At 45.2% G+C, this 72089-nt stretch overlaps 1 protein-coding gene and 1 long non-coding RNA gene across 2 annotated transcripts; both read left to right on the top strand.

Annotated features, from left to right (window-relative positions):
• The first annotated feature begins 32820 nt into the window (after window positions 1–32820).
• LOC146174682 (uncharacterized) lies at window positions 32821–38546 on the top strand. Its single transcript, XR_014702356.1, has 3 exons — window positions 32821–33089; window positions 33849–33897; window positions 37125–38546. It is a non-coding gene; the product is annotated as an uncharacterized LOC146174682 (long non-coding RNA).
• An 11644-nt stretch (window positions 38547–50190) lies between these two features.
• LOC146174681 (cathepsin L-like peptidase) lies at window positions 50191–69245 on the top strand. Its single transcript, XM_084585434.1, has 5 exons — window positions 50191–50217; window positions 63606–63797; window positions 66128–66313; window positions 68585–68750; window positions 69124–69245. Exons 1-5 carry the CDS (start codon window positions 50191–50193, stop codon window positions 69243–69245), a joined length of 693 nt encoding a protein of 230 aa, XP_084441560.1.
• The last annotated feature ends 2844 nt before the right edge of the window (window positions 69246–72089 follow it).

Here is a 72089-nt window from a genome sequence, read left to right as displayed (position 1 = left end):
CGCAATAGGTGAATGAAAAGCTACGTTTACAACATTTTTCATTCATTTAATTATTTCTTAATTCATCATCACATATCCGACTAATGCCTTGAGAGAATAAATTTCGTTAAAAAAAATTCCGTCTACTCACGCGACATTCAAAGCTGTGCGCGCGGGTGTTCCGTCGCGAGCGGCGCGCACTTCGCGGTGACGTCGACACCGTTCACGTTTTAAACGTGAGCATTCTCGAACAGGCGGTGTCCTTTCGTCAGTATTGGTTTTCGGAAGTAGCTCTCAAGACATTCGATTGCCTTAAAACTGCAGAAAATGAGAGCCGAGATGCTTCTAGCCGTACAACGCGAACGCAACCCGACCGCGCCAGCCTACTCAGAATATTCGGCGCCGCCGTTGGCGGCGCTGATCGCTGCGCTCCACTAGCGGCGCCTGGCCACTGCAGGTTGCCTATAGGAGCTCGAACGACCGAATAGCGGAGCTTAAACATTGAAAGGTTACCGCTGCGGTCTCATGGTCCCTAGGCGTTTCCAGTTGGGGTATTTCCTTCAGTGCCAACACTGTATAATAACGAAGTCTATTTTGTAAATTATATCACTACTACAACACTTTCCATAAAATATTTGTAGTATATTGTAAGGTATCCTCAGACGCGCGCTTGTGGCACATGAAAAGCCACATCCGAGAAAACGCAGAGAACCAGGAAGGCATTGAAAGGTTAACAACGAAGCGGGCCTAGGAGTGTGGGGATTATCCAGCGACAACAACTAGTGTTGTGCACGATAAAGATAATTACTCTGACCCAGGTCTGGGTAAGCACCTGCTAACATGGATGATGCGTCGAGGTTTGAATGATTGAACAAGGAAGCAGGGGTATTAACAAAAGAAATGAACATGCTTGCAGAGCCCCTGGCTTCTTGTTTCAACGTCTTCACATGAGGGCGCACGAAAAGCCACATCAGAGGAAACGAAAAGCCACCCCGAGGAAACGCAGAGCCCCCTAATTCAGCCAGAACTAGGAAGTCATTGAAAGGTTAACAAAGAAGCGGACCTAAGAGTGTGGCTATTATCCAGCTACAACTGGTCCTGTGGATGATAAAGATAATTGCTCTAACCGTGGTCGGGATAAGCACGCGCTAACGTGGATAGTGCGTTGAGGTTTGAAGGACGAAGCTCGGGTATTATAAAAAAGAAATGTACCAGCTTGCATGTCCCTGGCTGGTCTTTTAGACAACAATTCCCTTACAAAAATGGATATTGAATTTCTGTTACCCACGTAATGTGTTTTTGATGAGTCATCAACCACTCAAAGGAGATTCAAGATTAGATGTGTTTTAACATCATATCCGCGGCAGACTTTCCTTTGAGATCACACATGAAGTTTTGTGCTTGGAAAACGCAACAGTATTTTTGGGTAGGATCTAATGTGGAAATACATTGACTTTCTCAAATGAGGAAATGTATACATCACTAAGTGAATATATATTATTTCTTTGTTAACTGCACACTTTCAGAGCCCTATGTTTTCATTTCTGATTAGCATATGTAGGATGTTGCCTAAGAAACAATTTTTATGTGTTTTAACATGAGATCCGCAACAGACTTTCATTTGAGATTACGCAAGAAGTTTCGTACTTGGAAAACACAACAGTATTTTTGTATAGGAGCTAATGTGGAAATGCATTGACTTTCTCAAATGAGGGAAATTATACATCACTAAGCGAATGTATATTCTTTACTATGTTTTCATTTCTGTTTAGCATGCACTGTAAAAACAAAAACAACTTTTTGGACATTTGTTTCATTCAAAACACGCTTACACCCGGCGTCTTGGGTGTTTGTGCCATTGCAAATCACTTCTTGCCAAGCGAATGGGTGCTGTGGTTGGACAATATGCTTGAGGGTGTTACGGGCAAGGATATTGTTGTGTACGCGAACCGACGCACTGCCACACCGCCTCCAAGCAAACGGACGCAAGGCCGCTCCATTTCCAATGCCTCCTCGCACCTGCGAGCAGGCCGTTTTGGAGAGGCCTGCGCCGACGACGACGCGCGGACGTAACCCGAGCCGTTCGTTGACTCGGAACTGGACCGTCCTGGGAGCATGTGCGCGACCAGGGCACGAGAAGCAATGCCTTCTTTATAATGCATGATATTTTGCGTGTTTCTTAAGCTTTCGAGCTCCTTCTTGCTCTTCGTATAGATTAGCGGAGCCCTCAGTCATCGCATCGCTTCCCGAAATGTTTAGATACAAATAAGATTTAGTTACCAGTAAAATAGTGTTGGCGCTGCTGCGCTTGCCGGTATTGAAGCTTGGTCGCACTTTTTTTCCTTAAAGGTTCGTGCTACAGCTCCGTGTTCAGCGAAAATTACGCCCAAGGTAGCAACCACCGAAGAGCCAGCGCTGATAAATTTGCCAGCGATGCCAAACTCGACATGTTAAAATGACTCCAGTGGACAAAATAGTGCGCATAGGTATCCAGAACATTAGATGCAAGTTCTAATGGTCAAGAAGTTGTAATTGTTAGAGCAGCCGCAATGGCCTGTACACTTCGAAACATGCTTCGAAACATTAAGTCCCAATCTTATGAATGCAGTCCAGACATAAGAAGCAACTACGGTACCAAAGTTACCAGTTCCCGAGTGGCCGAGTGGTTAGCGTAGAAAGCTACGGAGTAAGAGGTACCAAGTTCGAATCGCGCCAGGGTGCAGTTTTTTTTTTTCGCTTAGTTTTCATTTTTTTTTATTTTTTAGCTTTTTTTAATGTAGTTGAGGTGCTTCGCTATGTTTTAGCTTTTACTTTTTATCCAAAAGTGAAAGCCATGAGGCGCTCATTGGTCAACACACAAGAAATGCACACATTAGGTACCAACCAGAAACACGGTGGCCAACTTTCTTGTGAAACTCATTAAATATGCATCAAGAAAATGTATAGAAATATTAATGTGCATGATGAGAAATGCAATTAACATTTAATCAGAAACTCATTAAGCTTTTTTGTAAGGGTTACGCGCTCAAAAGGGCGAAGGTCATCCAGTGTGTACGTTTCGGGAGAAATGGCGAGCCAAGTTGACGTTCACTTATCACAGTGCATAACATGAAGTAGTAAGGATAGAATGCATTGAACCACAACATCAATTTACCATTGATAGCCATTGCATTGAAGCGACCGTGCAAGTACCGGATATGGACATGTAGGTGACAGGTCGAAAGTTGATGTTCTCTTTGTTGATTTCTCTCCACTCTGTAAGGGACAGATCCGGGTACAAGGCGGGGTGCTGGGGCAGCGCCCTTAGATTGACAGACCAATTATGGCTGCTCAGGTCACTGCATTTGTGCGTTTTTACTTTTGTATTCTCATTCCTGGTAGAGATGCCTCAGGAGAGGGGGAAAGAGGGGGCTAGGCAGCAAGCAAGTAATTTTGCTGATGCTTGCTACAATGGACCTTTTTTCCAGTAGCGAACCCTTCTTGCGGCTGCCAGGCGAAGCATGGTTGACGCGACGGGTTACCGAAAATGAATGCAAACACTCGTTCCTACTATCGGGGTGGGCTTATTTTTCATACAGTAGTTGAGTGCAGGGCAGGCCTCACCTATTTTGTGGAGAGAAGTGTGACTCATCGGTGAGCATAGCTTGAGGCACTAACGCCCTCCCCCCACTCCGTAATAAACCATTACAATGACAACAGGAAGCTGGCGAACCTGGCCCTGTCTTCCCGGTTGAGGCAAGCTGGGGGAGGTAGGGACTATATAATGCGTCAGTTGCGAAGACCTAGAAGATGCTAGCACTGCACGCAATTATTGTGCAGCAGTTCCTGGTGTCAATGAAGCGAAGGGTGTCGTTTCCTGGAAAGCACCTGCAGCAAAGTCCGCCCCCTATTTCCTGGTGGCATCCCAGCCAAAATGGCGGCCAAGGAGGCTTCGCGCATGCGCAGTAGCGCTACTTGAAAAAGGTCCATTGGCTAAGCTTCGGGTGCAGGCTGAACCTCAAGGGATGAAAGCAAGGCCGGAATACATGGAGCGTTTTTTTCTAACGATTATCGCGCGACAGTAAAAACCGCCGCGGTGTGACGCTAAAGGCCCCAATATAGTCCGACGTTTTCGACGCGACTGGCAGAGGCGGCGACGTCGGCCACGGTACTAGACTATAACGGTACGTCAACTACGACGGGCGCGTCAAAAAACTGCCGCTTCTACAGTCCGGCGCGGCTGACGGGCACGGCGCCGCGGCGCGCATGCGCACAAGACGCCCTCGAGGTCTGGTACGTTTTCGGTGTGCATTTTCGAGCAGACGACAGGGCATCTGCAGGAAGGAACTGGCTGCTTATCGAGGCACTAATCACTGTTGGGATCAAGGCAATGATGCGATGCGTTTACTGTGAATGTTCAAATGGCACAAAGCATTTACAGCCAGCCGTGGAGAAGTCCAGCCCAGCAACGGCCTGCCCGCGTCGACGACGGCTAGGTACGGAACGATGATTGTGTACTTGCGTGTTTTACTGAAAGCTAATCATAAATTAATTACATGTACGATTACAGAAGAGTTAGAAATTAAACAGTAATGAGGATCCCTTTCTCGGTCTGCCGCAGTTCCTGTAGAATTCCATAAATTTCGCGAATTCCCTGGTTGTTGCGCCGCTGACGTTCCGTGTGGCCAAATCGAGTACGGCCTTCGATTCCGGCGTGTACCGGTGACAGCTCTATGCGAAGCCACTTCCGCAGTTTCTGGTATTCTTCCACTGAATGTACTGCAGATAAGGGAAACACCACCATCATTACACCTTCTAGAGCACTGCATTAAAACGGGTATGGCACACGCACTGCGGCGAAGAACTCACAGCTGTGCCCGGCCATATTGCTGACAGATTGCATCCCAGGCATTTTTTCCCCTCTGAACGTCTCTGTAGTCACTCCGCTTGGTATCATAGACGCAGGGCTGCCCTCGAATGTCTTCTAGCAGCTTTTCCACAACAGTGTCTGAAACGCGCGCGCGGTCGCTGCCTACATAGCAAGACGCCATCTCCACTGCGCTTGAGGAATGCTGGGATGCGTGGCCGGCGCGGCTGGCGCGGTCGGCGAGAAATAGGTGACATTCTATTTACACGTCGACGACGTTAAGCGGGCCGCGTCAGCTCGCGTTCGCTACGTCCACCACGCCGTGACGTTAATTGCGAATGTTAATTGTAGAAAGATCGAGGGCGGTCGCTCTGAATGTGCGTTCCGGACCATTTCTCTGATCGTGCCAATTGCAATACATGTGTCAAAACCCGTTTCAAGAAAAATAATCATAAGGTGACGCTGTGCCCATATCACGCCAGCACGGACATAAGAGTGACGACGTATAACGATCAAGGGGCTGCGGCCACTGCCTTATGTGAGGAGTCTGATATCACGCGACGGCCAGTTAAGAGCATAGACTTGCTTTTAATCACATGCATGCACGCACGGAATTTTCTGTCACGTCATAAAGCTTCATGAGATCAGTGAAGTGTCATCGAACGTAGCGTACAGTGTGCGCCTAATCGCGGATCTGGATTTCCTGGGCGCCGGTTGAGGGACGTGTTGTTCGCTATGTAGTAAAGTCGAGTTAAACTATTGAAGAACCCTGAAGTAGTTATTCATTCTGAAGTAGTTATTCATTCTGAAGTAGTTAATATAATATATATGCACCTGTGTTCAGGGGCAGATGTTTTGAAATGTTCACAGGATATCATCGAACGTGAACGCGAAATGAGCGCAGCTATAGAATTTCATTTAAGCATAGCCTGCAAGCATATCGATTCTCGAGGTTTTCCTGATTAATTTAATAATGCCGCTGAAGAACTAAAAAAAAAAAAACAAATGACAGTAATTTAGAACTTTTTTCAATGCATGCATGCTAATCAATGGAATGAATTCATCTTCTGCAGCAGAGGTGTCTTTTTCTTTGCTCACGGAAGCAAAACAGCCAAATTAAAAGGCCCAAGCAAAATCGGCAGCATAGCAACACATTAATTCCGAAAACAAAATTACAACTATCCCTAAGTTGTTAATTCCTAAGCTGCTCATCTATCGGAAAAGAAAACTCACGGTAAAAAAAAAAAAAAAAAAAAAAATCAGCGGTGGTTTACCTTGGCTAAATATGGACATACATGCAGCGTTTAAGCCCGTGTTTAAAAAAGTATTGCTTCCTATAGCTTTGTTCTACCACGCCTTGCCACGTTTAGCTAAGTACCGGTTCCTTGGATTTTCAATAGGATTAAGGAGGCCTAGTTAACGTCTTTAGTACCACTGTGTCACAGAAGGTGCAGCCAACAACCTTCAATGCGCCCATTGAAGGACTGGCTGCTTAGCACGTGAAAAAAAAAAAAAAAAGAAAACTTGGTACCTATAGTATATATACCTCTATGTATTATAATAAATGTTTTCACCACTACCACCACACTTCCCGATTCTAGGCACTGTAGCTACATTAGCTGCATGAAGCGAACAAGCGGCGGCTGTCGCCTCAGTGTGGCCAGAAAAGACAACAATGTTTCAGTCACCACGAAATGCAAGAATAACGTTTATATGCCGTTTGCTCCTCTCCTAATGCTCAAAATACTCAATAAACGCTCTACTATTATCGCTATAAATATTTTTAGGCACGCTTACAAGTATTTTTTGCCGTTTCAGCGGAGAGAGTCGGCTGTGAGTGTTCAGTTTGGCTACACTGTGTGTGAAAAACCGCGGTACGAGGTTCCTTCCTTCCTCCATGGCGGTACGCGTAGCACGGAGAGCAGACGCGAGCAAGCAGGGTTAAAATTTGTCAGAGTCGTTCTGCGAGTTGCTTGTGGCACTTGTTGCCGAATAGCACTCTGGAAACCCGCCTCTTTTGAAAACAGTAATCCGCTATTACGAGGGAGAACGCGCGGCTGCCCAGATTATGTAGGTTGCAATGGGGATAGTGCGCCTACTGTTGTTGAAAAAAGAAAGATTATTGCTGATGAAGATGAGGGACTTGGAAGAAAAGAAAAAGCAAAAGAGAAAATTCTGGTTGCACCCCGTCTGGCAAGCAAGAGAGGAGGAGGGCGAATACCACACCGTGCTAAGTAACTCTTATCTCCAGAATTCGTCTATTGTTCAGCGTTCCAAAACACCAACTAGCCACTTCTGTTTATATTACCACATACCCCAATGAGGTTTTGTACTATTCAAATGTCATCACGCACAAATGATGGCTTTTCTAGCATAATTATTATTATTCTTTTTACTCTCAAGATGCTTGTTGAATGCCATCCAAATGCATTGATCACGCGTAAAAAAACGCAAGAATAGGGACGTGAGCTGTGTTAACTACTGCAACTGCGAACTGCCGTTCGTCACCTTAAGCGATACCATTCTTCTTGGCGTTGCTTTTCCGCACATGCCTGGAAAAAAATGCCGATGTTTGAACTTGGTAATCACAAAATTTGCGAAGCCTCGGTAACCGGCTGGGAACCTCCAAGCGGTAATCTTGTGGCATCCATTCGGTAAATAGCCATAAACACTCCATGCGCGGTGGTAACTTGCTGGTAAACAAATGTCAATTTGATGGTAAGCATTCGTAACTAAGAATGGTAACCAGAGGTTACCACAGCAAGATTCCATATAACCATGTATGTATTAATGCAGTGTCATGTGTTTTCTGTCCGAAGCAGTGCATTGAATGAGTTCGGCAGAAACATTCCACAGAGATTGCCCAAATAACTTTTGCTTAGCTAGAAGTGCAAAAGCGATGTTTTCACACTTGATATTGCCACGTCAGCAGCATATGCTGTCAATTCTAACATACCCTCGACAGTAATTTCAGCCCCAATAAACCCGGAAGACGAATACTTTATTTAAAATGAATATCGGACACCTTTGTCTAAGCTCCAGATTACGGTCAGGACGATCGACCGGTTTAGAAAAAGAAGTACTTGAAGTGAGACGCCTGTGTTGTTTTTAAAACTGAAGCAATGTGAACTGGGAAATGCGTCGCCCACTGCATTAAAAAAATATGATGTATGCCTCTCTGTGTCACCTACATGTTATACAATGCCCATAAATGATAAAGGGCAGATCAGATGTTCGGTCTCTGTTTTGAAAGAAGTCATATTACAGTTCATAATTATTGTTCCACTGTTGTCATTGCAGTTCAAAACCATGAGGCAGGACAAGGATATGTTCTTCAGGTACTACAGGATGACTCCGAAGCAATTTGACCAGCTCCACTGAAAGGACTTGGAGATGAATTTTCTTTACCGGGAGCCTGTTTGCTCTAAAGAGCGACTTGGCATTACTCTCAGGTACTGTAACCCTTGTGACTTTACTGAGGCTCGCTTACAGGTTTTCAACTTTCTTATCATAAGCAGGTACCTCTCCTCTGGAATGGCTATCAAACAGATAGCAATGGTGGCACCAGCAACATGTCGGCTTGTCATACACAATGCCTGCAAAGGGATCTGGCAGCATTTGGAGCCACTTTATCTGCCTGTATGTATTGCTTGCCTCATTCTGTTCTTAACTCTTGTCATGAAGCTTAAGAAGGGGGTTTAGGAAACAAATTAGCATTAAGGAGCCATGAGGGTAGCAGTGGAACATATTGTAGCGGCTGCAATGACCTAATATGGAAAAATTATATTTAGAATTTTACTCGCTTCCAAACTGTTCCTTCAAGTCTTCTCATTTTTCTTTGTTGTTTAGGACCCAGGGCCTGTGCAGTGGCAGCAGACCTCAGAAGAGTTCACTAGGCGCTGGAAATTTCCCCATCGCATAGGAGCCGTTGATGACAAACACGTACAGATCACAGCACCACCAATTTCGGGAAGCCGCTACTACAACTATAAGGTACAGTTCATTAACAGCAGCTTGGCTTGGTAATGAACTAGGTCAGATGTGATATGTGTACAGTCTGCTCATGCACATCTTTTTTTCTTTTACTAGGGGGCATTCTCTATTGTTTTCATGGCCATCATCGATGCACACTAGAAGTTCTTGATGGTCGATGTCGGTGCACCGGGGCGGCATAGCGACGGTGGAATTTTCAAGTCATGCACCTTTGGGAAGAGGCTAAGCAATGCCTCTGTGAAGTTACCAGCAGCAGCAGCACGCCTTCCAAAAAGCCAGAAGGTTGCACCGCATGTCTTCGTCGGGGACGAGGCGTTCCAGTTGAGGCCCGATTTCCTGCGCCCCTACCCCAGCAAGAGCATGCAACCAAGCCAGAGGGTGTTCAACTACTGCCTGAGCAGAGCAAGGTAATGAATGGCATTGTATAAATAGGGATAGGTTTATTTGGTATGAGAAAAGAAATAAGGATGATATTGAAATTCCTTCATATTGGTTTCCGTCAGTAGCATTTATTCCATACAGTATTTTACACCGTGCTTGAGTGACCAGGAGGGAAGAGAGCTGCTATGAAGAAGCGTATTTATTGAAATAAAAACATATCAGCAATTAAATTCACAGCAAAATTATTTTCTGCAGTACATACGGCCAAGCAAAAGTAGGGGCATAAACATCAAGTCTAGTTTGCATGCTTTCTTTGCAGCGATTCGTAAAACATTAGTAAACAGTAATCACGGCATGATATTTGCCTAAGACCATTTAATAATTCACAAATAGGCCACGTAGTTTCCAATTTTAACTGAAAACATCCACAAACTTTGCCAGTAAAAAAAAAATGGAATTTGTTAAAAAAAAAAAAAACCCTTGTTTTTCTGGGATGCTCATGGTTCCCTTCAAAGTAGAGAAACAGGCTAGTAGGCCCTCAAAAAGCACACCAAGCAGGATAAAAAACTAAAGCGACCAGTCGATGCACTATTAATGTTTGATGTGTGCGCCCCTAGATTTATATGGTTCAGCGTACATTCCTTCATATCTAATACCTTTTTTAATTACTAACTAATCATGTGCACTAATACAAAGCTTGCTTGAAGTGAAAATGGCTAACTTGCACTATTTTACAGTGACAAAACATATAATCATATTTTTTAGGCGCATCGTGGAAAATGCTTTTGGCAATCTGGCTGATCGGTGGCGAATCCTGCTTGGGCCCATCAACCTACATCCCAAAAACGCTACCTTTGCTGTTCTGGCCTGTTGTGCCCTTCACAACTTCATATCGATAACTCGAGATGCAGCCTAATGTCCGCCAGGCTATGTCGATTGCAAAGATGATTATGGGAATGTTGTCCCAGGACAGTGGAGGAGAGAAGCTGCATCAAGTAGTCTACTTGACTTGGAGACCACACAGTCGAGGAAATGCTGCTGAGACGCGAAACCTTTTTGCCCACTACTTCTCCAACGAAGGTGCCGTTACTGGGCAGTGGGCACATACTGGAATTCCAGCACCTCAGAATCAATAGTGTATCAGGGGTGGAAGTGCCCCTTCATATTCTCCATTCTGCTCCCTGGTGGAAGGGGAATGAGCAGTATCTGGCATACTTGTTCTTTGGACACTTGGACCGTGCTTTATGGGAAGGGAGAAAGTGAAAGTGGAAATAGAGAAGTAGGTGCCGTAGTATAGGGCTACGGAGAAATTTTGAATCATCTGGAGGTCTTTTACATGCACTGACATCGTAAATCGCACCAGGGTGCCTTGATGCGCGCGCGCTCCGCTGAGGGCGCGCGCATCGAGGCACCCTAAGCAAAGTGGAAGCGCAGCGCCTCTAGCGGGAGAACCGCCGGCCAGCGGGGCACGATCCGGGATCGCCCGACGACACAGATTGGTAGCCCATCTCTCGCAGCTGGTATGACGCCATAGCTCATCCACTGTTGACGTCTAAAGGTCAAACGTGGCACGGTCCGGGATTACGCGAAAGGCCGTTCATGGCGTAATATTGCTTTCTAAAAAAAAATAGGCCAGCGTGTTGTCCGGTGGTGCATGTCACAGGCCGACGACGCGTATCTGTATACCAACTCGTAGTACTAACCTTTTACGTCACAGGGCAACGCCACCAGCTTAAGGAAATAAGCTAACTTTATATTTCCGGAAAATAAAGGTACATATTTTTTCATTACGCACACTACTTATTTTTATCAACTTGGGAGCTTGCAATCAAATAAAAAATTTTATTGTGAGGTTAATACCAACCAAGATGCGATACCTTTCGCATAAAGCGTGCTTCTCTTGATTCGGTGGTGACAAAGGTAGAGCTCGCTATGAGCGCTACAAGAGGAGTGATCCTATTAATGGCAGCATAACAGCGTACTACAGAGCCGAGCTCCGCATCTGAATGAATGCATCATTGAACAGTAGTAGTAAGAGATTATTCATTTAATAAATATCAAAAACAGAACAAGATGTTTGCCAGCCGCCCCCGTTATCTGCCATCTAATATCTGAACTGGGGCGGTGGAAATGAAAGGCTATTAAGGAAGCGATAGGTTAAACGAAAAAGGTGAGCGGACAGATAACAAGGTAGGTTAAAAATAAAAATGAAGGTATATATACGCTCGTTTTAAAATTTCACTGCTATTAAGTTCGACCCAATTGCGGTGCACCTGCCCAAGTAGCGCTTTTCCTCCTTTAATGATTTTGAATCTAAGCAGACAATGCTACTGTAAACCTTCAATCATTTCATTGTTCACTGTACAATTACAGTGCTGCATACAATTCGAGCAGAACCACCTGGAACTAGGTCGCAGGTGACCGGTGGGCCAATGGCTCAAGCAGGCAGCACACGCGAAGAAAAATAATGATGCCTAATGCAGCGATAAAGTGGTAAAAGACAGGCAACAGAGATTCCTTGAGCTGAAGATAATCGCACGTTGCTGTCGGCGTTTCTGAGCGCGGCGTTTCCTTTCCGGTTGCGACTTCCTCGCGTGCCTCGATCATAATGGCGCGGCGTCTGGAGATTGCAAGTAGTCAACAGTGGCTCTGGCTACGCAAACAAGGCTATGACGGATGACCGGTTGACTGGAAGAGCGTAGCTCGTTAGTTTAAAATGTCACGTGACCAACTTGAGGCAGAGGCGCGTCAAAAACTAGTCAATGGCAGAAAATCGATTAGCTTTGACGGAAAGAATCGCTGATGGAGCGATGAAAGACGGACGCCGAAATTTAATTTGAAAGGGCGGTGCACGGGGCTTGATTATCAGTGCTAGGCTAGCTAAATTTGGTGTTTATTACGTCCTACGTCACGGATGGCATATGACAGGAGGGGCTTGGGGTGAGCTTGCCTTGGTTGGCCTGACTTTTCACCACTGGCGGCAGGGTGCAGTAGATGGGATCTTGATTGTTTACATTGACTTGTGGCCCCGTATATTCCGAATAATTCATGATAAGGATTTACTAGCGCTGAAAATTCCTGTCTGCTTCAATTCTCTTGACCTATATTGTTTCGCAAATGAATGAGCGATCCCTGCAGTGTACTGGAAGTTAGCAGTCGGCTTAATGACTGTTTATTGTGTGCAAACAAATTTATTTTTGTGAATATTGTGCGAAAATAACAATATGAAACTTTCGTAACGTCTACAAAACTTTTACTCCTTTTTGATTGCCCACACTGTGTTCAGACAAATTAACTATGCATTTTTTACCGGCTCTTTAAACATGTTGTTACCGCTGATGTTGTAAAAGAAATGCCCCGGATTTGCGGATGAGACTACCGACACTCCAAACCGTATCACCCGCAGACCAATGGTTTCACCGAGCACACACCCTGACAACCATGTTGTGCATACGTCTCGTCTGACCATCGCAACTGGGACGCAGTGCTACCGTATGTGACATACGCTTATAACACTGCAAATCATGAGGTTACCGAATATTCTCCATTCTATTCGCTATATGCCAGAACTCCCCTCGTTTTCCTCGATACCACCTTCCCAATTTCCCCAGCGACAGCGCGTCCGTTGCCTAGATTCTATGCCTTGCCGAAGAAGCCCGTCGTATTGCTTGTTTACGTACACTGGTTAGTCAAAGCCGCTCGAAAGACTACTACGACCTGCGTCATCGTGCAGTGACTTACTCTCCTGGAGACTTAGTCTGGCTTTAGACACCTAACTGCAAGCGAGGATTGTACGAGAAGTTATTGTACAAGTACAATGGCTCCTTCGTCGTGTTGGAGCGACTGAATGACGTGGATTACGTCGTCGCCAAAGCCGCCGTTCCCGCAAGACACATGTCGTTCATGTCACTCGCTTGAAGCGCTGCCATCGTCGACCGGTGTAATTTTTTCGAGGACCGTCTGCCCCGGGGAAACTGTTACGTTGCTTAGCGGCTTACCGAGGAGTTGGAGTTGAAAGAAGAAGAGGGAGGCGCGCGCCGACCGATATGGGTTCTCAGGCGCCTGTAACCAGTTTACATTCGTAAAACATTCACCTGTATTAAAACCATTTCATCCCCTACAATATAATGCAGCAGAAGCGCCACAAATTGAGTGATACTGAACAGAACTACCAAATACTATAGAAATAGCAAAAATATATATATATATATATATATGCCAAGAACAATAACCGAATGTAACATAATATATACTATTGCTCTGTGCGAAAGTACCATATAGGCAACCTTCTCTGAACAGCTTGTTTTCGAGTATCGACTTTTTTTCACATAGCATATGTTGATTTTCGAAAGTGCGAAGTAGAATAATTATTGCCATCTCTCACATTCACTCACAAATTCGGTACTGAACAATAAAATATAGAAATAGCAATGAAGGATGCTTGCCGCAAAAATTCATGAATTTATTATTAATTAGAGACATCGGTTTTTGTGACGACCAACGATTACATCGATTGGTGAACGAAATATAACGCTGGTTTCCCAATCGTTTTCCTATTGCGATTAGTTGGCCACTTTGGGAAGAAAAAACCGTAAAAGCAAGAACTGAAGCAGCCCGACTACGGCTTTGGCGAATGAAACATGAAAGATATTTTTTTTATGCAACTTAGATGCACGAGGCATGCAAAGAGCTGGACAAAGCAGGAAGCGAAAGAAAAGCTGCAACGTGGGTTCATTATTAGCTTCGATAACAGGTCCTCTTAGGTGGTCCCACGCCTGAACCCTTGAGATCTCCTGGGGGGCCTCCTATCTGCGTACTCATCTATGCTTGTCAGTGAAAAAGACATGCAACGTCGAAGATAGCCGTGTATGCTCTGCGTAATGACTGGATAGTCGTGTATACACAATCCCCGACTCTGAATTACTAATGACTGCAAGGAAGGGGAGAGGAACAGAGAGCAGTGATATCTGAATCAGGTAATATAAGCAGTGACACGCGTGTAGAGAGAACTAGGCGGGCATCTAGGGGAGAAATGCTCTTCAGGGAGAGAACATTTTGCAGATTAGCTCTGCAAACACTCTGCGGGCACGAAGTAAAAAAAAAAAAGCAAAACAAAATTTGAAGATGGAATTATTTGCTGTAATGAGCCCATTTTCGTTGCGGTGTTATTAATGGACATTTATTTCCATTCACTGCATTGGGGCTAAATGTTTTTAATATTTAATATGCAGGTCATTTACCTAGTATGAAACGCTCTGACAGTATTTCAATCAAGGTCATCAGCCCCTTACCACAGACACAAGATTTCATCCCTCAAAATGCGATTTTTGAACTGTCAGAGTTAAATTCTCTCTGCCTTCTCAACGCTTCGTCAATATTTCGATGTACTTGAGGGACAAGAAATACACAATGCGAAATAAGGGACGGGGGGAAAGTGAGCTACACAGCCCGCCTTTTTATTGCCCCAACACAGTATCTTCACATCAGAAGATCCACTAGCTCACAAAATCAATTCTGCTTGAAAAACTGCCGCACACCGTGAATTCCACATACTGAGAAGTTCAGGAATTGCACCTGTCCTATTTTTGGTTACCTGTTCGTTCCGGAGCCCAATAAAGTAAGATTGTCCTGGCCTTTTCGATACTGAAGTTTTTAGAGCTCTACCTGCTATAATTTTTGTGTATTCTGTTCGTTATGTTGCACAAAATCATAACAGTATCCTGACCGTTCGCGGGGCCGATCGGACCAAGTGCAAAACCCTGGCGATGCGCGAAGGAACGATATGTGCTGCCTCAAATTCAAGCATATACTGTAGACTTTGGAGATCAATAAGGAGGGCCTTGCAGAGCAAAAGAAATACACTCGAGTTACCACGAGCAAGCAAGAAAACGAAGCAAAGACAACACACATGTAGCAGGAGCACAAATAAGTTTCGAAACCGTGCAATCAAAACAGGAGTCTCCGTCCATGTTCTTCATAAGTGGTTTCATCACGCTTTTTGGCAATAAGCAGTAGAATTTAGTAAGGCATCTTGCTCTCATTTCTGTCTCTTATCGTGAGGACTTTTTGCATCATTTCATTTGTGAAACACGCCGCCAACTTACGGCTTGCCACGAACAAGGCTCATGCACAAAATATTTCGCATGTTGCTGCATCTGAGCTTTCCCGCAGTAGCTACCGTCCTGGAGTATACACTGACAGTAATCTTTTTGAGTCTGAATGTTTGACCTCTTCAGCTTGTATTTATTCTACTACAAAATCTGTTCCAACGCGAGAGCTTTAAGCCTCCTATTCAGAGTAAAATACGGCGTCGTACCTTCGTAGGCTTCTCCCGAAATCCACGAAACACGTGGACAGATGACGTCACTTTCTATAGATTTGGATTGAAATATCACATGTAATGAGAAATAAGGGTATCTGCATGTCTCAAATAATGCACATTTTGTGGGTAAATTATGTCCGCTTAAAGAAAAAAAAGCGAAGAAGTTAGGATTCGAACAGATGACCCTTGTGCTGCTAGACGGAAGCACCCTAGACCACACAGGCACGCCTACACGACACTGATACAAGATCGGTTTCATATATTGTCAAACATGATAAAAGGGGGTACTGCGCACAAAAAGACGAAGACCAAAGGTGAACACCACACTGCGTTTGTGGTGTTCTCTTCTGGTCCTTATCTTTTTGTGTGCAGTACCCCCCTTTTATCATGAGTGACCCACTCGCCCAACAACTCTCTCTTATTACTATTTTGTGTCTTTTCTCTTTTTCAATGTGAAAGCGAATAGAGCTCGCAGGTCGCTAAGCGTCATACCTTAAGGCGGAGTGTACTCCTAATTCTTTCTTCTTTGAATTCTTGAAAGTGCGTGATCACGGACCTGGAGCTACCAAGTCTAATATGGTGTATGAGAAATAGACGTGCACTTTAAGCCAGTTATTTCGTCATAAGCAACAAACCGACTTTTCAACGCGCGTCTCGGTTTTTATCGGTAGTTGCATCGGTCCGTATACATTGACGTTCGACAATCCATTTGTTCTCTTGCCATTTATTCGTATCTGGAATGGGCTGGTTGGTTTTTTGCAAGAGGTAGCTAGTAGGTTTTTTTGCCATTAATAATTCGGGACTTCAGTCAAAGAACCTAGGTGCAAATTGGAATCTTATAAACGTTTCTCGGTACCAACAACACCAGTTTTAATTTCTGGAAGTTCAATACGTATTTCACTCAATACTGTGACACAATTTTCAACAGGGTAGCCAGGAACATTACTGCAGAGTAGCATGTTACTTGCAAACATATTGTCACAAGTCATAGCAAAATAGACGTGTGAACATGCCACAAATACTAGTACTTCTTCGTCCGACTTTACTTTAGGTAGGGAAGGAACTAAACTTTGCAGCAGAAAAAAAAACTGTGATGAACAAACACTTTATTTCGAGCTAGTTAGTGAATAGAAGTCGTAAATGAAATGCAACGGCGCAAGAAAATAAGGACGAGAACACGCACCAGACAGGGAAGCGACAACTACCAACTGTTCTTCCCGAAACGCTTCTCAAAGAAAAAGCTGCCCAAGCTGCGTTAAAGAACTTGGTGAGGTTCAACCTTGCAAAGAAGCTAGTCCTTGAGTGACTGATTCTAATGAATTTAGAGGCCGTTTAAAAGTTTTCAACAATTCAGAACGAGGCTTTTTTGGATGTGTTATTCACGAGGAAATCTTAAAAGCCCGCTTGCTCACTATGCACCACCATGCCAAAAAAAAAACAAAAAAAAAACCATTAGCTGGGGTTTAGCTTTAGTTAAACCCGGTAGGTTGCGTAAGCAAAGCCGACGTAGCTTCTTCTCCATCTAAGGCGCACCATGGCTACCTGCCGCAGCCACCCGACGGCTTGAGCTGGGAGCCCAGCGGCAGCCGCTCATGGCGGCGGCAGCGCCCCTACACGGCAGCGGCGCTGCTTTATCAGCGGCGCACCGTGGCTACCGGCCGCGGCCACGCGACGGCTTGAGCTGGGAGCCCAGCGTTAGCCGCTCCTGTTGCCATGGTGACGGCAGCCGCGCCGCTTCATCTAAAGCGTGGCCCGCATGGAGCGTTTTTTGCACGCGAAAACGCGTCGCACGCCCGACGCCCGCGCCGGCGTCGACGATTTCACTCCCGCATGGTCAGCAGCCGAGCGGCGTCTTTTTTGCCGCCCAGTTGAGCGACGCACGCGCCCCCATCCGGCCGTGCGTCGAGGTCGCGCGCATCTTGTTTTCCCTGTCGCCGCGAGCTTCAAGTTGTGGTTTCCTCTCTTTCTTCTGGGTCAGGTGTGTCAAGACAGGCAAAGGCATCACTTCCAACAGCTATGGATCTAAATGCAGAAGCCATAGCACAAAGGAGGTATCGGAGGTCCGCTGGCAAGGCTAGCAGCTCATAAACAACCTCCGAGCTCAGCGTAAACACTCGTGGTCCCAGCGGACGGCCCACCTTCACCGAACTCTAACCTAAAAACCTAAAAAAAAAAAGGAAGTGCACGGTGCCCGATGCCCGGACCTTGCCGTCGTCGCCTCGTGCGCGGAGCGACTCCGAAAGACTGCATTGCTGCACGGCCGTTTCGGCCTAGAAACCCGAAACCCTCGGCGCCGTCGGAGCGCCAAACCCCCGCCGTTCTTTCCGCTCTCGCGAGCTTCTCTCTCTCGGCCGGCGTGGGCGTGGCTCCAACCGGAATCACGTGACGGCTGCTCCGGCTCTCATTGGCCCTCTGCCGCTGCCGACTTCCGGCGTCGGCGCGTCGTCGGCGTTTTTATCTGTTCAGCCAGATCCCGACGATTTGGCAAAATCGTCCTCTCCGGCGGCAAAAAAACGCTCCGCTGCCGTCGACGCCGGCGAATCGCCCGGAAAAACGCTCCATGCGGGTCACGCTTAAGGCGAAGCGTGGCTACCGGCCGCGGCCACCCGACGGCTTGAGCTGGGAGGCAGCTGCTCTGAAGGTCACTGTGAATACCGGTTGCGGCTACGCGAAGGCGCTGAGACCTTGAGTTAGATTGCTTACGTCGGGCGTTTCGTGCACCGCCACCTATAGAGTCAACCTCTTGATGACCATTTGCTATACCGTAGTTCAGACAATGTATTGCATAAACTAAAACGACAGCTCCCAGGAGCTGGATCGGCATGTTAAGTTGATCTAACTAATCTTTACTATTCAATCCCGCATGATGAAATGTTCAATGTCGTCAGAGAAAAGATCGCCAGCAGAGGTGAATTGCTTTTGAAGGCTACACAAGCATTAGTTGCGGTGATTTTTAACGCTTCTTGAATTTTACCTTTCTCCGACTGACATATTGTAACGAAGTGTTCGCACGTTGAACTTTCTTGACGGCACGACGTCTCCGCCGCATTGAAGAAAGGGACCAGGCGATTTCGTTTGATAACACAAGTTAACTGAATTTAATAAAGATGAACTCAAACAATAATTAAAGCGAATCCAGTAGTACCAAATAAACAACTAATTCAAATTAACAACACATCAGTCCGCCAACGCGACATCTTCCGAGCAGGGGTCCCGAGCAGCAGCTCGGATGGTCGCCGTCCTCCCTTACTTGCCGCCAAAACCCCTCTGTCCACGTTCTTCAGGATTCTCCAGGCAGTGTTTGTTACCAGGCGGAAATGCGCTTATCGGAGCCAATGAGACGACTTTCTTTACAGCTGAGAGACCAATAGGACGCCGGTGCCCGCGAGGTTGTTTCCTGGCGAGCACCGCGTGAATTTCTAGAAGACGCGGCGCATCTCCGCCTGGCACCCAAACACACAAAAGGTAAACCAAAAACACATGGGCCGCAAGGACGCAGACGGCACAAAACACAAAGCTCCGTCCGTGCTCTCAGCCGTCGCCCCCAAGCCCTCAGGCGTTAACCGGTTGGGACGCGAGCTTTCAACAGCTCGCCTCCTTCACAGCCGTTAACCATTTTCCGAACGGCGTACATCGTGAATACCCCCCCCAAGAAGAAGGGGAAAGCACAGCGACGCCGTGTAAAAGAAAAAAAGGACCGCTCCCCGGCTGTGCACGGGTCCGGAAAACGGCGCGCGACATAGGCATAGCTCGCTATGCGACACCTCCCCCCTATGAAAAAGAGTGTCCCACTCGGTCACAATCATGCCCGTACAAATAAACCGCAAGGAAATGCTATGAATAACTATGTACAAGGTTCAAAAATGAAATTACGTCTACTGGATAGGACCACACAACAATACCAAAATTGAATAAAATATACGCAATCCCGAAAAAACGAGAAAATATAAATGTCAGGTGAAACAGATTACAACCAGGAAGGTAGAGAAGAACACTTACACGCAATAAAACATTGGCATATCAGTCAAAATGTTACAGGGCACACTCAAAATGTCCACTTGCACGTATTCACACAAAACACAAAACATTCGGGAGTATATACAAAGTCACGGCGGATTAATTAACACTTCCGTCCGCGCTGTAATACATCTCGGTATCACTGTCATAATCGGTCCTTACTCCTTTGGGGTTGGTGCGAGTTCCCGTGGGTCTACACTGAAATGTTGATTCGGAGTATGAATATGTCTCAGTCGCACTTCCAGCAGAGGTACCGCGATCACTGTTTTTCACGGTCGAGGCCGCTACACGTTTTGGCCTTGCGGAGACACGAACACAGCGCTCAAACGCATGCACACCATCACCACGATCACCGTTTGCTGACTCGTCGTCGGCGTCCTCATCAGAAGCAAGCCGTGGGTGGTAGTGTTTCAGACGTTCAGCGTTGACGACATCCTGCTTTCGGCCGGTGCGATCGATGACCTCCCAGTTATTTTCTGATACCTTCCGGAGCAGACGGAACGGCCCGTGGTATCTGTGGAGCAGTTTGGTGGTCTTTCCTTTCGATCGAGAAGGCGTCCACAGGTACACAAGGTCTCCCGGATAGAAAACAGCATCCCGTCGTTTGGAGTCGTATGCCCTTTTGTTCTTTTCTTGCCGGTCTTTCTCACGCTGAGCTACTACTTGGCGCGCCTGGCGAAGCCGGTGCACCACCTTGTGAGCATCCAATTCGTCACAGTCGTCTTGTGCGATACCGAGGGCCACCTCAACAGGAAGTGTTGGCTCGTGTCCGTGAAGAAGAAAAAACGGTGAAAAACCTGTCGTTTCGTGTTGCGACGAATTATAGGCGAAAAGAACATAAGGCAGGAATTCGTCCCAGTCCCGATGATGCGAGGAGACATACATGCTGAGCATGTCGGCAAGCGTGCGGTTGAAACGTTCGCACAAGCCATTGGTTTGCGGGTGGTACGCTGTTGTTTTCACGTGGTCTGTACCCATGGCTTTAAATATTTCCTCAATCAAGGAAGCAACAAAATGTTGTCCGCGGTCCGTAATGATGCGGCCTGGTGCCCCGTGGCGTAGGACGATCTCTCGCACAAAGCCCTGCGCGGCCTCAGCAGCTGTAGCCGCCGGGCATGCTACTGCTTCGACCCACTTCGTGTGGTAATCAGTCATCACGAGGATGTAGCGGTTTCCGGATTGACTCTTCGTAAATGGTCCCAAAAAGTCCATTCCAACCTGTTTAAAAGGCATTCCCACCGGGGGAAGAGGCTGGAGAAACCCGATTGGTTTGCCCGGTGGGGCTTTGCGCGTCTGGCAGTCAGGGCAAGACAGCACGTAGTTTGACACCTGCGCGAACATCTTAGGCCAGAAGTAACGCCTACGTATCTTCTCCCATGTGCGCTTGACCCCGAGGTGTCCCGCCGTGAGATCATCGTGGCAGCCCCTTAGCACCTCTGACCGCAAACATTTTGGTACAACCAGTGCGTCGTAGTCTGACTCGAAACCTTTCGCTCGCCTGTGCAACACACCGTTGATCATTCGAAAACACCGTGCCGTCTTTTTCAGTGTTCTGGCAACGGGTGAATCCGGGTTCTCTAGGTGTCCTATCACTTCCCTCATCCAAGGGTCTTCTCTCTGCTTCATGCCTACATCCACGCGACCTAGCACAAGCAGCGGTGCAAAGTTATCTTCACTAACCGGTGCCGGCTCGCGTGGCAGGCGAGAAAGGGTGTCTGCATCTGCGTTCTTCAAGCCTGGGCGGTGTTTGAGAGTCAGGTCAAACTCTTGCAACAGCAGGGACCATCTCATGAGGCGTCCATTCGGATTCTTGACATTCATCAGCCATGCGAGGCTGGCTTGATCTGTGATCACGGTGAAGTTACTGCCGAATATATAAGGTCGAAACTGCCTACAGGCGTAAACGACAGCCAGACATTCCTTTTCTGTGGTGCTGTAATTAGCTTCCGCTTTGTTGAGATGACGGCTGGCGTAGGCGATGACATGTTCCCGACCCTCGTCTTTTTGAACCAGCACAGCACCAAGACCGTAGTCACAGGCATCCGTATGGATTTCGATGGGCTTGCCTGGCTCGAATTGACGCAGAACTGGCGCCGTAGTCAGCTTCTCTTTGAGCGCTTGCATGGCCGCCTCGCATGCCGTGTCCCACTCAAACGAAACATTCTTTCTTGTCAAATTAGTCAAAGGTCGGGAGATTAGGGAGAAATCCTTGATGAAACGCCGATAATAATTGCAGATTCCCAGGAAACTCTGAACTCCTTTCTTGTTTTTTGGCGCTGGGAGCTTTTCGATCGCGGCTATTTTGTCCGGATCTGGTCTGATGTTCTCTCCAGTCAGCACGTGCCCGAGATACCTGATTTCTTGTTGCGCGAAGCTGCATTTTTCCGGCTTCAGACGCAAGTTGGCTTCATCAAGAGCGCTTAACACCTTTTCCAAGTCCTCTAGGTGAGTTTTCATGGTCTTCGAGAAAATGACAATGTCATCCAAATAGGCCAAACACACCCTCCAGAGAAGACCACTCAAAACTTTGTTGATCATCCTCTGGAATGTCGCGGGAGCATTGCACAGACCGAAAGGAACGACATTGAACTCGTACAGACCGGAGCCGCATGCGAATGCTGTCTTCGACTTGTCCTCTTCGCGGATTCCTACCTGCCAATAGCCTGAAGTGAGGTCAAGCGTCGTGAAATATCGAGAACCCTGCAGCAGATCCAAAATGTCATCGATTCGCGGTAATGGGTGCACGTCTTTCTCGGTAACCGCGTTCACCCTTCGGAAATCAACGCAGAAACGCCAACCTCCCTGCGGCTTTTTCACGAGAACGACGGGCGATGACCAGGGACTGTGCGACTCTCTGATCACTCCGTCACGAAGCATCTCTTCCACTTGCGCTTTAATGACCTCCCTCTCGAAGGGTGAGTGGCGGTACGGATGTTGACAAATGGGTGCTGAGCTGCCCGTGTTTATAGTATGCTCCGTTACGTGAGTGCGCTGAATCGGATTGTGCTCGCCGGTAAACAGGTGACGAAACTTATGAATAACGGACAAGAGCTCATCCCTCTCAGATGGCGTCAGGTGTGGCCCAGTTTGGACGTCAAAGTCCTCTGTCGCAGTGGGGTCGTGTGGCACGGCGAGTCCGAGTTGCGCCTCATGAAGTGATGTGGCCCAGCCGATCTTCGCGTCGCGATGTACCACTATCGGCAGCAAGGTAGGGTTTGCAACACGGACGATGCCGATCCCACCAACCACGTTCACGACAGTCCGCGCCACCTGCAGTCCACTTCTAAGGGTTGACTTTGGCTCGACAAGCTGAATTCCGTCTCTCGGTATGTGTACCCTTAAAATGGCTTCCGTACGAGGCTCGATGGAAACTTGTTCTTTACTTCGTGCAGTGACCACATTTGACTGCGATTGCACGCTAGTATTGAGGTGCAGCTGGTACACTTCACTCCCTATTTTTAGTTGTTTACGGAGGAAGTCAATCAGCAGGTTTGCCTGCCGGCAAAATGGGAGCCCTCCTATCAACTCATAAGGGCAGTCCTTGAGGACAATGAATCTTACGCTGAATCTGGTCGATCCGAATTGAAGCACTACTTCTGTTTCTCCTACAGGTGCTAATAAGTCTCCGCTGATTCCTTTGATAAAAGCAGTGCCCTCAGTTAGTTCGACTTTTGAAGCAATTTTAGCCGCGAAGCTGGAAGAAATGATGTTTACGGAGGCGCCAGTGTCGATGAGAAGGGTGGTCTTCAAATTATTTGCCTCGACTTGGACCGTGAGGAGTTGGTCTTCGGTCATCACGCTCACAGATCGGCCAGGCTGACCACCTAAGCCCGGCCGTTCCCGTTTCCCGGATTGGGAGCCTGCTCGTGGCGCGCATTTCTCTGTTCGCGGTCCTCGTCTCTCCATCGCTGGCGACAATTTCGAGCTATGTGACCGCTTCGGTTACAGTAGTGGCATCGCGGCCGTCCGTCGTCGTCACGCGAGGTTCTCTGGGGCCATGGCGCGCGCCTACGAAAAATTTCTTCTTCCATTGTCTTTAGACGTCCGGATAGTGATTCTAGAGAGGCGGCGATCGCTTTGAAATCTTGCTCACCTGCGAGCCTTTGTTGTTGATCATGGAAGGCAGCAGTGTAGGTGGGAAGTAGGTGGTGCTGCCCAGATCCCGGCACAGTCAACGGACGAGGCTCGTTGTAAGCGCTGCCAGCTGTTGGCAAGATGTCCGAACTACAAACACAGGGTCCCGTTGCCAGGTAAGTGGTGTTTGCTGCGGTGGCCGGCAGCACCCGGGAAGTGAAACCCATCAGCGCGGCCCGACTGAGGCGTTGCAGTGTCTGCAGGAAGTCGGCGCAGCTGGACGGATCGGATATTATCATCTTCTCCATTGTCGCCGGTTGCAGGCCCCGCAGCAGATGACGCAATTTGTCTTCTTCCGGCATTTTGCGGTCGACCCTGGCGCACAGCTGCAGCACATCATAAAAATATTGCTCCGGAGTCTCCGACGGCAGGTGTATTCGATTCTGCAGCCGAAGGTGAGCGATTTCCGTCGCGTGGCGGCTGCTGAAGCAGGTCTTGAGCTTCGCCGCCCAGTCACTCCACGAAATCGGCGCACCGGTAAGCAGCTGTGTGGTGTGCCACTTCTTCGAATCGCCATCAAGGGCAAGGTACAAAAATTTCACCTTTGTGTCGTCGTCCCAAGCGTTCAACGATGATACGTGCTCGTAGCAGGTCAGCCATTCCGCCACGGACTCCTCAGGGGTTCCCTTAAAAACAGGAGGGGGGATGGACATCCTCTGTTGAGAGCTCGTCATCGTAGCGAAGTCAGCTGTCGCCTGCATGTCCGGATCACTCCTGAGATGGGGGCGCATCTCCGGTAGAGCGGGGTCGTCGTTACCCCGCACCTCCACCACTTGTAACGAAGTGTTCGCACGTTGAACTTTCTTGACGGCACGACGTCTCCGCCGCATTGAAGAAAGGGACCAGGCGATTTCGTTTGATAACACAAGTTAACTGAATTTAATAAAGATGAACTCAAACAATAATTAAAGCGAATCCAGTAGTACCAAATAAACAACTAATTCAAATTAACAACACATCAGTCCGCCAACGCGACATCTTCCGAGCAGGGGTCCCGAGCAGCAGCTCGGATGGTCGCCGTCCTCCCTTACTTGCCGCCAAAACCCCTCTGTCCACGTTCTTCAGGATTCTCCAGGCAGTGTTTGTTACCAGGCGGAAATGCGCTTATCGGAGCCAATGAGACGACTTTCTTTACAGCTGAGAGACCAATAGGACGCCGGTGCCCGCGAGGTTGTTTCCTGGCGAGCACCGCGTGAATTTCTAGAAGACGCGGCGCATCTCCGCCTGGCACCCAAACACACAAAAGGTAAACCAAAAACACATGGGCCGCAAGGACGCAGACGGCACAAAACACAAAGCTCCGTCCGTGCTCTCAGCCGTCGCCCCCAAGCCCTCAGGCGTTAACCGGTTGGGACGCGAGCTTTCAACAGCTCGCCTCCTTCACAGCCGTTAACCATTTTCCGAACGGCGTACATCGTGAATACCCCCCCCAAGAAGAAGGGGAAAGCACAGCGACGCCGTGCAAAAGAAAAAAAGGACCGCTCCCCGGCTGTGCACGGGTCCGGAAAACGGCGCGCGACATAGGCATAGCTCGCTATGCGACAATATTTTATGAGCGCTGCAGCGTCCAACGGGAAGGTATCTACATTGAGTCGCGCGTAGCTCTTATTTTAGTGGCATTTTTTGTCGTATGTTGACAAACGTATCGATGATCAGCTTCATCTGACCTCTAACGTTTGAGGGTACTTCGCTACATGGACTACGAATTGTACTTACTGATCGCTTTTCTAAAGGGAATGTCCCAGAAGGCGAGCCGAGTGGGCAGCGGATACGGTGAAGGGAAAGTGTAGGCAGGGCACCAGACCGTGTGGAGTTAATTTATGCAATGTTTTAATTTTGTGGATGTATTTACCGATACGAGTAAAGTTTGAATGTGTGCGAAGTAGAAGAAGAAGCTAAGACGCAGATAAGCGAGCGCCGCACGTGCAATGAAGAAACGGAGCGCCGGATCCACCTCACGCCGCACTTGAAGTCAGACTGCCAGTACCCACAGTTTCTAAGCATTTAGAAACTCTGTGGTGGCGCTGATGACCTTTGCCCGATGAGGCCAGGGAAGATTTCGCTTTAAGATAATATGAGCATTTCGTCTACAGCTGCGCCGCAGTAAATATTCCGAGGCTAATTTACGATGCCAAACACCAACTCCTTTTTTTTTCTTTTTTTTTTGGCGAGCAAACGATGTCCATAATTAGTTGTATGCTGATATGCTAACCTTCTTGGAATAGAAAACTGGTGAAAGTAAATTAGGGTGAGTGTGATGGGCTGCCATGTTTGCTATCTAGAACCCTTCCCTACGACACCAAAAGAAAAGTTGGCATGAATCATCCACAGCTTGCGGGTGTGATAATGTCGCGCTCACCGGTCGCGGCATGAACTGAAAGCAGCTTTGTAATGTTTGTCTTTTATTGCAAAAGCAATACTACGACAGCCAAAGCGAGACCTTGGGTGGCCGCCGCAACGCCGTGAAGAGGCGTAGCTACGGTCTCGTCGTATAAAAATAAGCCTGCCATGATATTTGAATTCGCATTACCCCGATTCCACGGGTAGGAGCTGTAACTCGGGTCGCTCCTTTCATATGGGAGAGTGATATCAGAATCAGCCTGCCAGAACCGTCTGCATTATCGTTACCCCTACGACAAGCAGGCACGCCCATACAGCTTGGCTGAAGCGTGACTTTATATGTGGGCGGGTAGCTTACGCTCTCGCGTCTTATCCCTAAAGTATGAGCTTGGGACCCGAATAATGTATCACCTTACACTGATAGGACGTGATAGGGGAATAATGTAGTAGGCAAAAGAAGCTTCTGGCATTGCTTTCACAATTCAACTAGGGTTAATCAGAGCTAAACCACAGTTATTTTTTTTTTAGGTAGAGAAATTTAAGCCGTAGTGATTATGACCTCGTCTTGTTATTCGCTTCTGTTATGCTTATTGCGCAAGAAATTTAGGAAAAATATTTCTTGCCAAATGAAATTATATGGGGCTGTTTTGGATGTTGATTTGGGTTTATCGCAGACATAAGTTCAATTCGACACAGAAACCTCGTCTGGCACTTTGCTGTTTTTAAATATCCAACACAACTTAGCTGACACAGCCATTGAAGTGACTTAAGCAAGAAAAGAATTGTGGTGTGCAGCGAAGGATTGATATTCACCCGGTTCAAGAACGCCAACCCTCATCGAAAGCTAGTAATGAACAGAAGAATGTGAAGCATATGTCTTTTTTGTATGTGGCGTTGACCAAATGAAAGATTGTGTAAGAATTTCATACCTTCAAGACAACATATTATAAAATAGAAGAAACCTGAAAAAAGGACAAGAAGAAGTAGGAAAGAAAAGTAGAAATATTGTATATTGCCACAAAAGCCAAGGTGCAAGTATAATTACTTGCACCAGTTTTTCGAAATTCAATCAAGGACCGTGCGTAAACGTATAAAGCGAGATCCAGATCATTTTTGTATAGGCGAGACTTCGGCGGAGGCTTTCGACTGATAAACGTTTGTATCTTAAGACACCCTGGGAAATACATTTTGAAGTTGGGGAGCAGCCGCGCATTTTCCGGTGTCTGACGACTGTGGGCGGGGATGACGTTTCTTGGGTTTTAGGAACCTCTTACATGATCCCCTCCTCCATCACTCTCCTCAATCACCCTTGTTTCTGTCCTGCCATTAAGATGGATGGGCAGTCGCCCACAGGAGAACAGAGATAGGGACTGCCAACTTTGACCTAGTTTTAGAAACAATTGCTGTCAAATGCATTCAGGCTCTACTTTTATCCCCCTTATTTTACTTCGTGACAGAGAGTGCTGGAAGGGGTTGCGCTTCCTTTAGCGGGTACCTCAAGAACGTTTCCGATAAATCCAACTTTTAAGCAGTTCACTAGAATGTGGCAACCCAGAAAACTAATTTCTGGGTGCCATGCAGTGGTTTTTGATCACATGTCCTGGTTTAGTGTTCGCAATCTCTCTGGGTGGTGCGAGTGAAACGGCGGCTGCAACCAAAAAAGAAAACGTAAATGAAACATCAACTAAGGACGATGCTCTTCAACGGTTCAGCAATGTGGTTGGAAAGAAGGGCGAACAGACAGCCCGCCTTGCAAAGACGGCGCCTCAAACGAGCACCATGACGCTTTTCGATATCATTCTTTCGCACCTTCCTTTTGCCTGTTGGAAAGTGGCACTTGCCATATTAACTGGGGCTCTGAAATAACGAGCACTGACTAGCGGCATGCTACAGTATCTTCCTCTCTGACGCAGGAATAATAAAGAGGGACCATACATACTCCTCCATTCCCAATGCGGAAGCCATTTTGTTCCTTGCTCTGCAGTGATAACCATGATGCCCTACTCTCCTGGACAACTGGCGACTTCCGTTTAGCACTACTCCCAGCAAAAGCGAGGTTTTTGATGCCCTAAACATGGGCACCTGTAAGGATGCTGCGGCTGCCCGGCTCTGAGAGGAGGCGGCAACATTGTCGCCCTGGTCATTATTTCTCTCCCTGCATTGTCGAGCCAAGAAAGCAGATGAGGGAAGGAGGACTCCAAGGAGAAGGTATACCGGTTGGGCCGAACGTACGCGTTACGCGAATGAGTTGTTTTTTGGGAGCCCTCCGCTGGTAAGTAGACTCATTAACGACGATGCCTGGGCCAGTATAGGCGAGACTTCGGAGCGGTGCTCTCCTCTTCTTCTGCCGTGACCACCGTCAACGTGGCGATGAGTTTGCACCTTCCTTTGTGTGCACCTTCCAAAGGAAGGTGCACACTCATCGCCACGTTGACGGTGGTCACGGCAGAAGAAGAGTAGAGCACCGCTCCGTGCCGTCACCACCGAGATTCTAACAAGGCCTTTGCATCATCTTCTCTCCCATCAGCGAACGTCAAAACAAGCGGATGAGCGATAAGGTGTCAGCCACTGAATCTGCGCGTACAGGCTTGGGTAAAGGGGCAAGATGACATCATGTGACTAGACTCAGATTCGCGCTCGCACCTTCATTTGCTGGTACTTTATCGCCATCCGCCTGTCGTGACGTAGGCTGCTGGGGTGCGCAGGCCTTGTTAAGATCTCTGTGGTGTCGGCCGAGCGCGCTGACTTTGGGAAGTTCTTTAAGTAATCGGCACACGTGGGCGGCCGTTATTTTCTTAACAATCGGTGGCTTTATGCCATGGTATTCATACGGTGTTTAATGAGTGCGCCACCTCTCCCGTTAGTGCTATTTTAACATAGATTTTGTTTTCACTGCTATGAAGCTTATACGAAATAACTAAATAGTTTGATATATTTTATTCAATCCTTTGAAACTAAATGCTGCCATTCAATTAGGAGTAAATGACCGCTGCAAAGCGACGCGTTAATTAGTGAACAATGGTATTTCATTGGTAAGATTTTTTTCAGGTGGGATGATTCCGTAAACCACTTTTACATGAGATTTAACTTCTTCTGTTTGCAACGATGGAAATCGCACGTTTTGTGCGCTTTAATCTAGGATCCAAAAATCCCTGCACGGAAACTGTTGTCCTTATTTGAGGGAGATTTAAAAATAAGTAAATGCAAAGAAGGTATATCGATAAGGCGTGAACAACTTATATTTAGAGCACTTACACGATGGGCGCATTAGTCGCTAAAAACAGAGCGGCCGACATTATCAGAGAGTCAGATGTCATTACTAACGAACATATAAGTAGAAAAAATGACAAACGGGAGAAGCGGAGTATTTTACATTCTTTTCTTGAGTTGTAACATGTATGTGCTTTATTAAAATTTATGTATGCTGCTCCAAAGCAAAAATATCTATATATATAACTTTATTTCTGTTTCAAGAGTATTATAAAATCTTGACAAAAAACAACAACCTTGACTTTATCTATACTAGTGGCTCTACCTAATTGCGGCAAAAGAAGAGGTTTTTGGACGCGAACTGTAAAAACGCATTGGTGGAAAGGCGCTCACTACTGCCTTCTCTTTCCCCTCATGCCCGGGAGCGCCCATGAGTGGGGACGGCGAAGCGAGAATGCCACAGCGCCCCGAAAGCGCGGAAAGTCGATCCATTGTGGCTCGTGCGCCAATCCATCAAGCTGAGTTTCCGCTTGGCGCCTTTGGTCAAAGCCGCCTAGAAGCTTCTGGACGGGGCTAGTTTGGTGCTGGTGCGCCTTTTTCTTTTCTCCGCTAGTAGCCATTCTTTCTCGTCCGCCGTGGACAACGTGGGGTTTCTCCTCCAGGCTTGGGGTGGCCACCATGAAGAGTGCTGCCAAGGGTGGACGTCTGCGCAGCCACCATTACATAGGGAGGGATTCCATCGCCCGTTTCACTGGAGCTTAAAAGAAGCCTGGACGCACAGGCCTCTGAAAAATCCACCGTTAATGCAAAGCCGTAAAATAGGTCTTGTACTGCAGCCTATAAAACCAGGAAGATTTCGTCGTGGGGTTCCCATGCGTCTGATTCAAACATGGCGTATTTTAGAACAGCATTTATATAAATAACCCTGGCCATGACTGCCGTATTTATAACTGCCACGTTTTAGCTGGAACTTCCTACTTTCGTTTGAATTGCTTGTACAGTCCTTCACACGTTTTAAAGCTGCGAAAATATAAGCTATTGTTCTTTGATTGCAATAACCTGTTTTGTTAGCTTTGAGAGCATTTTAGTGAACATTGTTGGTTATTCTTGATCGTCAGTTGTTGAATGATTTCTCGACTTTTTGACTGTCTGTCGCAAAATACAAAATTGAGCTTAATGGGAAACACCATCAATTATTTGATGGTGTAGTTTGAACTAGGGGAATAAAAATATTTGTCATGAAAGTGGTAACCATGTGCCTAATCAAGCGTTTTGAGCTGATACCCAGGAAGAACGGCGTAACGCCGACAGTGTAAATGCAGAGACCGAACATGAGCGTATAATTGAAAGCTTTTAATAAGAACACATGGAGCCACAATTTCCTTCTCACACAGGCACGTCACCTAACGTAATCTAATAAAGCATATCCATCATCTGCGCATTAGGTTAAGCAGCAACTGTGTTTTTCTTTCCAAAAATAATAAAATTAATCACAGTCTTACCACAACTATCTTCGGATACCTATAATGTAGATTTCTCGCACGGTGCTCTTGACACTGAACAAAGACGGCGGAAATCTTCCATTTTTGTCTAAGCTTACATTTATTACGTCAACCTGCTTCAGAACACGAACTGCAACCCGATAGCAAACAATCGTGGTGAGCGCATTAGAGGGTCTTTATTCGAGACATAACAATGATAGCAAGTGTACGTACTACGCCATAGTTCTTAGCAACATACTGGAAGAGCCATGATGAAGTGCTTTACGTTGATACGGCTAATTTCTTTGTTCATAAGCTCTGTAGAAATCGAGCTTTTTACAGTAAACAAAGAAAGAGCGGTTAATTCATCTATGAAAATTCGCCAGAAATAAACGATGAATCTAAATTAAGCATGTGCTTTTTACTTCCAAGCTACACTGGTCATTTATGATACCATGGTCCAACACTGAATTTCGCGCAAGAAAATATTAACTCCAGAAAATGAGACGATGAATGACGTATAATCATGAGCGAATAGCGGTCTCACAGGGCAATCATTCTGTGTCCGGTGTGGTTGCAACTACGCAAGCTCACAACACGGAGAGCTCCACGTCATTTGAATCAGGGGCCAGCCGAGAACGATGTATCATTTCCGTGTTGTGACGAGCACTGAGGCAGCGGTTTGCAGTTGCCAAGCTGTTTTTTTGCATTGTTTTTAATAACGTTGTTTAGTGTCTCAGGGCATAATGGAATGTGCAAAAATTTTAAAGGGGTATTAGATGAAATAAAAAAGGTTGGCTGTTCTAATAAAGTTCAAGAGAATGTTTGTTTTGCATTTAGACCTTGTGATCCGCACGAATGATTTGAGTTTCTGACCTGTGCCCGAATGCCTTAGCCTCCTCTTCTGCATGTCACCGCCACTACGGTAGATGAGAGGCTTTTAGCATACCTATGACGTATTATCGTAAACGTACACTCATTTACCGGACGTCTCCCGCGCAAATGAATTGCAAAAGCTGGGGCCGAGCTTGGCTATGCGCAGTTGGCCTACTGTATACGATCTGTGTGCTTGTATAAGTTTGCGTTGTGCATTTCCTCTGCTCTGTTAGCCTCTAAACAATGCAATAGTCTTCTTTTTCTCTTGCATTGGCGTGCCCTCACGGTGCTGCTTTCAGCAAGCGAAATAAAATTAGAACTTTCAGTGTTCTTCTGCCGTTGCTGCTACAGTTAGAGCTCTCCAAAGGCAATGGTATTTCTACGCTCATGCGTGAACAGCCTCGAGATCATCCACTAACTCGAGGGCCGTGAAACGCGCCGCCAAGAAGCATTGAGCTTTCGTCTGTCGTCACCTCTTAGGTGATCATTTTCGTTCGAAGATCATCAGTTTCACTTCCGCTGACTGGCCTTTGAAGCGCCGCTGCCCAGGGTGCATCGTGCGCAAGATAGAAAGTGCAGTTTCGCTCTGTCACTGAGTCGGCTCATCCGTCACGGCCTAGTTTGCGCAGCGGAAGCCATTGTTAGCTGCTGAGCACCTCCGGAGGGGGTCTCGTTGTGAAGGAGGCGCACCAAAGAAGTGGCAACCGCACTCTTAGAAAAAAAGGTAGTAAAAAGGTAGTAACGGCTGCCGTTACTACCTTTTTTAACCGTTACTACATTTGTACTACCTTCTCAGGTAGTAACATGGTAGTAACTCCTGCTGTTACTACGTTTTTTGACTGCAATACCTTTTTACTACCTCTCTGGAAGCAGGGGTAGTAAATGATATCTGACTCAGAAGATGATATCTGAATGACTCAGAAGATATGTGATACTATATACGATAGGAATATTGAAGTATTCAACACTCCTGATTACATTGCTATTCTATTTTGCTTTTATGTTTATTTATTTGCCATACCCTCAATCGCCAAGGCATTATAGAGGGGAGTGGGGTTACATAAATGAGCCCTGGACTCAAAATGTGCGCTGCTTTTCCATTAAAAAAAAAAATAATAAGAAAGAACGAAAGAAAGATCGCCTAAACTGACTTCCGAAACCGAAAATTCGTCTAGGCGGCGACAGTTAAAAAGCCACTGATAGGTCAATCCGAACCAATCCGAAGTCATCAGTGGCGGAGAGGTGCGATGTCACCATGCTGCCTTTCTGCCTTTGCTGTCGTGCGGTGCGATTGTGGACGCTGTTTCCTTTCGTTGTGCTGCTTTTTTTGTGCTGTGGTTCTTTGCATGGACCGCAGAATTGATGTGTAACATGTGCACTTCGATAGGTGTTCTGAAGTACGGGAAGTAGTGGTAAATAGATTCACTGTCATACACCGCTTGCACCGTACCGTGGCAACGCCGGCATCAACACGGAAGAATGAAATGGACTGGCGTGATTGCTTGAAAATGTGAGTACGCTGCTTGAAATTATTGTTTGTTTAATGTTGCTATTGAAAGATGTACGCGCTGTTAATACTGTTGCGTGTGGTCTCAAAACCTCTTCGTAATACAATTCTTCGGAAGCTGTCGCTTTTCATGTGCAGGTTCGTCCCTACCGCGAAAAAGTTATGTTATGGCGTATATCTCTTGATATAATCTTGGCTGGTGTGTATTAGATGTGTTAGCGGTGAATTATTGAGCCGGGAATTCCCGCCTTGGCTGCGGCTGTGTGAACCTTGAACCACACGTGAGCGTCCCGTCCCGTGAGTGCGCCTGGGAACATGTAAACCGACAACCCCCCACCTGCACCGTGCCTCCGACGTGGCGGCGCCGGGCCGTCCATGTTTGCCTTATTTCGGTTGTGGTGTTTTTTGTTTTTTGAATGGGCCTAGTCAGCGGGCGCTGGCCTAGTGCGCAGCGAATAAAGCGTCCATGTTTTGGTGTGAGAGTGCGCGATCACGGTACTCAGAGCAGCAGTGCGTCGTCAATGGGAGCGGGCGCTGGAAGAAAGGACGAAGTAGAGCGCAGTGCGGCGTCAACTAGAGCTGACGCTCGACGAAGAAAATGTGCGAAAGGGCGGGAGAAAATATGAAATTTTAATGAAGTTATCTTTGTTATTGTCTTAAATATAATCTTTATGCGTTTTTTTTTTAACTTGTAATGGGGGGGGGGGGGAGGTGCGTTGAGTGTTTCCTTTTCCATATTCCCCCCCTTTTTTTTCCTAACAGATGTGATAAGTACCCCGAACGAGCTGTGACCTGTGTGATCCTTTTCGAGGTAAGTGAGTGAACGAATAAGCTTTTATTTTGCCATTTATTCATCTCTTAATATAACCATTGTGGTTCTCAATTTTTAGTTTTAGATAAGTATTTTCTTAGTCTTTTTTAAACTCGCCTTTTTTTCTAGCAGGTGGGTGCATTAATGCAATGAGTAGAAACAGTGCTCAAAAAGCAGGTTGTTGCGGTGTTGCGCATGTTTCACATTGGTCGCTGTATTTAGTTTTGGTGCCTGTGTGAAAGTACAAAAATTATTCCTCTCTCTGTAAAACATGGTGGGCTGACGCCAAGGTACTAACTCGTGTACTACTCAGCCGTTAGGTGTTTAGCTGTAGAATGGCGATTCTCAAGAATTATTTGAGTGACCACACGTAGTCAAATGTGCATTACAAGAGTGATTGCTTTCATTACTAAAGGCTTTTGTATTTTTTTAGGAATTATGCGTATCTTAGTGTTGTTCACAGCACAGGCGGGCAGTTAGCAGTAATGGGCAGTTGCATTCGTTGATACTTTGTGTCGTGGCTTTTGATGGAAGGTTTAAAATGCTACAGTAGTAAACAGTTTCAAACCAGAAATAAAAAAGTCATTTCACTTCCTTAATGTCTTTCATGTTCACTGCGCTTGCAGCTAGTTTGATCTTAGAGGCCTTTATTCGCACAGTTTTTTTGGCTGTCTTGATATTGTACACACATAGGTCAATACACCAGCAGTGAAATTAGTTTTGTGCTATTGCTAGTATTTCAGAAGGAAAAGTGTGACTGACATCTTGGCGTAAGCAGCTTTTCGGCACGTGTACTTTTTTTGCAACTTTGAAATCAATTTGGATTGAGGTATGCAGGCACTGATCAATATATTTTATGTGCTTGGAGCAAAAAGGAGAAAGAGTGTAGAATGTCAGGCATGTTTCTGATACTGTGAGAAAGTCTCTACTTACAAAAAAAAAATTCAGATGTGCCACAAGTGTGAAAGAAGGCCATTTTAATTTTTTTTTTTTCACTGTGACTGTAAGGCACACCTGTGCAGAATGGATAACCACTTGATAGCGAAATGTTCGCGAATATCTGTTTTTTTTTTTCATACACAGAATGCAGCACATTAAACACTGTCCTAAATTCGGTGCATTTCAACATAGTAGTCTTATTCAGGAATTAATGGAAAGAACTCCATTCCTAATTTTTCCTAAAATTAACGATCAAGTTTCTAAGAGATGAGAAAGAATATGAGAAAACATGTTGCATTGTATTGTTTCCAGTAAGGTTATCAAAGCTGAAACTTGTTATTTTTTTTTCTTTTTTTCGAGCATTGGAAGAAGGGCGCAAAGTGAAGGCACAAAATCAACATACAAGACTCCCCGCTCCTCAGAATATTGCCCATACGCTAACCCTACTACCTTTAACATAAAGTGAAACCATACATGATTATGCTATTGTAAGCCAAGGCTGATCTGTGACAAACGCAGGCTGTGGCGGTGCCACTATCCATGAATGTGGATAGCCGCTCGTGGCACCACCCTTAGAAATCCAGTTGTAAAGGACAGTTTTCAGTATATATATATATATATATATATATATATATATATATATATATATATATATATATATATATATATATATATATATATATATATATACTGAAAACTGTCCTTTACAACTATATATATACTGAAAACTGTCCTTTACAACTGGATTTCTAAGGGTGGTGCCACGAGCGGCTATCCACATTCATGGATAGTGGCACCGCCACAGCCTGCGTTTATATATATATATATATATATATATATATATATATATATATTTTTTTTCACAGTGCATCACTGATGACTTTCGCATACCCAGATTGTTGCTTTGTCTTTCCCCTGTGGGCATACTTGCTTTACATTTCTTTTGTAACAGGCATTTATTCATGAAATAATGTTGGGATCTTTTTCCTCCCCTTGGTTAATTTATTTCTTCGTAGAGCAGGCATTTCCACACTATTTCTTAATTTCCTGTTCAGGTTTGCCCATTACAAGTACTACAAGATAAGGAGATCAGGTTGCCTTGTTTAAGAAATTTGAACAAAATGTAGATGTGTGGAATAAATGTGACAGGTTCATGTTGGAGTGATTTAAAAATACTGGCTTTGAAATGACATCTTACACAACCTTTTTTTTTTTGCTCTAGAATGCACCTAGTTATGATAAATGAAGAAAATTGCCATAGATATGCCATAGTTGCAGTCTATAACTTGGAAATTTCAAACCAATAGTTTACGTGCATTCCTATGGTCGTCACTTCACGCCCTGCACCCACAAATGGCTGTGCCACTATATCCTGCTTATGTAACAAACCAGCGAATGTTTATAATAGTGTAATCACATATCCTGTCTCTTCACAGTGCAGGTCTCAGCCTTAACATAAGCGTAAAATTTTAGCAACGGGAATTGTTTGCTAATTTTACACCTTTATTCAAAGAGTTGTGACGATGCTTGAGAAGCCGGATGTTTCATTTTTGATAATTGTTGGAAGCAGAATAATGCAATGTGTTCACTTAGACTCTTTATTCATCTCTTCCAGGAGACTAGGTCCTGAAACTTAATACAATTTATGGAGGAATTTATGGGGCGATGGGGTAATTTTGCTTTGAGTTTTGAAGCAACCATCTCTGTTCAAACATGCCATATTTGGGAAAATGTTTCATGTGCTTTAATTTTATGCATAACAGAAACATTCATACACATTTAGAGCACCAATTGTCTTATCCATTTTCTAATTTTAAGGTAGGTGTGCCTCACAGTTATGGAGTAAAAAAAAATATTAATCAAAATAGCCTCATTTGAGACTTGTGGGATGTTAGGTATTTTTTCTAAAAACCAGGCTTCGAGGTTTGCCTATCATCCATATTGTGAAGCGCTTATGCCACCTCCCGTTCTAAATCTTAGAAGGCAAGGTAAAACCTTAACTGCCTTTCATGTTCTTTTCATCTTTAGGGAAACTGTAAAGTCTCTCCCATACGAGCGAGAAGTAAACCATGCAGGCTGGTTACTTTTGGCAAACACAGTACATTGTATTGAGGCTGAAGTCTAGCATTTTGTTCATCATGTTGTGAGCAGTCTTGTTAACGTTGCTTGCCCAGAATCCTCTTGATTGATCGTAGGTACTGAATTTATAACTGTCTGTTTTGATTACTGGGAAAGGAGTTGTGTGCTTGGTCTCACTTGTTGATTTTTTCCCCTCTTTATATATGCAGTTACCTGAGCACTTCAGACTGGCCAATGCCTGGAACCTACCTGCTGCTCACCTTACACACCACAGCACAAATGAGGGACGCGCTAAATCATCTACCAGCAAGCACACTGCAGTGCCCTTCTGCAAGCCATTACACGTTCAGGGATGCACGTTTAAGGTCATACCCTAAACACTGCTAAAGATGCTAGTATGAATGGACAACTTCCTTGGTCTGTCTGCATTATTTCTTTTAATAATGGAGTAAGCAGTGAAAAAAGAAATCATTCTAAAGCAAATCTATTTACATTGTGGTGGTTAGCAAAAAAGAAAACCTCATTTCATGTGTGATGTATCTGAAAATTATGGGTTTGTGTTGGTTGTAATTGTAACAGCATGTTCATCTCACCAACTATTAACTACGTGAGTTTGAAATGTACAGGTACCTGGAAAATACTGCAGACCATGCCTCTTGTGTTTGAAATTATCCCATGAGTTTTGTAGGGAAGATGTGATAGTTACTTGGCTCCATACGTGAATGCTGAGTGACGTGCTGAAGTATGTGCAAGGTATCTCCCAAGAGTCGTTAGGTGAAATGCAACAAATGGTTTTATCACTGAGTTGTGGTTTGTATTATTATAGATCCGACTGCGCATGTAACATTTTGGTTTCCACAACATTTTATTGTTTTTCTTCTAGCAGTGTTGTGCTTTTCCTTGTGACATTTAGCTCTGTTCAGCCGGTCTCCACAACAGCCTTTCAAGTCTGTACTAATGCTAGCCAGATTTTGATGGTCTGTTAGATTTCTGTAAGCAAGCTTCACATCCTAAATTTTAGCAGGGCACCCAACTCTGCAATATCTGGGCATAGATATGATGTTAGCTATTTGTTGACGCTGCAATCGAGCAAAAAATCAACAGTAACAGTTGGTTGATGCTTGTGGTCACCTGTGTAGGATTAGCAAATGACAAATGTATAGTCTTTATGCCTGCACTTTTTTCCTCTACACTGACCATTATATACATGAAAACAATCTGGAAGAAGGCATACAATTCATATAAACGGCCTTTTATTGCTCCCGCTCGAGTTATAGGCAAAGCTGTTTTCTGATCAACACTGTTCAGTCCACACCAGTCAATATAATATACACCAAGGTGTCGCAAGGTATCAAGCTTTTAAAAGACAGTGTCCTAGAAGTGAATAAGACTGGGCGTGTTGGTTAGACATTGTAAATCAAAGAGCATAGCGCGGGAACACAAACGGAGACAAGACAGGACAAGCACTAACTTCAACTGAGGGTTTATTGCAGAAATGATCACATATATATACACTTCGGGATCAGCAGTGAATGAGAAAACAAACAATTACTATCATACAGCCACGTGCTACGCCAAGAATTCAAGCTCCTTGCTTGGTAGTGCAACAGACGCCTTGCTGACATATTTATCCCCTGTCCGAGCCATCTCCAGTGCTTGTTATCTCCCTTGTCGGCTCGATACGATGTCAATACACGATGATTGTCTTTTCAAACAGGGGACGGCAAGATGGTTCCACATCACATCTTCTGCAGTGCGCAGCGAGATGGCAGTCTGTAGCAATGCTGCCAACTTTTTTATAGTGCTCTAGAAGACGCACGTTTAACATCAGTCAGTCTTGCCGACGTAGTGCTTTCCAGATGAAAGTGTAATTTTATAAACAACCCCGCTCCTGTAGGGCACGTAAGGGTCTCTGTGTTTAATAGGACACTCAGGCTTCAGCGTTCACATAGGACAGGTTTTTCTGCACAAACAAAAGCTTTTTTGGTGCAGTAAACAGGGCATTTACTCCAGAACATTGTCCCGCATTTCTTAAGTTATGAGAAACCTTATGCAGGTAGGGAATGACAACTACTTTTCCTTTATTCCTTCTTTCCTCCTTTTTTTCTCATCCACTCGCTCTTCGTCACTCATGCGTGTCGCAAATTTCTGCGATGCAGGCTTTCAGCAACGGAAACCATAACATGTTTAGGGTAGCTCGCCGCCTGCAAACGCGCCACCTGCGTACTGACACTTTCACCCATGGCATGATCACATGACTTGCAGTGAGGTTTCTTTTTATCTAACGCTCTGCAAGTCATGTGATCAAGCCATGGATGAAAGTGTCAGTATGCAGGTGGCGCGTTTGCAGGTGGCGGCGAGCTACCCTAACCACGTTATGGTTTCCATTGCTGAAAGCCTGCATTGCAGAAATTTGCGGCACGCATGAGTGACGAACAGCGAGCATGCAGATGAGAAGAAAAAGGAGGAAAGAAGGAATAAAGAAAGTAGTTTCATTCCCTACCTGCATAAGGTTGCTGATAACTTAAGGAAGGTGGGGCAATGTTCTGGCGTAAATGTCCTGTTTACTGCACCAAAAAAGCTTTTCAGTTTGTGCAAAAAAATCCTGTCCTATGTGAACGCTGAAGCCTGAGTGTCCGATTAAACACAGAGACCCTTACATGCCCTACAGGAGGGGGTTGTTTATAAAATTCCACTTTCATCTGGAAAGCACTACGTCGGCAAGACTGACTGATGTTAAACGTGTGTCTTCTAGAGCACTATAAAAAAGTTGGCAGCATTGCTACAGACTGCCATCTCGCTGCGCACTGCAGAAGATGTGATGTGGAACCACCTTGCCATCCCCTGTTTGAAAAGACAATCATCGTGTATTGACATCGTATCGAGCCGACAAGGGAGATAACAGAAGCACTGGAGATAGCTCGGACAAGGGATAAATATTTCAGCAAGGCGTCTGTTGCACTGCCAAGCAAGGAGCTTGAATTCTTGGCCTAGCACGTGGCTGTCTGACCGTAATTGTGTGTTTTCTCATTCATTGCTGATCCCGAAGTGTAATATGTGATCATTTCTGCAATAAACGCTCAGTTGAAAGTTAGTGCTTGTCCTGTCCTGTCGTCGTCCCCGTTTTTGTTCCCGCGCTATGCTCTGATTTACAAGAAATGTCCTAGTCTACTGCAATCAGATAAGAGCTCTTGAGTCATATAACTTAGTCTGCAGTATTTCTTTGCTTTGTGAAGTTTATCAATTAATAAATCTCGTTAGCTAATATTTTAATCGCTGGTTTTTAGCAGCAAAGCGTGTATTAACGGAGCGTGATTTCAGCAACAAAGCACTCCAGCGAAAAGCGATTTTGTTTTCCAGGATGCGTCTTGGGTTGCTGAAGGGGTACAGCTGCATGTGGCACATTTTTTATTGTGCGACTTATCATTTAAGGCCAGTGGGAAAATTACTTTACATAAACAGTAGCTTGGTGCAAATATTTCAGTCTGCTATTTCAAAGCAATTATTGGCACTTTTTTCTTTGAACCAAAATTTGAAGAGAAAATTGATCTTTCCTAATGATTGTAATCAATAAAGTCAGCGAAAATACTGTAGGTTATGTAACGCTGCTCTGAAAGCCTTCAGTTATTCTTAATGAGCTTGGTCTTATTTAGCAGGTCTATCCAGCAATTTATAAACCTAACAGGCATCCTTTTAATAATTAGTAATGTGCATTGTGACAAGCTGGCTGTCGCATAATTTTAGGATGTGAGGAATGTTTTAAATGGGCATTTTTGGGAGACAGTTTTGAGTCTTTGGGGTGGTGCAGTGATTAGGACGCTAATGTGGATCGAATCCGAGCCTAGGTGGCCGCTTTTCTTCGGAGGCGAAAAGCAAGGCGCCCGTGGGCTGTGCGATGTTTAGTGCACATTAAAGTACCCCAGGTGGTCGAAATTTCTGCAATCCTCTACTATGGTGTCTCATAGCCTGAGGTTCTTTGGAACATTAGGCCCCACAGACCAAACCAAACCAGTTTTGAGTCCGCGTAGGAATTGCTGATGTGCTGTTTCAATTTATTGTGTATTAGTAGGTCAGTTTGATATAAGCAGCACATTCTGTTTGAAGCAATTTTGACACATTCTTTTGTGACTCTGACAGTCTATTATGATAGCTATTGCTAATATTCTTTTATAGTGCTTCATGAAGATCTAACATCTGTTTCATTTAGTTGTCATAGAGTGGACAGTTGACCAGTTTTAACTATGGCTCCGACAAGTATTCAATACATATGCAGGATTTTAATGGACAAATAATCAGCAAAAGATTTCCTCATACCAGAGGTATTGCTAGAGGCAGCCAAGGCAGAAGGCTAGGCAGTGCATAAGCTGGTACTTCCATTCTTTGCCAAAAAACCCTCTTTTAGTTGTGATTTTTATTGCACATGTCTGGTTAAATTATTGTTGTAAAGCAACTTCCATAGACATATCCTGATAGTTCTTGTATGCTATTCCTTCTATCACTTGTCATCATTATTGCTTAAGGTGTTCAAAGACACACCAGGCTCTACAAACCTTCAATACCTTAACCTCCTATAAAGGTTTCAAGTTCAACACACTCAACTCTGATGTAAATAACTGTCTCATATGAATGTGTAATAAGTTATAACCAAAACAGAACAAAAGTACCTGCTTTCTTTTTGAGTAGTTTTCTCGTCTTCAGTCAAATCTCCTTTGCACCACTTGTGATGTGGGAAACTGTTTTTTTGTTTAGAAAGTTGAATGCTTGAACTGAATAATGAGAAATAAAGTCTCATCTTCTTAGCCACACTTGTGTTCAATTTGTTTTTTTGGAAGCCATGTATGGGACCACTGCTTGAGTGCTTCCATCTTATGTAATCCAGCGTTCAGGTTAGTGGTTATAGCAACAAAGCAGAGGAGTTTGTTAAATGTGTAGTATTTTTTATGGCAGTTTATTACTGTTACAGCCTTCTGTAGGTGGTGCATATTGCTAAAAGTAGTGGTTGTTACTATTTACAGAGTTAGTATATGTTGATATAGGTAGCTGCTATTACTACCTCTGAGGTAGTGTATTTTGCTAAAAGTAGTTCCTCTTACTACCTCCTATAGGTAGTAGATTTTGCTGAAGGTAGATACTCTTACTACCTGCAGTGGTAGTGAATACTAGTAAAGGTAGTTGTTCTTACTACCTTCTATAGGTAGTAAACTTTGCTAAAAGTAGCTACTCTCACTACCTGCAGTGGTAGTGAATACTAGTAAAGGTAGTTGCTCTTACTACCTTATATAGGTAGTAAAGTTTACTAAATGTAGTTGCTGATACTACATCTAGAAGTAGTAAAATTTACTGGAGGTAGTTCTGATTACTACCTTCTAGAGGTAGTATATGCTACTACCTAGCAGATACTAACCTGCACTTACTAACTAGTTAGTAACATATGTGACAAGCAGTTACTACCCTAAAAGTTAGTAACCACTACTACCTTTTTTTTAAGAGTGCGGAATGAGAACGAGGAATGAGAGTTTGGCTGTATTCGGTTCCAGGAATTTCTCTTAAACAGACTTTAGGCGATCCGACGCTCTTCTGCGCTATTTTAATTATCTGTGTGTACAGCCGTTGGATGAGGCACCCAATGCTCATCTATGACCTAGTTCCTTTCGGTCTGGGCTTGCCTACAACGGCAGAAGTGAATTATATTGTGATATCATCTTTATCAGCCGGACTATACCCACTACAGGGCGAAGGCCACTCCCATATCCCTCCAATTAACCCGGTCCAGTGCTAGCTGCATCCACTTGACCCTTGCGAACTTCTTAACCTCATTTGCCCACCTAACTTCCTGCCGCCCCCTGCTACGCTTTCCTTCTCTTGGAATCCAGTTTGTCACCCTAACCGACCATCGGTTATCCTCTCTGCGCATTATATGTCCTGCCTATGCCCATTTCTTCTTCTTGATTTTCACTAGAATGTCCGTAACGAGTTATTTCTCTTACCGACTCTGCACGCTTCCTATCTCTTAACGTTACTCCTACCATACAGTGACTTTGTCACATAGCGACTTTCAACTATGCATATATGTAGTAATTGTAGTGCAAGAAAAACTGCTGTTACGAATGTTGGTTCGAGCAAGTGCAGGGAAATGATGTCTTAAAGTGTTACGTGGAACAAAGAAGATGAATCTGCTCTGCAATTTTCTGTCGATGATGCGACATCTCGGACATATATAAATGCAGCGGAGTGGGCAGTATACGAATGGATGATGGTGTATTTCTTTCTCTTTTCGAAAGAGCACCTTAAGTGTGCGCTCTCGCTAGGCCTTTACGAAAAGTCGTTTCTGCTCCTGATTTTTTGAAGGCGGCGGCACTTCGTGTATTGGGCGGAAATGACCCCTGTGTACGATTCTCATCTTAATCTTCCTTATGCAACGAGTGGTTAAAAATACATACCAGCAGAGGTGGGCAACCTCATGAGAATTCGACCTCATGAGGTCAACCTCAACCTCAAAATGACCTCAACCTCACGGAGTGAGGTGAGGTTGAGGTGAGGTCGGCAACACCTGAAATATTTTTGAGTGAGGTCAGCAAATGAGACCTCAACCTCATGCGTGAGTTTGAGGTTGAGTGAGGTCGTAACTTAGTGAGGTCGGCTTGTGAGGTAGAAATTATTGTTTCCCACAGCGATAAAATAGCCGGAAAAACACCTTTCATAATGCCTGTCGTGTACACTCTTTTGGCTACCAACGCGCACGTAACGAACCGTTTGCGTCTGTGCGTTTGCGTTCGACACGAAAAAAAAGGTGGGGGGGGGGGGGGGGGCGTAAAGCGCAGCGCGGCAAACGAGTGGGGTTGGACGACGGCTGCAGACTCGAAAGAAGGTGAAACAAGATCCCGCCACCATTCCGAGCGAGTTTGGAAAGTGAAGAAAGTCTGCGCAAACTCGAAGAGTTTCCAGACCTACGTGGGTATGTCGACTTCTCGGAAAAAAAAAAAAAAAGCTAGAATAGTAGAAAAGACGGAAGCGCAAGATCCAGCAACCAAGGAATTGCTTGGGGAGGATGGCACGAGAGAGGAGGTTTCAGAGAGTAATATGGAAAGAACAAGGATGCAGAAGAGACGAGAGATAAATGGCTTGACGAGAAGTCACCCCACGAAGACTGTATTTTAGTAAATAAAATCTGCTTTTGCTATTGTATATGGTACGAGTTAAAACGAAAGCAAGCAATAGGACGGTAGATCGTAGTTGTATCAGTGCAATCCACTCTTTTATTATTATTATTATTATTATTATTATTATAAGTCACTAGACATTAAATTAACCCTTACATAAAAATATAAATTTAATGTGCCCTTCTCGAAGAATCATTGAAGCACAGACAGGTGACTGACGACTGCTTGCAGTCATTCTCATACCCTACGTGAGCTTGCGCCTTTTTCATTTACATGTTTGTTTATCGAGGGCCTCCCCTCCGTCTTGCAGCCAAAGTGGCGGGCGCGCCTTTTGTTCGTAAGCTGGCTTCTGCTCTTTCGGCTCCGCAGCCGGTGTCCGATCTCACTAGCGGACAAAGCGCGGACCCGGGAACCCCTCGGCATTTCTTGGAAAGTAAGCCACTGCAGATACGCGCGCCTCTGGGCGTTTGTGAGTTTTAGGTATTTTTAAGTGCGTTTCTGTCAACGGGGCCGAGAGTTACAAGGACAGTGGCAGTGTGGGCGAGAGAGCGAGTTGTGTGCGCGGTGCTCGAGCGTGTGAATGCGCGAGTGAAGATCTGCGTCTCCTCTTCTTGTTAGTTTTTCAGTACACTTGCACCACCCCTATTTTTCCTCACTTCTTGTTTTCGTTTTGTGTGGTCATTTACCAGTGCCCCCTCTCGCGTTTGTGCACCCGCGTTTACTCACAACCGGCCGCTTTTCTGTGGTACGGCCAGTCGTCACCCTTCCACCCCCCCCCCTCCTCCTCCTAAGAAAAAAAATAAATAAGAAAAGACAATTCTCAGATTCTTCCTCTCGCAACATTCTTTTCTTTTTTTTTTTTTTTTTTTTACTTCTTTGGCTTTTGGTTGTGCGCTATACCTCCGATTGGCGTATTCCTGTTGGTCTAAAGAAATATGAAGACAGGTCCTTCTCGCTTCTCGGAACACCGCGGCGGCTGCGCGGACTTCTGTCGCTTGTCGACCATGCAGGCATCTCATCGTTTCGCAGGAGGGAAACGCTAGTCAGTGTTCAAACTCTGCTCTTCCTCCCTGTAGACGCTTTGCCACCCTGCTCACCACCTGCTAGTCTTCATCTCTTGACGGATATTGTGCAGTCGAAGAAAACGAAACAACTCCCGTAGCATGGGTTAAGTGTTAGCGCTTCCTTCTCCCAGTGGGCGTGGTTCTCTCGTCGCGACTAGAAGCTGGTGTCTTAGCCACACGTTCTCATTGACACCAATCGTTCCTGGAACGTCTGCTTGGAAGTCGCCCGCAAACGGCGTCGGTGAGCCGCCCGAAATCGGAAAAAAAGAAATAGGAGCATCTAAACGACATGCTGTGTTCTTCGCCATTTACCGTGGCCGTCTTTTTCAAGCGAAGACACGCAGCCATGCCGTGGTCGGCGACTTGCTGTAATTTATGACGGAAGTTTCCGCCCTTTCCAGCTGAGGTCTGCCCTTCTTCTTCGAGGTCTATCGTATTGTTGCGTTCGGCGTCGAGGGTGCAAGACATGGTTTCGGTTATGGCAGGTGTGGTTATGGCAGATATAGCGAAAAAATCTATACCGACGATGATGTGTGCGCGCGCAGTTGTCGAATTGACGAAGACATCGAAGGCCATTTCCGTTACAATAACCACGCAAAAGAAACGAAAAGCACTGTAAACTTGGAATGCATTCACTGCGACAAGAAACTGTGTGGACAAGGAAACTAGCTTTTGAGCTTCTCTCGGCATCTCAAGGTGATGTGCGAATTATCCCTAATCCAACGTATTATTTCTTTAACTTACATCAATGATAAAAGGAATGTTTTGGGGCTGCAAATTCACCATTAGTTATTATAAGTAGAAAGGAGGGTAATCTTTCCAATAATTTGTCATGGCGTTTGTTCTATACCGCACAACCCACTCGTCAGGATTATCGAAAGTAACGCAATGTCAAAAGTCAAGCACGCTTTACCTTTTCGTAACTAAGCGTCTCTGCATATGGCAACATTTTGTTCTGTCCGCCTCTTGTGATAAGTCCCACGTCAGAAGTCAGTTTGATAAAAGAATGTTATGGTACTACAACTTCCATATATACGCAAGTTATCGATCTACTTTTTTTTTTTGTAACAGAGACGTTACACTGAAGAAACATTAGATTGTTTGTGATTTTGTCATCCGATTCGATTTCAAATCGCAGGAAAATGTCTTCACCAAGAAATTATAACTTGCTTGTCATGAGGAAACACTATTTGACGGTCACAGATATGTGCGACGTTTCACTGCAGACCATCGGGAGTTCGCATCCAGCAGCACCAAGGACACATAAGCATTACAGCGGGAATTAGGTCAAAAGTCACCATATCAAAACAAATAAAAATAAAATTTGAAGAGTTGAAACTGACCAATTATACTACCGTTATTAGGTCAGCCTGCTATGAATCAGTAGCCCCGCTGGCAAATGTTCATTTAAATTTTTTTACTTTACAAGTAACCCTCATCATATTCAATGTTGTTTAAAATTTATGTCGTCATTCTGGCGTGTCACCGCACAGGACTTGTGCCATGACGTTTTATAGTTAGTGTTCTCAAGTGAAAAACCTTTTATTTTTTTTTATTTTTTTGAGGTCGAGCGACCGACCTCAAATAACTCACAGTTTGAGTTTGAGGTGAGGTTGAGTGAGGTCGGTGGTGGCATCAGAAAAAATGATGTGAGGTCACCTGGTCAAACCTCAACCTCAAAGCGTGAGGTTGAGGTTGAGTAAGGTCAGGAAATTTTTATTCAGGTTGAGGTGAGGTTGCACTTTTTGAGGTCAAATGCCCACCTCTGCATACCAGTAGTGTAAAAGGTTCCGTAAATATATTAGTGAGAACTCTTAGGTCTTCGTATTAAAAGCCAGCCTCGCGTGCTCAGTAGTCTTCTCGAAGTTGCGCGAAAGAGCCGTTTCTCAAATTATTAAGCGCGTAGAAGCCGATCAAAGGGCCAGAAGAAAGTAAGCGCTCTTTGAAACCTGGCTGTGAGTGGCATTGTTGTGGACTCAGCTCCGCAGATCACACACAAGAGGCCGTTGATCCAAACTTGGTGACAGCTGCGTGAGTGTAAATAGCGGAAGATAATATATATATATATATATATATATATATATATATATATATTAAAATATATATAGAAAGTATGATCCTGCAAATTATCAGACCTAAAGAAGCAATGTTTAACAGAAAGCACAAGTGCGGAAATCGGTTCTATGAGAGAAAAGGAGAGAAATTAGAGGGTAAATACTTACACGGGGGATTTCGTTTGGGATGATATTGCTGTCGCTCAGGATTGACGGGTGCGCGCCCATCTTTCGCTGAAAGAAAGTTTCGACGGACACCTATTTTAGTTAGTTTTGTGGCCACGTCACACGTATAAGAAACTGATAGAGGCATATTCTTTAAGTAGAGGATAGTATCGAATATTTGACTTGAGATTGTCTGTTTTATATTATTCGGCTGTGGCGCAACGCATATATAGGTGTGACAGCACTTGGTGATTGTTGGTGAGGTAACCGCATTGTGAAATGGTCATTCAGTGACAATATTGTCGTGTCTTGGCAAACCAATTGCATTAAAAAACGTAAAATCCACTCCATGTCCTATTACAAGTCTTGATCGTCATTCATTGTATACATAATTCGTTAAAAATATCTTTGTAATTAAAAAAATCAGTGTATTCCTGCCATTTTTAGAAGCTGAAAATGCTTAAGCTTTCAGTAGGTTTCTAAGCATTATGTGAGACATCGAGGCAGTGGGCCGTTTAACTTATACGGGAGATCAACTATAGAAGTTAAAACTTATGTAGAAACCCACGCTGTTATATCTGTAAGATGAACTGTAGAGCTCGACGTATGGTCTTCCTTGCAATCTTTATACGCAGCAATGCTTTAGGTGCTAGTTGGAAGATGCACCAATTTCCTTAATACGGGTGTTGGATATAAGTTTAGCTTAGGGCATAAAAATTCAATTCTTTTTGATTAGTCGTCTGATATGAATATGTATTCCTGTTTTAAGTGGCATGGTACTTTTCACACTGCTTTCGAAATGTGCTTATGTGAAAACATGCACTTCCGGAAGGATTCTTTGTGATTCCGTATCGCGACATGAATAACCAATATGAAGGCTGGGCTAGTCGCGTATATTAACGGGCCAACTGGCGAGTAAGTGCACGTCGGTGATTGAAGCGTGAATGGCTGCTAAAGAACAATTATCATCAGAGAGAATAGAGCGAAGTGGTATAAAAAATTTAGGCAACATTTTGTAGGTCATGCATAAAACAATTTCGTAGCACTTTGTAAATACACGCAAAGGGATTTAAAACAGTGCCTGTTTCTGAAGCTGGGTACATTGGTGAAAAGAGATGATGGCTTAAAGGGCGAACTTGTTTTTGTTTTCTAGTTATTTCCAGTAAGCTTGCTAAGTGTAAGGATTTGTTTCTTTTGGTATGAAACAACGTTCTTTGTTATTGCGTCTGCCTTTCTGCATTTTAACTATTTTTCTCCTTTCCAGGAGCTTTCGAATCCGGCTGCCCCTTATAAAACCTGGCTCGTCATCTTTGAACGCTGCGGCCGTATCGCGAGCGTCCGCCACGCCACCAGTAAAGATTGGAACCAACACTTCCCCATTTCGTCGCTACAGGCTGCGCATGTTGTCACCATGATTCTGGCCTGTCTAGCCCTGTCTGTTGCTGTGGCGTTGGTCTCCGTTGCTGACTCTGAAGATCCTTTGCGATTGGAATGGGAAACCTACAAGAAAAAATTTGGTAACTTTTCTCTCGTTGTTTGGGTGAATCAACACATCATCCGTAATATGCACCCTCGTAATTTTGTTGTGTTCACGCTATAACAACACTAGAACTAGCTTTGATAACGAGAAAATCAAATCATGGCGGCAACACTGAATACAAACGTCAATTCACACGTTATTATTTCAAGGAACGAAGGACACAAGCAGTAATTTGACAATGTACTGAACCGATCATTCCACATTAATAGTGGTTACATCTGAAGAGAGGCAAGTCGCTGTCGTGAAAGTAACATTCAATTGAAATGGTACCTCACCTCCCCCCTCTGATGGAAGGTGCCTCTATATTTTTTCGCCTGCCTTACCTTCAGCGCTGAATGAGGGACAAAGAAATCGAGTTATAGTTTGTACGCATGTTTGCTTGACCCGTCTTTACGGTAGTTACTAGATTCGAGGTGCCACAGGCAGCAGCGCTGACCGCACCTATCGTAAACGCGGTAACTTCGAAAGGAACGAGGGCAGCTTTAGCAACAAGCGGGCACGTCATTCGAAACTTATTTTGGTGAGTTCTTTTCAACAGAGGCTAAATGAGGCAAAGCTGCATTGACGATATTTCGCCACAAATAAGATATCAACGTATAAAGAGAGTCAACAGCCAAAAGGCTATGGGAACATTTGTGTGGTGCGGATGAATGTAATCGAATTAGGTAGTCATTTTATGGCTGAAAGATAGTTGATTAGACAGTACCAAAAATGTGGCTGAATAATAGGAACCATTTAAAACGTGATTTTGTCTCCAGCCGTTTCGAAGGCGAGAAAACTTCACGTTTTATCCATCTAATTTCGTATTATTAATAGCGCACTAAAGCAAGATGTGGCATCACCAAACGTTTTTTTCAGAAAGCACGGGCTACTAGGAACATTACTGAAATAAAAACGCTGGTGCAAGTGGCATCGGATTGATAATGATCACTAAAGGCATTCGTAGTGCAAAATGTAGAGAAAGGAGATAATATAAAGCCAGAAAAATGTTTATTCCGTTATACCTTCGTTTGTTTATATATCCTATAAATGGAAGTCCAAGATATGTGTGACGCCGCGTTTTGAGGTTGTACGTCTAGACAGGAGCGTTACGTCTCATTCAGACAATACAAAGTTTCGAGCTAACTAGAACATGAAAACCACTCCAGACAAATTACATTCAATATGAATTGATTACAGGTAAACATTACTCGTCTGAAGAAGACGGGAAGAGGTTGAAGATATATACAGAGAGAAAAAAAGCTGTCGAAGAACACAATACAAATTATAAAAATGGTAAAACATCCTTCACCATGGGCATCAATCACTTCTCGGACATGGTGAGCTCACCTGAAACCTGCTTTCTAAGATATTTATTGGCGAGCGACGTACATTTTACACAGCAGTAGAAAACTAAGAAACATTCAGCATGAAGCTTAATATTTTGCATTTATTCGACGCGTTTGTTGCTAAATGAAGAATATATTGTCACGTCTCGATAGAACGCCAAGGAGGACCCAAAGATAGGACGGGTTCAATAATCAACCTGGACGAGTCTTGCGCTCCAACTTCCTTCTCCTCCAGGCTCGCGCTTGTGGGGCCAGTCATCATCTTTGGCGTCGTCTTCTATGCGGCATTTGCCCCCCTCCTCAAGAAGCATCGTCCCGATGAGCATAAAAGGGAGTAGGAGGTCACGGTCAGTCCGAGTTGTACGGCTTCATGCATACAACGTGGACGACGTCGGCTTGTTGCTGGCGTCGCTTTGAGGTCGACACCCCGTCTGGCACCACCTCATAAGTGACGTCGGTTAAACGTCGCTGAACAACATATGGCCCGAAATATCGCCGCAATAGTTTTTCGGAGAGTCCACGGCGGCGAATAGGCGTCCAGACCCACACTTTGTCGCCAGGTTCGTACCTGACATGTCGGCGTCTATGATTGTAGCGTCGTGCATCATGCTCTTGCTGATTCTTGATCCGCACACGCGCTAGTTGGCGGGATTCCTCTGCACGCTGAGCAATTTTCTCGGCGTCCTGATCGAGATCGTCGGTGTCGGCATTCGAGAGCAACATTGCATCCAGCATGGTTGTTACTGGTCGCCCGTGAAGGAGGCTGAATGGTGTCATACGAGTGGTGTCTTGGCATGCCGTATTGTAGGCGAACGTGACGTATGGAAGAATTTCATCCCAATTCTTGTGGTTCACGTCAACGTACATGCAAAGCATGTCTGCGATGGTTTTATTGAGACGTTCCGTCAACCCATTGGTTTGGGGGTGATAGGCTGTAGTTTTACGGTGACTGGTACCACTGAGGCGGAGAACGGTCTCCAAAAGTTCGGCCGTAAATGCAGTTCCTCGGTCAGTTATAATGAGCGCCGGAGCGCCATGCCTCAGGACAATGTTCTCCACGAAGAACCGAGCTGCTTCGGCGGCGGTACCCCTTGGCAGAGCCTTGGTCTCCGCGTAGCGGGTTAGATAATCGGTGGCGACAATTATCCATTTATTTCCGGCTGTCGACGTCGGAAATGGTCCCAGGAGGTCCATGCCGATTTGCTTAAAAGGTGTTGTTGGCACTTGAAGAGGATGGAGTAGGCCAGCTGGTTTTACAGGGGGTGACTTACGGCGCTGGCAGTCTATGCACGTACGTAGATAGTGTTTCACTGTCGCAGGCAGTTTTGGCCAGTAGTATCCGTGCTGGACTCAAGCCAACGTGCGGGTGTAGCCTAGGTGACCGGCGGTTGGCTCGTCGTGACACGCTTGCAAAACTTCACTGCGGAGAGCAGATGGGACGACGAGTAGATGACTGTTTCCCCAAGGGCGGAAATTCTTCTTGTACAGTACGTTGTTGCGAATAAAGAATGAAGAGATTACTCGGGTGAAAATCTTAGGCACAACGGTAGTTCGTTTTTCCAAGAAATCAATAAGAGGGAGCAATTCCTGGTCTTCTCGCTGCTGTTGGGAAAGCGTTGCGTCATCTATGACACCTAAAAACGACGTGTCTTCATCGGTCATAGTGGAAGGTTCGACCGGCGCTCGCGAAAGGCAGTCAGCATCCGTGTGCTTTTTTCCAGATTTGTAAATAACTGCCATGTCGAATTCTTGTAATCGAAGGCTCCAACGCGCGAGTCTTCCTGAAGGGTCCTTTAAATTCGTCAGTCAACAGAGCGAGTGATGGTCGCTAACGACTTGAAAGGGGCGAGCGTACAAATAAGGGCGGAACTTCATAACCGCCCATACCATTGCAAGGCATTCTTTTTCGGTTGCCGAGTAGTTCGCTTCTGCTTTAGATAGGGTCCTGCTGGCGTAAGCAATTACTTTTTCCACACTATCCTGGCGCTGCACCAGCACAGCACCCAAGCCCACGTTGCTGGCATCCGTATGAAGCAGTGTAGGGGCGTCGTCATCAAAGTGCGCCAGGACAGGTGGTGTCTGTAAACGTCTCCGCAGCTCATTAAACGCTTGTTCCTGTTCTTCACCCCAGTGAAAGACAGCGTTGTCACGCGTCAGCGAAGTTAATGGCCAGGCAATTCGTGAGAAACCAGCAATAAACCGGCGGTAATAGGCGCAAAGACCCAGGAAACGCCGCAATGTCTTTTTGTCCGTAGGTGTCGGGAACTTGGCGACTGCGGAGAGCTTTTCAGGATCAGGCCGGACACCTTCTTGGCTAACAACGTGACCTAAGAATTGCAGCTCCTCGTACCCGAAGTGGCACTTCTCGGGTTTTAGTGTGAGGCCCGCAGATCGTATGGCCTGAAATACAGCTAGCAGACGGCGTAGATGCTCTTCAAATGTGGCCGAAAACACAATCACGTCGTCAAGATACACCAGGCATGTTTGCCACTTAAGTCCCGAGAGCACAGTATCCATCAACCTCTGAAATGTTGCTGGTGCTGAGCATCCTGGTGCTCCAACTTCCTTCTCCTCCAGGCTCGCGCTTGTGGGGCCAGTCATCATCTTTGGCGTCGTCTTCTATGCGGCAATATTTAAGAAGATCTTTCTGCCTGGTCGCCGGCTTGCGATGCTGCTTTTACGAAATTGCGCACGATACTTACCTCACCCCCCGTATTGCGCCATTTTGACCCGGCTGCTCCTACTGAGGTGCACACCGATGCCAGCGACGTCGGCCTCGGCGCTGTTCTTGCCCAACGAAAACCCGGTGTTGATGAATACGTTGTGGCGTACGCAAGTCGAACTTTGACCAAGGCCGAGACCAACTACTCGGTGACAGAAAAGGAATGCTTGCCCATTGTTTGGGCGCTTCAGAAATTTCGGCCATACTTGTATGGGGCCCATTCGATGTTGTTACAGACCACCACACTTTGTGTTGGTTGTCTTCACAAAAGACCCCACCGGCCGTCTCGCCCGCTGGTCGCTTAGACTTCAAGAGTATGCTATCCGAGTTATCCATCGTACAGGGCGCAAGCATTCCGACGCAGACGCCTTATCTCGCTCGCCGGTGCCGCCTGACGCTCCGTTGTTACCTGCCTCTAGCATCGTCCTGTCTACCCTGTCCATCGACGACATGCCATCAGAACAGCGCAAGGATCCGTGGCTAACATCACTAATCGATCTTCTTACGAACTCGGAACTCGTCACTTTCACCGGCTCCTCGCGCCCTTCGTCGTCAAGCACAGCATTTCGCCCTTCGTGACCGTCTCCTCTATCGACGCAGTTATATGCCAGATGGCCGTAAGTGGCTGCTCGTCGTACCTCGCCACCTCCGTAGTGATATATGCGCATCTTGCCATAATGATCCGCAGTGTGGTCATTTGGGTGTATTTAAGACTTATGAACGGTTGCGACAGCGGTTTTACTGGCGCAGTATGTACACCTTCGTCAACAAGTATGTGCGTTCATGCATCGACTGCCAGCGTCGCAAGCCTTCTCCTCTCCATCAGCTGACTCCGCTACAGCATCTTCCGTGCGCGTACCGACCATTCGATCGTGTTGGCATCGACTTGTATGGACCTCTGCCATATACACCTGCAGGGAATCGTTGGATCATCGTGGCCGTCGATCACCTTACTCGCTATGCGGAGACAGCAGCACTTCAGGATGCCACCGGACCCAACATCGCGTCCTTTCTTCTTCATCATTTCATTCTGCGGCACGGGGCCCCTCGTGAACTTCTAAGTGATCGAGGAAAGTCTTTCCTGTCCGAGGTGCCCTCCTACGCGAATGTCAGACCATCCACCGGACAGCCAGCGCGTACCGCCCTCAAACCAATGGCCTCACAGAGCGCTTCAACCGCACACTGGGTGACATGATGTCCAAGTACATCGCCTCCGACCACTCAGATTGGGACAAGATTCTCCCATTTGTAACCTATGCCTATAACACCGCCGTTCAAGCAACTACCGGATTCTCATATTTTTTCTGCTGTACGGGCGTGAACCTTCGTTTCCACTCGACACCATCCTCCCCTACCGTCCTGATATGTCAGAGTACACATCACTTTCAGCAGCTGCCAGGCACGCTGAAGAATGTCGCAAGCTGGCTCGCTCGCTTACTTCGGACGAGCAAGCCCAGAAGAAAGCGCACAGCGACAGCAGCCACCCTGTGCATCAATTCTCTCCCGGTGCTCACGTATGGCTCTGGGTCCCATCGACACCACCAGGTCTTACCAGCAAGTTTATTGCCAAATACCCCGGACCATATCTAGTGCTCCAAGAGACATCTCCCGTCAATTACCTTGTTGAACCGCTAGCCGCTTCCACCGACCTTCGTCGCCGTGGGCGTGAAATTGTTCACGTAGACCGTTTGAAACCCTATTACAATCCCGCTATCCTTTGGTCTCCTTGAGTCGCCAGGATGGCTCCTCTTTTCTGCGGGGGCAAGATTGTAAAGAGGAAGTTCCAATCAGGCGGACAGATCGCCGAGAAAGAAGAAGTGCTTTTTGCGGACAAGCTGTCTAGAAGCTGAGCCACCCCGCTCCGGTCTTACTCGCTACCAGTGCCCACTACCAGTGCCTGGATCCCCGCTTAACAATACAAATATATAGGTACCGTCTTTGCCAAAAGTAACCAGGCTGCATGGTTTGCTTCTCATTGGCGTTATGAAGTCAATAAGGATGCCCAGAGCATCACGACTTTTTTAAGAAGTGGGGAAAGGGTCTCATCTTTACTTTGCAGAGAATTACTGCTTCAGAAGTGGTATGAATTCTCTACACAATGATTGAATAGCAAACCTTGAAGTCTGGTTACATTTGGCAAAGACAGTACATATAACAGAAAAGGGGTATAAACAAAAATGACGTGCAAGCGTTAAAGAAAGCGCGGATAATCTCGTTACCTACATGGGTACGATAGCTAAATTAACAGAGGTATTTTACACAGATATTAGTGTCGCCGATATATTTCGGATGGTAATGAGACGGTTGTTATTACAAACCCATTTGGCATTGGTACAGTGACGAAGAGGAAAACGAAAATAACCTTAGGAGCAGTACAAAAAGAGAACATACCTTTTAAGTACGACCAAAGAGCAGATCTCATGAAGGATAGTGGGGCGTAAAGCTACAGCTTGAACTAGTTGGTTTGACATCTTCCAAACCATAGTGGGCTACTCAGGGTACAGACAGGTTATGCACCTTTTCTGTACATTTTTTTTTGCGTCCCAAGTCGTTCTTACTCTGAGTAGCGCAACAAGAGTAGAACAATTTTCGGCAGATTTTGATAGAAATGGCCAACCTGTATACGCACTGCCTCATTACCTCAAGCGAAAGAAAGCTGTTATTTCGATTATGAATAAGAATCAGGACGTCAAAGACATAAAAAGTACTGGCTGCTGAGCCCGCCATTCCTTACTACAAAGTATATTATGCAGTAAAGCGTTTAATAATCAAGACAACCTTAGCCTCCAATCAGCCAAAATATCAATATTTTAAAACTGCGCTAGAACACGGACAGATAGAAATAGACAAAGACGCATTGCGCTTACTATCTGTCCGTGCTCTAGCGCTGTTTTAAAATAATGTTCAACGCACTCGCCCAACAAGCCACTTTGCAAAAGATTGGGTAAATTTACTTAAGGGCTAGTCGTCGGTGAATCCTTTGCACACTGTCAAACTAGAGGACAGAAAAAGGCGAATGGCAAAACAGACAAATATATATCGGCTTGACTGAATAGACCGTCTTTAAATAGTGCTAAAGTTTGGTTGGCTATCTATTGCGGCAGGAAAGCTGCGACATTCTTCAGAAATGAAGTAATAAAAGTTTAATAGGAAACACGTTAGTAGAGGAGTCAAGAGCTTTCCAGTACTATTCGCAGCTTGCTTGTAGAGTATGTTCAGAGGCTCGAATCGGGAAAGATTTGATGAAAATTTCTTTGTTCACTGATAAAACGTTCGATATAAGGTTCATTGCAGTGTACCTGGACAGTCTCCGATTCACTGATGGCATTTTTATTCCTAAGTAAATAATCCTAATAATTACACAAGAAAGGCAATTATCTAGACAAGCATATAGTAGAACGTGGTGTTTAAGATGATACAGTGCCTACTAAGTTCTAGCGCGGCCTTGATTATAACGGGCATCGGATTTTCATGATTGGGTAAAAATGATTGTTCTCACTGGAAACAGCCAAGAAGTGTTGTAACCGCTTTTATGTCAGGATGAAAAGAAGCATAGCTCATGTTCGGCGGATTTTCTTGCATATGCTGGCATTCATTTGAAGCAAACATTTACGCCTTTTGAGTTGCAATCAAGGGTCTGCAGGCTTTGAATTCGGCCCGCAGTTGCAGCTGGCTCCCAGCTGCCTTCGCCAGTAACGCAAATATGCTTCAAGGACACGAAGAGAACGTGAGGCCGGATAATTTCCACTTGCCTCGGCGCACAAGGTTGACGTGGTATACAGGCAGTTGGCTTATACTTAGCTCTGTACTCCATTTCACTCCTTAATCGGCCCGCAGTGCATTGGGTATATATGTACCGTCTTTGCCAGAAGTAACCAGGCTGCGTATTCTGTTTCTCAGTCGGGTAGTAGAGAATTCGTAAGACTTCTGAAGCTGTAAATCTGTGCAAAGTAAAGGCGAGCTACTGTCTTCAATTCTTAACAAGTTGTCATCCATCCTCCAGGAATCCATGTTGGCTGGTTACTTTTGGCAAAGACGGTAAATACCTAGGCAGCGTGCCAAGATGTACAAATGTACCGTCTTTGCCAAAAGTAACCAGGCTGCTCTGAAGGCTGGCGGAGCAAGCGCGCGGCCGTGTGGCGGCGTTGCGCTTGCTGTGGCTTATCGGTGCGCTTCAGCTCCGAGGGTACAACAGCTGACGTAACTTTGCATCCTCAGTCTCGCCCGTTGGATGATAAAAACTAGGCGCGTATGATGTGCGGGCTGCGATTTCACGTGTGCGAAGCTTGGCTGCGCCTAGCGAGGGCGCTCAGTATAGCGACGGGGCTATTCGCTCTTCTCGGCAACATCCCTGAAGCAGATATAAGTCGCGTTTCTCGCTATATAATTATACGTGCTTGTGTTCTGTAATCCGCTGCTGAAATGCACCAGCAGAATTGCGTTTTCCTGCATGTTTGATGCGCCTGTACATTAAAGAATGATAACGCACCTCGAAATTTCAATATGCTTTCTCCGAGGTTCCTTGCGTACTGCCACTTTACGGGCCGTAACTTCAGTACAAAGATATGGGAAAGCTAGTGAACCCTTTCAAGCCACCTTATCTCTCTTTTAGGCTTGCAAAATTGTGTTAGCCCCTTGGGGAGGCTGCCTATAAATAAGTGCAATGATTGATTCTAACAAATTCTTGCATTTGCTTGTAGGTAAGTTTTGGTTTAAGTAATGCATACTATAATGAAACCTTCCTAACACTTAGCCATTATATGCACAGGATTGCTTTCTCGTTCGCGGAACCCTTATTTCAGAGCAACACTGTCTGGCAAACCTAGCACATGTTCGTCCTAGAAACGAACAAGAGCTCACAGTGTCTACTATCACCTGCTTTTCTGTTTTCCGCAGTTGCCGAGAAGAGCGAATAGCCCCGTCGTCAAATTGAGCGGCCTCGCTGGGCACAACCAGGCTTCGCAGGCGTGAAATTGCAGCCAGCACATCATACGCACTTAGTTTTTATCATCCAACGGGCGAGACTGAGGGTGCGAAGTTTCGTCAGCTGTTGTACCCTCGGAGCTGACGAGCACCGATAAGCCACAGCGAGCGCAACGCCGCCACACGGCCGCGCGCTTGTTCCGCCAGCCTTCGGAGCAGCCTGGTTACTTTTGGCAAAGATGGTATATGTTTACTTTTTCATGGCAGCTCTAGTGTCGGTTATGCTGAAACATTTGGTACGAATTTTATACCAATTCGGTACACCGGCCTATCCCGCTTTATTGTACAAGCTGGACCGACAAAATCTGGGTGAAACTTTCATTCCGATTTCCATTTTGCAGAAACCAGGGCGACCGTTCTTGTGGCTGGTGTTTTTTGAGAAAACTATGGCCCAGACCAAATGTTTACAGCTATAAAACAGCTTCGCTGCGTTGAAAAAAAAAAGAAAATATGAAAAAGAGAAAAATCCCCGTGTTTATCCGAGGATTCCAACCACAATCATTCCATGCTCCAGCCGAGCGCGCTAACCTACGCTACTCCAACCATTCTTTTCCGAACTTAAACTCATTTATTGACGATAATAAATAAAACAAAGGGGTTGAACAGCAGACTAGCATCCTAAAATTCTTACATTTACGTTCCTGCATACAGGCCACAAGCGAAAGTTGGCCCGAGAAAAAAAGACATCAATTCGTAGTTGCACGTACAGGAACGGAACTGAAGATGACCTAAAGAGAACAGAAAAATATCCATGGAGATATAGAGAATGGAAATAATGGGAAAGTATCAGTGTATTTGAGATGTGGGGTGGAAATGGAAAGGGGTATGCATTGTAGAATCTCTCAGAAAGGGGGGAAATATTGGCTACAAATTGTGACAAGAGGTAATAGCGGGAAGGTAGAGGAGTGTTTGAGATTTGAACCAAGAAAATAAGAGACGAATCAGCAGGAGTAAAATATTTCTGGAACAGGTCACGAAAATTTTCTACTCCATTTGCGTAGAGAGACAACTTTTGCCGAATATAAATTGCAGCCTTTCTCACTGTCTGCTCTATACTCAAGAATAAAATTTTTGCAGTACCTGGTGCATTGCTATTTTTATTGGGACAAACGTAAATGGCGATTGCTATAATACTTAAATTGGTCTCATTTAGGTCGTGCCGACTACAGCTCCCCATAAAGCAGTTTTGCCGCCCATTGCGATGAAACAGAACGAGCAATAGAAGCACGCATTCACCAGCCAACGGCACATGCCTGCAGCCAAGCCCGACCATACTATTCACCGTTGTTGAGATCGTGGACCCCGCTGTTTGCCGGACGAATTCCACCCGTAAACCCGAGCGGTACCGTCGATGCCGCTGCCTCGAGGCGACGGCATGGCGACAGCGGCCGGCACTTGTGGCTGCAGGGAAAACACCATTCTTCATTGTTGCGTTCTCCAACAGCGCATACACAACGCCATCCGAGACGGGTATAGGGACCGGACAGCTGAACGGGTGGCGCCGCCTCTCGGCGCATCGCTCAATCGCCGGAATGCGCCGGCCGAGGCCGGCGCATTGCCAGCGCATTGGAGCGTATACTGTTTGTCGTTCGTTTGTGTGGAAATTGTAAATCGTAAGGCTTAGATGACGTTGTGTGTGAATATATCCTCAAGAGAACAGAAAGTTGGGCTAGTTGTGTGAATATGTCCAGTGAAATGAAGTCTGGCCAAACAAGGCAGGCGAAACGTGGTGCGTTGTTGACTCCGCTGGCAGCCACGCAGACTCGTCGGATGTTCTTAAGTCGATTCATTTCTACGGGTTTCCACAGAAGCATGAGTGGCGGGTGACCTAAGCATGATTATTTGAAAGGCAAAGGCACGAATCTACGTATCTGATTACTGTGTGGTCATGGAAAGTGCCGAATTTTTAAAATTACGCTTGCTACCGGATGCTCTGTGTCTTCTGTTCCCCAGGAGTGACGGCACGAGAGTCTCGGAGTCGAAGCCGCACTACTTCATCTGTAGTCACTTTATTGACAATTGGAAATCGAAGTAACCTAACAGCGTAAGTTGCAACGTTAGCATTTCCCCGCCTGTGTACAAGAAAACCCCAGCACGGAAAAAGAAAAGGCAGCTCCACCATCGTCGTTCGGGCTGCGTTACGACTTCAGTGATGGGCAGAGACAATGTTTGTGCAGATACTTTCGCTGACATAGTCAAAGATAATTTACTTTTTTCTCTTAACAGAAAGAGCAGATAGGAGACATGAACAATTCCTATTACCATGATCTAGTCATTTTTCCTCTTTTCGTTTTTCAACGAATGAAAATGCGCTGGGAGCTCTGCGTTGATACTCTTCGAATTTGTTAACATTTGTTTGTGGCTTGTCCATTTCGCCTAATAAAATCACTCATTTCACAGCTCAATCAATACCGCATGGTCATAAAATCTGCCATCGGCTTCATATAAAAGTCAAACAAGAAAAAAAAATACAATTTAATTTGTGGAAACCAGCATAAACATAGCATTTTTTTTTATTTCGAAGGCCGTGTAGCAGTTTTTTTTTTCGCATTCACGTTGCACCTGACACGGCTTTACGTATTTTCTCAGCAGCGTCCATTTCCTGGCCCGCCTAAATACATGTGTTTCTCATCGGCGTTTTAGTGAACGTGAGATTTCCTGATTGTGGCGTAGTATGACAAGACCGTTTTACCTCTCTCAGAAATTGCTTCTATGGCCAATGTAAACAGATTTAGCAGCAGTCCGGCAAGCTGCAGTGACAAAATTATAAAAGGAATGGCTTTCAGTTTTCCGGATTCCTTTAGGTGCAAATAGAAAACTACATACATGGTCGTGTCCCCTCACACTCATCAGGTATCGAGGTCAGCTAGGTATCGGCTACGCAAGTTCGTGGTACGCTGAGAAAGTAGACCACCTTAGCGAATGAGCCATCAGATGGATTCATTTAACAATAGAACGCTCTCCTAATTGACGGTGGCTTATCTTACAACACATCACACTGTGTGTGTTTTGTTTCGATTGTATTTAACAGTTTGACAGTATTGTACTATTGCCTTCAGATGTTCAAGGCACGTGCGGTCAATCGCATTGAACTTTCTGCGCTGAGAGAACATGATGCTGAGGTGGTATTACTCATTTGGCTTATATTATGATTAAGTTTGATAGTCTCAAGGCCGGGTTCAATGAGCTATTGTAGCATAATTGTGCAGGAAATCCTGGAAGTATATGTTTGTTTGCTATTCCAACCATTAATAAGATCCTACTTTTGTCTTGCTTGTTTATTTTTCTCCTTTTACAGCTCTCGTTGCAAGGTTGAAGCTGGAATGTCATTTGCTATTATTCTACTCTGAATCGTTTGAGCCTAGCTATTACCAAAAAAGGCAGGTGCAGCATCTTTTTCATTTTACATGAACGCTGACCATTACAACTACCACTACTACGGCGCCACGGCTACATGGCTCGGCGGTATTTAATCTTCAGGCAGGTTTCGACTAGACCTAATATAAGATGGACGCGCAGTGCAGGCGCAATTTCCGTCTTCGAAGTTGCCTTAACAAGTGCCTAACGAAGGTGTTCCTCGCGCATGGTGAAATCACGCGCGCGGCATTTTCGAGTATATAACAGAAATACCATGCGCCGGGCGGTTTAAAAAAAAAAAAAACACGCACGCCCTGCCGAGAACGGCCCTTTTCTTTTTCAAGATTTCCCAGCCAAAAAATACTCCTTGCGATTACTCAAAGCAGCTCAAAGCTCTCAAAGCCACACCGCAAAACGACGGGTAGGGACAGGCTCAAAATCGCCTCGCAGAACGGAAACGACTGCGCCGCTCAGTTGCCTCGGCATTCCTCTGTTTCGGCACTCCGCCGCAGGCGGCGCTGTTCCACCGAGGCGACGGTGGCGCCGTACAACGGGCGCCCGGTCCCTATACAAAGGTTGGAACGATGTGTGCCGTCGCGGTGGAAGCGGTAGAGCACACCTCCTCTCCCTCCGTCTTGGACCTACGAAACTCGGATACGTGCCCGAGCTGCGATTGCCTCCCTGCGTGAAATGCTTGAAGCACATGACGGCTGCGCGTGTGTTCGTGTGAGAACAACAAATTCTAAAGAGCCCCAGCAACGGGCTTGGTTCGCAGCGCCAGCGCCGAAGAGAGAGCCCCGCTCATTGGTGGAAAAGGGCGTGATGAATTCTATATAAGAGCGCCCAATCGCTTGTTCTTCTCTTTCCCTTTTGTGGTCTCTCTCATTTACATGAGGCGTCTACTTGTATGCTGCTCTTTGAGTTAATAATTAGAATACAGTTCTCTTAATACTCTGTTCTTGAGCCCATGTATCTTCTTCGCTGCTGCGGGTCAGTCTCCCAGAGGGCCCAAGCCACAGCCAATACAGGTCCCTCGACACGCAACACCATGCAGAAAGGGTTATACCCATGACCCCCCATCGGACCAGTGCTGGTGTCCTCGGGAATAATATCGTCTTGCCATTCAACACACCGCTGTTTGAAGTAAATTCTGCGTTGAGCCTTCTCTCTTATCTTATACACTCCGACACTGATCGCTTGCAGCGATAAGTAAACAAGCCATAACAAGATCGAGCCACTGTAGCAGGTATACTTTTGCAGCGGTGGTGCCAGCAATACAATCCACATTTATTCTAACGCCGTAAACGCCAGTTTCCGATCCCAGTGCGGTAGTGAATGTTCGGACGGAAGGATTCGCAGTGTTCCCTCAGTGTTTTATGTCGTGTTCTCCGTCTGATTCTACGCGCTTCACAATGCTGGACTGAATGCATGGAGACTGCGGGACAAACACGCTAATTCGCTCTCGAACTTGTCACGTGCTCCTTTTTCATTGATGCCATTCATCTCCGCGTACTGCAGGAAAGGGTGCGATTAAAGATCTGATACATCGCCTTGCTGATACATCGCATACTAAGATTCGTAGGCACCTATCGCAGTCAGTCAAGCTGGAAACAATCCTTATGGCTCCAGTTTTGTTTCGTTAGGTGGGCTCCTGGTCATTCCAATATCGTAGGTAACGATCTCACAGATAAGCTTGCCCACGAACGTTTAAACCAGCCATCAGTCATTCTCTATAGCCGTATCCATCGTCCTGTCCGGAGGTCCTTGAATATCAAAAGCAAGTTTACATACACTACAACATCCTTCGACAACATAAATTGACTATGTGATAGCCGTGCCCCGTACATGTTTATCTCATCAATCATCTCGTGCGCAAAATAAATTTAGTGCTTTATAATAACACCGCTATAGGGTATGTATATGCGTCATCAGGCCATGCACATCTTCATGTCTCAGCGGCCAAAATCACTGGGCCAACCTTTCTTACTGTCTGTTTGTATAGCCGTCAGCCATACAATCGCCACATTCCCCATACCCACCCTCTAGTTCTACGAGCGCCCAGCTTACTCGGACCAGAGCAATACCAGATGAACCTCCCTCTGCTAGTCCGCTGTTAACACAGCTGATAAAAAACCCGCGAATAAAGTGTGCCCTCTGTCTGAGGGGGCCCCTGCAACAATGAATGCTTACGAGAACACGAGTGCTAACTCAGGGTGCCTTGTAGTCTTTTCCTACCTCTCAGACCAAGAGAGACTCACCAGAAACAAGCAAAAAAGCGTTTCTTATCATTTCGTCTTGCTTTGCTTTTCTTTTTCAGGCCCACGAGGAGAGAAAAGCGTCTACCCGCTGTTATTTACCAAGGCGAGAAAATTACAAGGGATCATATTTTGAGCTACCCAATGACCTTAAAAATGCCGTGGTACCCAAAGAGATGGACTGGCGCAAGAAAGGCTGCGTAACACCTGTTAAGGAAGAGTATATATGTAATGCTTGCTACGCATTCGCCACGGTGAGCTGAAGTCTATTTCTTGAAACTAAGCCAATAGCTGCTTTTCGCGCAAGATTGCAGATATTACTTATTCAATGTCTTTCTTTTTCGAATCGTAGATATTACACTCTCCTATGTTTTTTCGACAACAGAGCTCATTTTTTTTTCTTCTCTAGAATATGTTGGGTGTACCAATAAGAACCATTTGTAAATGAGTCCGAATTGAAGTACTTGAACTGTGCAATTTAAAAAAAAAATATCAGGAAGTTGTTCCTCGCTCCTCGTCGATAACAGCCATCTCTTCTTATGGCGTTTTATTATAAGAACAATTAAAATGAAGCTGGACAGTTTTTGTTTTACGTGTGACAGTCTCCTTACCCTTGGGGCTCTTTCTTTCCTTTTTTTTCTGTTTGTTCCCTTCCCCACGTGTAGGGTAGCGTACTGGGCGTCGCCTAGTTACCCTCCTTCTCTTTCTATTCTACTCTCTGTCTTGTTTCAGTCGAATAGTGCATAGCGGCTGTCTAGAGACAGAGATGCATACATACAATATTGACTGCCTCCCAAAACGGCCTAGAATCCCTGAAAAATTAGCGCCACATACAAGAAATGATATGTCGTTGTGAAATATATAGTTATGGATGCTGAAATATTGTTACGGACGAGGAAAAAGGGGCAGTGGCGTGGGCAGGAGCGCTCACCCTAGGCCTGCTGCGATTCATTAAATTTATCTCACAATCATCAGACATCACCTCTTTGTTCTCTGTTCTTTGTGTTCATCGGCTTGCCGCCCCGTAACAATGTGTACGAATTCGCTCTGACCACATTACGGAGGAAGCTCCTCGAATAACATACAAATAAAGATAATATGGCTGTAGGCACCGATTCCCACTATGCCCGCCTTAGAGAAGGTGATAAGGGTGACCAGAGAATATCTTGCTATTGACGCACAACTGTCTCATGATTCCGGTGAGCCATGCGTTTCGAGACTCGGCGAGCGATCTGCATTAGGCCATTCGTCACACTTTCCAAAGCACCCAAGTCGCGTTTTCAGGCGCAATAAGAACCACATAGCTTTTTATGGAGCGGTTAAGGATTATTGGTGTTCAAATATGTCACCAAACCTGAGCATCTTAGAAAGAAATTAGAGCGTATACAGACGGGCGACAAGTATAAGGAGTGTCTGAAGGGGCGATGTCATCGGTCGCGGATTTGTCTGAACCCGTCTAGGGATGTATCGTGGATTGAAGGTTGGTTCTGAGAGCCATACGGCCTTGTGATAAGGAAACCATAATTAGTTGTGATCGCTAGAAACGTTATGAGCGCCACCAATGTTTCTCATGATGAGATATATATTGCGCTCGCACTGCAAACATTGCGTTTCCTGCTCAATGCAATAGTACGACCACGAGAGAAACACGACTAAGTGATCCCGAAGAGTAGCGCGCGCTCTGTCGCAGGTTTGTGGCTGCGCGAGCAGTGTTAATTTCTTGAATCATGGGGGTGAGCTTCTTTTAAGTGTAACTTCAGCAGAGCTGAGCGTGTTTTATATAAAGGGCACGCTGCATATTAGTCATTGCGTCCAAAGCCACACCCGCACACGCACGTAGCGTCGAAGGTACGACCAGTCTCGCTCCGCTCGCGTGTGTGCATTGGTGAGGTGGGTTAATTCTTAAAGAAATTCCAGATCAAGCGGATTTAAGGAGGACCAGTGCTCTGCTTGGGTCAATAGCGAATTTTTCACAAGAAAGGATTTCTTGGCTAGTGAGTGACGTGGCCAGGAATGGTGGACAGAGCCTGTTCACATGAACTGTCAATGTAGAAAAAAAAAAACAGCGCCGGTACTGAGTTTCTAGCCCCCCCCCCCCCCCCCCCCCTCAGAACACACTCTCGCGATCTGAGTTGAAAATGGTCGCCTTGACAACGTTCCAGCTGCGCCGCTCCATCATTTACCTAGGTAAGTAACACACATACCCCATCTCCATACTCCGTACACGTACCCCATCTGTCCGAGTGCGGCCGAGGTTAGCTAGCCTAGTGTCAGGCGAATTCACATGGTGGCGTGACAGAGATTGTTATTGTTTCGAATTACTGCACATGGGGAGACTAAAGTGCAGTCCTGGAATATTTTTTCGTAGTTCTGTCTTGCAAACAGAATAAGCTCAAGAAACAACACACGTAGAAGGAACAGGAAGACGTATTCTCATCTGCCATACGCCATCTTGCCAGAGCGCAAACTTTTTACCGCTGTATTGTACGCGAGCTTTTGTTCTTTCGAGCATTGCAGAAATCGTATATTGCGCGCCAAATTCAGTGAGAATGTGTATAAACATTCTTCTTTCTTTTCTGTGTAGACGGGAGCCATGGAATGTTTTCATTTTAGGAAGACTGGTAAACTGGTTTCCTTAAGCGAGCAAAATATCGTCGACTGTTCAGAGAAAAATTTTAAGTGCGCTGGTGGCAATGTCGCCTATTCCCTTGACTATATTATAAAACATAATGGCATCGACACTGAAGCTAGTTACCCGTACACGAGTGAGGTAAGTATATTAACAATTGTTTAGAGAAGGCCAATATGTTTGGGCTGACCTGGAAAACTGGTTTTCTTAAGCGAGCAAAATATCGTTGAGTGCTCAGAGAAAAACTTGATGTGCGCTGGTGCGAATGTCGCCTATTCCCTTGACTATATTATAAAAAATAATGGCATTGACACTGAAGATAGTTACCCGTACTCGAGCGAGGTAAGTACATTAACAATTGTTTAGAGAATGCCATAATGTTTGGACTGACCTTCAACAGTATCTGGAAAGAAGTCAAAATGCCTGATCGAAGGTTTAATCCCAAGAATCAGTGGTTTTACCGAGGGTGTGAAATGCAGATGGAGGCCTTTCTTTATTAAGCACAAAGCTCTAGTAAAAACTGTTTTAATATGCAGTAATGTCTCACAGGATTTATTCTACAATATTGTTAGATAACTTGCAAATTACGTTAACATCGAAAGTCATTAATAATATGAAACTTTGTATATTTTTGTTATACTTTTATGGCATTGTATGGTAAATCCTGGGTGATATTACTGACTCGTAAAACATTCTTCAGTGGGAAAGACCCGAAATCAATGCAGGTACGAGCAGCGAAGAAAACGGAGTTCCCAAACTCCTGTCAAAAGGCTGCCCCGGCATTCGCATTCGAAGGAAGTTTTATTTTTGGCACTCTGTGTATAGGTAGTGCAACAAAACTCTAAGAGATGTAGAATTGAATACCATCCAGTACTTATGAATGCTCAGTTTTCAAAACAAAATCACAGTTATGTCATCAAGAGATAGTGATGATTTTATTGAGCAGGCAAGACACTCCCAAAAATTATTAGTTTCCTTTTGAATTTCATTACATGCTTTCTTCGAGAAGCAAGTGTTCGCAACGAAAAGCCGCAGAGGACCACCCACTATATGCTGCTTTGTTTAAGGCTATGAACTGTTGGACAAATGTTTTACAATGCCTACAAAGATAGAACCAGCGAACAGATACGTAGACCAAAGAAGAGAGCGGTGCTTTGCGTGTATATCCTGAGTCTTGTCCTGGGTCTGTCTTCGCTGGTTCCGTCTTTGCAAGCATTGCTTTTATTGCGGCTGCTGGAGTCGGTCTGTAGTAAATGGTACAGGCAGATGCTCCTTCTCTTTTATTTTCTATTGAAGAAAATAATCAATTGTCAATGACTCAAGATCTTACCTTAAACAAATAGCATCCAGGGCAACAAGAAATAGACTGAATCATTAACACCTTACTTCCCAGAATAAACGTCTTCAAATTTTCTTTTTTTCCCACGCACCATAACCGAGTGGGAGTAGCGTCTATTATCATCGCTCGTTGACATTGACGTCTTAGAAAATGTCGTTTCCTGAAACTGTTTTTATGTATCATGCTTTGTACTTTATGTGTACTGTTGCCACTCCTGCTAGCGCCCTTCACTGGGCGTGCAGTATCTTCAAATAAATAAATAAATAAATAAATAAATAAATAAATAAATATATAAAAACGAATTAGTAAATAAATAAATGTGATATTCAGATATTCCTAGAGAAATAATATGGATATATATGCTTGTGAGACCCAGACTCTAAGATGTCTAATATTAGCTCACTTTTGAGAAAAATGTGCCTTTCAGTAAACAATTCTGAGGGATTTTTTTCTCAGCCTTTTTTTTTTTTTTGCAGTGTACAGCACCGTTGTAGTGACACCTTACTGATTGTTGTTAACGCGAGAGCGCTGAAGGCACCATTCCAGAGAAAATTCGGCGTCTGCGTTGTTAGCGAATATGTTCTGTGTTTAAGCTCCGGTTAAATCTAGTGTGCCCCGAAAGCTTAAAACAGTTAGGCGTAGTAAATTTCTTTATTGTCCTCCATCACTCATCTGAAGAACGAACGCCTTTCACCTTCTTTTTATAAGTGGCCGAGTAATGACGTCATCTGTAGTTACTGCGCATGCGCAACACACGCAGCGACCGGGCTGGTCCGTCCTGTTTGAAACATGAACTGGACTGGTCTGTGTAGTTATGCGTCGGGTATGACATGGTATGTCCGGTTTGAGCTCCCTACTTGACAGGTAAGTCCGGTTTGAGGTCCGAGCCAGAATGGTATGTTGTGCTATTCCGGACCGATATGAACTTTATATAGGACAGCCACACTAACGTGACAATAATATCTGCCTCGTATATTCTGGTGTTAAACGGCTTGACACGAGGGATTTTTCGACAAGGATGCGTGTCTTCAGAGAAGTGCTTCCAAGCATCACTGAATTTTTTTCGCATCCAGAATGGGACCTGCAAGTTCAAGCGTGCAACCATCGGTGCCACACTGAAAAAATATAAGGCATTGGTCCCGGGAGATGAAATTGCCATGAAAAAAATAGTGGCCAAAATTGGAACAGTGGCTGTATCCGCAAACACCAATGACACAAAATTTTATGAATACAAAGGAGGTAAGTGAATAAATTACATCACTACGTTGTGGGCCGTGTGGGCTGCAAATGAGGACTTTTGTTTTTCATTTGTAATGACTGCAGTATAGAAAACGTAAGCGTTTATTCTCCTGATGCATTGCGGCATGCACAAGCCAAAAAAAAAAGTGGCAATTAATAAAAAAGAAGTGTGAAAACCGAAAAAAAACAGCAGGAACTAATTCTTCTTTTCTTGGCATTATTGTTTTATGATCTGCTTCCACACTTTGTATATGGGTGATTGATATACATACGGCAGTATTCCATGTAGTGGTAATTTATGCTTGAAACTTAACAAAATATAATCCAAGTAATGGCAGCCTTCACATACTCTTTTTGCCTTGTCGCATGCCAGGAATCGCGTTGGCCAGTAATTTCAGGTTCCACGCCTGTGACAAAAACGATTACTCTAATAGTGATACCAGCTTCCCGGCTACATCAAAGAAGGTGGTGGCAAGACACGTGGTAGCCACGTGAAGCTAACTTGCGTGCAAATAAGGAAATGATTTGCTCTGAATGGTTGGCAGTTAACGTTTGGCGTTTTGCTGAACCTCTCTATGGAGCTAATACTCATCTTTGACTGAGAACAGAGGGGGTATGATTTGCACACTCCCATTCTACGGTTTGCATGAAAACAAAACACTGCAATGCTCGTCTCGAGAACGAGACTTATGTCACATCCGCTAAGAGCATTACGTCAGCTATCAAATACAAGTGAGGGTCGTTGTAATATGATATAATTAGCTGTTGGTAGTCTAATGTTATGTATGTAACTCACATGTAACAGAGAGCTTATTTTCATGTTGATAAAGTACGAAAACCACAGTTTATCCGAAATCATGAAGAGACGTTCAGATTCTCAAGTGAAGTTGAAAATATAAGCCACGATAATAATGAAATTTCAGGCAAATTGCCAGCAGAACAACTTTCAATAGTTTAAATACAGTTACAAATGAAAGAATCACTTGGGGTTTTGATATGGTAGTTGAATTAGAATTGATGCTGCGATTATGAACTTGAATGATAATACACCAGTAAATGTTAACAATATGTATACCAACTAGTGAAGCCAGTGCCTTCGAATTTTTTGTCTCCGTAATAGATCACTTGAAAATCGTGAAGACTAAATCGAAGTGATTAGACGCTGCCGAACAGTCTATAATACACTACTTAGTTTGGCCCTCAAAGAAAAACTTCTCTGCGAATTAAAATTTGCTCTTATGCCAGTTTTAAAGCATGAGCATTAGCGTTACATGACCGTAAAATGTTTATCACTGCTTATTGTTTTTAACGAAACAAAGTCATAACATTTCTCTTCGGCATAATTTATATCCAATAATTACAACAGTGACGAGCATGTCTGCAGAACTGCAAAGCAAATATTTTTTCAATATATTTACTAATTCTAGACAGCCACATTCAGCACGAAAAATTAGCGAAGTCTATTGAAAGAATTGTGAACGGCACTGAAGGGCATTTATAGCATCAGCGGTCCTTCGGGCTCATTACTACTTTTTCGATTACGGGGATCGGGGCTGACAGTATGTTTAGATATCTATATAAGAATTGGTAAAAATTGAGATTTCCTTGATATTTTACCCCGATATCGTTAAAGGTCACGTTCTGCAGAGAGAGAGAGAGAGAGAGAAGAAGAAGGATATTGAAAAAACTATTCGTGAGAGAGATGGCAAATTTCTTGAGTTTCTCAGCCGCTCTAGGTGACCGGCAGTTGAAGACTGGTGACGACATCTTGCGCATTTTCCGAGGGCCAGGAGTGGATGTCCAAGTCTCCCTGGCGAGAACAGCTTCCCATTGCTCAAGCTATAGGGAGATGTGACAATTTCTGTCGTAGGCGGATCCTGCGCGCAGTCTCATGCATGTGCTCTAAGATGACAGGTTACCCGAATATATCGAGGAGATTGATTCCTATGTCGTGCCCCTTTCAGGTATTTAACCTTGAAGCCCTCCAGTGCTTTTCGTCTGTCCCATCGTACTAGCCCGTTATGCTAAGTGGCACGGGCAGAGGCGCATTTATTTTTCTTTACTTTTGTCAGCCTCACCATAGGATATGTCTCATCATACTGATGTAATATCTGGTTAAGGAATGTCAGAGCACCGGCTTGGTCTTAGTACGGTCTAGGAGGTGCCGCAGCAGAACGCATGATTTCTCGCTTTCCAGTTGCCCATCTAATTTGTCACATTCCCAACTGTTGCCTTTCGAGCTCATTTTGAGCTCATTCCTCTTTACATTTTGAAAATGTGGAGTCTGAGGTTTCTATTGTGTTTGCAGACTTCCAAATGGGGACGTATGCGCCTCGCGCAGGTGCATGAGTCTTCTGTCTGTCGTGGGGTGCTTTCCGGTGGTGTCCAGCTCCATTTATAGCTTAAGATTGCTTATCCGGGCGTTCAGGTCGGCGATGTGAATTCGGCTTCGGCATTGTGAGGGAAAAATCACGTTGTGCCTCTGAAAGTTACGAGTTGGCAGCTGTTTTAGCCTGCACGTATCGATCATCAGGTGCATTGACGTTGTGAGGCCACATGACCAGGTATAGTGGGCGGGAGCTTCTAACTAGGAGTTTGCCTTTCAAATGAGAGATTGAGATCAAAATACTGCTCTCCAATTCCCGATAGAGACGTTTCCCCTAGGCCGCGTAGGTACGCTCATACGGCTTGTTCAAAGGCCTGGGTAGTCTTTGGTAGCTTACAACAGTAGGTTAATGAATAAGTGTGGGACAATGGAGATAGAAAACCTAAAGAGTGGTGTTTAAGCTGTAGCTAATTGTACATATGCTATTGAGTTTAGGGCAAGAAAGCCTTTAGCCAATATTGCTATCACGTTATAAAAATATGGGCGGAGCCCACGCATCACCCCAAGATATTTTTTGCATAAAATGGCTATGCTAAAGAGCTCTTTGCACCACAGGCGCTAAGTTATTTGTGGAGCTTAAACTGTTTTAACTTACTGCACCGTTTACCTTGAAGGCTCCGCCTTCTAGAATACGGGTCCGCGAGCGATGGTCTCGCCCGACGAGTGAAAAACCAAGTCTTTCTTAAAAACACCGGTTTATTCCGGATCAACAGCAAAGTGTAAAATAAAAAAGAAACAGCATTGTTCAACACTGCGCTGAAAACATGCCGTCGAAGTGCGCGACAATGGACAATGCAGAATAAAACGGAACATGGGTCAGGGCCTCACCGCGGCAACACAAAACACACTGCTGCGCGGATAGGGCGAGTAATAGGGCCAAAGCGTTGACGACGGTACAAAAGCATTGCTTCTCGCGTGGCAGCACTCACGCTAATACTCCTAAGGCATTCTTG

Source organism: Amblyomma maculatum, chromosome 11 (assembly GCF_055883805.1).
Source record: "Amblyomma maculatum isolate TAMU_Amacu chromosome 11, ASM5588380v1, whole genome shotgun sequence".
NCBI classification, from domain to species: Eukaryota; Metazoa; Arthropoda; class Arachnida; order Ixodida; family Ixodidae; genus Amblyomma; species Amblyomma maculatum.
This window is presented reverse-complemented; position numbering and strand designations above follow the sequence as displayed.

Bases quoted from the DNA above. Each gene is read 5' to 3' on its own strand.
- LOC146174681 (XM_084585434.1), top strand. From the start codon at position 50,191: ATGGGCATCAATCACTTCTCGGACATG. The intron at 66,314-68,584 runs GTAAGTATATTA...TTTCGCATCCAG, and splicing joins GTTACCCGTACACGAGTGAG to AATGGGACCTGCAAGTTCAA. The intron at 68,751-69,123 runs GTAAGTGAATAA...GTCGCATGCCAG, and splicing joins ATTTTATGAATACAAAGGAG to GAATCGCGTTGGCCAGTAAT.